General features: G+C 37.4%; 1 protein-coding gene across 1 annotated transcript; it reads right to left on the bottom strand.

The window, feature by feature from the left end:
• Positions 1-33,215: 33,215 nt before the first annotated feature.
• Positions 33,216-38,233, bottom strand: LOC149553073 (putative serine/threonine-protein kinase PBL7). The gene is made up of 7 exons (XM_089788580.1): positions 37,625-38,233; positions 36,770-37,023; positions 36,527-36,659; positions 35,468-35,726; positions 35,015-35,147; positions 34,437-34,526; positions 33,216-34,343 (listed from the first exon to the last, which is right to left on the bottom strand). The coding sequence occupies exons 1-7, from the start codon at positions 37,923-37,925 to the stop codon at positions 34,128-34,130; spliced, it is 1,386 nt and encodes a 461-aa protein (XP_089644706.1). The 5' UTR covers positions 37,926-38,233; the 3' UTR covers positions 33,216-34,127.
• Between the last annotated feature and the right edge of the window lie 33,856 nt (positions 38,234-72,089).

Below are 72,089 nucleotides of genomic sequence, written 5' to 3'. Positions count from 1 at the left end.
AAAAAGATTGGCATGATGGGATAGCGATGGGAAAGATGAAGATGAGAAGGTTAGCAGAAGAAAATCTAGGGATGAGGAGATAGTGGGATGAAAAGCGTGGGATGAGAAGCTAGTAGAAAGAGATAGGATATAGCATCTTGTTACTATAGAGGAGGTGATGGGCGAGAAGGATGTAGTTGGTTGCTGACTTGATGGTTATGATGGTGGGTATTGGAGCCAAAGGTGATAGAAGGAGAAATAGAGGGATGGAGTGAAGAGGAAAATGAAATCCAAGGAGAAAGGAAGTGGTTGAGGGGGCAGAAGTGGGGTGTAAAGCAGAGCCAACAAGAAGGGAGAGAAACCTTGCCATGTCGAAGCATGTGGCATTGTGATTGGGTAATGGCGAAGGCTAGTAAAATTAATCCAACTCAAAGTCAAATAGAAGAGGAAGAAGAAGATCTGACCTTGCTGCAGCTGTTAGCAGAAGGTGTGATGCAACAAATAGAGTCAAGGGAAAAAGAGAAGGAGATGAACTCACCAAGTGTGCAAGTGTTGTTCGAGGGAGTAGGTGTAGAAGATCAAACATCTGTAGAAGAGACTCTGCCTAAAGGGTAACAAAGATTCATGATGCGACCAACAACAGCCTTATGGAGGAAGGGGAAAAGAAGTCTAAAGTACATGATGCAAAGCTCTAGGGAACAAAAGGGTGACCTAGTATTGTTTGCATTTTGGCCATTTAGAGCATTGTAATCTGATGCTATAGTACAAGTGGCACATGATGTAGTGGTGGTGATGGAGAAAGCACTGGCGGTGAAAAAGAATGTGCTAACCAAGCAGAGAAAGATGTGAAGTTCTTTCAAGGCCTGATTGAAAGAGCATAAGAGGATGGTACATAGATAGAAGCTGAGCACCTAGGGATGATGTTAGTTGTGGAGCAAATGAGAGTGGAGACTATGGAGGAAACCTTGGCAACTGAGAGAGCTACTATGGGGAGAAGTAAAAATGAATTGGTGCTCCTGCGATTGCAAGTAGAAACATTCAAGGAATCAGTGATGTAGACCAATAGTTTAGCGTAGAGGTCACAAGAGCAGCTGAATGTAGGTAATGCATGTATTACTTAGTACTAGAATTGGGTGAATATAGTAAACTATGAGAGGGAATCAATGACAATGCTAGCGAATAGATATGAAAGAGAACATGATATTGCACAGAGGACAACAACTATTTTAGGGGTAGAAAAACTATAGGCAGAAATGAAAGATGTCATGGAGTAGTCTATGAAGGTGGTGCAAGAGGTGACATACTACATGGGATTATATCACCAGGCAGTCCCTTTGGAGAAAAGGATAGGAGTTGTATACTCTGAGAAACAGTTTATGGAGCAGATAAACACTCTCTTGAGGCATGGTAACATCCCAATCCCAATGGATACACTTTGGGAAAGTGTGAGGATGACTCTAGGGGCATTGTCATTTGGGACTGCATAATAGGGAATGCCCTCTATAGGAAACCCAAATGCCCCACCTCCACAAGGGGGTGCTCAATGAGCATGTGTTTTTTTTTTTTGTTCCTTTTTTGTAGTGTGTGTTGCCTTGTTTACAATGTTTGTGTGAAGGTGTGTGTAGACAAGTGTTCGTGTGTTTTTTTTTTTCGATAGTTTGTAAGTAGTGGACATTGTAATAAATAAAAGGTAGTAGTGGATTTTTTGTATTTGGCTTATTCCTCATCTCAAATGGCTATTTAAAAAAAATACGTGTTTTTGTCAAATATTTAAATGTTTTTGGGGTGTTTGATAGATATGTGAATTTTTTGTGTTTTTTGTGATAAATGTTGGAACGGTATGACTCTTGTAAAAGTGGGAACAATACAATCTATAGAGTGAGGATAATTGTGACTGGTAGGAAAGAATGGCCATGTGTATATTAAGAACCATTATAGACAATAATAAAGCCAATGTGGGGATGTTTCTCTAGGTGTGTTACGAGACAGACATTCTTGAGGCTTATGAAAAGGCATTTGGGGCCTAAAAGAGGACACTTGGGTCTCAAGTAGGCGAAATAGGGCCTTGCAAATGCACTTTAACTCAAGAAAGGCACGTTGGGGGCCCAAAAGACATCGAGGGTCTTGAAAAATGGCAAAACGGGGCCTACAAAAAGGCGTTTGGGCCAAAAAAGTCATTTGAGGGGTCCAAAAGGACACTTGGGCCTTGAAAAAGGCATTTGAGGGGCCTAAAAAGGCACTGGAGGGGTCCAAAAAGGACACTTGGGCTTTGAAAAAGACATTTGAGGGGCCTAAAAAGGCACTTTGGGCCTAAAAAGGCATTGGAGGGGTCCAAAAGGGACACTTGGGCCTTGGAAAAGGCACTTGAGTGGCCTAAAAAGGCACTAGAGGGGTCCAAAAAGGACACTTGGGCCTTGAAAAAGGCATTTCAAGGGCCTAAAAAGGCGCCAAAGGGGTCCAAAAAGGACACTTGGGCTTTGAAAAAGGCATGTAAGGGGCCTAAAAAGGCGTTAGAGGGGTCCCAAAAGGACACTTGAGGGGCCTAAAAAGGCGCTTTGGGCCTGAAAAGGTGTTGGATGGGTCCAAAAAGGACACTTTGGCCTTGAAAAAGGTGCTTTGGGCCTAAAAAGGTGTTGGAGGCGTCCAAAAAGGATACTTGGGCCTCGAAAAAGGAATTTGAGGGGCCTAAAAAGGCACTTTGGGCCTAAAAAGGCACTGGAGGGGGGATTCAAGCTCTCACACTTATGCTTACTTATTTTGTGCCCCCAGTTGTATGAAGATGAAAGAGTCTAACGAATATTTAGGTTTTCAAGATAGCATTGATATATTTGTTGAAGGAGGCTAGACTAATCATGGCCACTGTAACTTAAATAAGACTAATGAGCCATGGGAAATTGTTGCTCTTGACAAGAGGAAGGAAACAAGGGCACCTCTTGTGTTATCCATGTTCTGCTAGATTTTCCAAAGTCTTGAAAAATGTTTCAAGACATTTCTACGCTGCTTCTTAATATTAGCGAGGCATGTGGGGTTCAAATATTTGATGTCCTATTGTATAGCCTAATTGGGCTAAAATGAGGTAGGAATTGACAGGAATTTTGGGGTGTTGTTAATGTTTCGAGCTTTTATAGCAATATTTGGAAATTATGACCCTCTTTTGAATGCTTTAGGCTATTTGTGGAATTTTTTGATATTTTAAGATGATTTTTGAATATTTTTTTTATATTTTTAGACAATTTTTGAATTTTTTTGATAATTTTAGGCAATTTTTGAATTTTTTGATAGTTTTGGATGATTTTTGAATTTTTTGGTAATTTTAGGCAATTTTTGAATTTTTTTTGGTAATTTTGCGTGATTTTTGAATGTTTTCGGTAATTTTGGATGATTTTGGGGTCTGCGGGGGTGAAAAAGAGGATGTGAGTGAGATTTGTTGGAATAGTGACACAGGGTTTCACTGCAAGGCTCCAAAATGTACAAGCATGAATATACAATGGGTGGATGACTCAGGAATGTATGATAGAATACAATAGCGGGTGTGCATATGATAGGGAAAAGCTCAGGACGAGGAAATAGCATTGATGCAATATGGTTATTGTTACATGGGTATAATACATAGAATTATTGTTTTTGTTACAAGGATATGGTACATAGAATATGGTGGGTTGGTACAGGTATATGATATAAAGGCATGGTTTTAAGAATAAAATACACTTGATATGATACATGTGGTAAGGTACAATGATAAAATACACCTAATGCGATACATGTGGTAAGGTACAAGCATGGGATAGATGTGCTAACCATGGTAGAATATGTGATATAGGTACACTTTCCAAGCTGGTGCCATGAGTTGTTGGAGTGCGAGGAGGGAACTTTTGGAATATCTTGGAAAATGGGAAGATGGGCAATGAGATGTGAAGGGGTGATGCGGGATATGTAGGTCATTGATAGATGATGAATAAGCTAAGTATATCTGGCACCTAATTGCTAGGTTTTCACCAGGGTACCTATCCAAGGTGCTTGAATTGCCAAGTATTCACCATTGGACACTTATTTTTCTTTACTATTTTTTTTTGTTTCTTTTCTATTCCATTTTCGTTCCCTTTAAGGGAGTAGGATACATTGGGGATTTTTTTTAGGCATATAATTTCTTAAGGTGAATGATGTTGGTGGGATCATTCAGGACTTCACCCTCAAGTGTGGATAACTGATAGGCCCCTGAACCAAAAGATGTTGTGACCACGTAAGGACCAAGCCATGTGAGCTTGAACTTACCTTTCTTTTCTTAGTTAGCTTGGACCTTCATGTTTTCTTTGAGGACCATGTCTCCTTCTTGAAATTGGTGTGGATGGACCTTCCTATTGAAGTTGCGCTAGAGGCAATTCTGGTAGACCATCAGGTGGTCATAGGCCTGTTGCCTTTTTTCATCAAGTAAATCTAGTTAGGTGAGTCTAGCCATTCTATAATCCTCATATGATATCTAGCCTTGCAAAGAAATGCATAGGGATGGGAGTTCAACCTCAATAGGTAATACTACTTCAGCACCATAAACCAAGGAGTATGTCGTTGTGCCTATGGACATACGAAATGAGGTGTGGTAGGCCCATAAGGCAAGGTTGATTTGTAAATGCCAATCATGGCCAAAATCATTGACAACTTTCTTTAGGATTTTGAGTAGGGTTTTATTAGTTGTCTTTGCCTGATCGTTACCTTATGGAAAGCATGGGCTAGAAAAATGGTGATGGATATGAAGGGAAGTGCACAATTCCTCCATATTGATATTTTCAAAATTACCTCCATGGTCAGTAAAAATGGTAGTTGGGATGCCAAAGTAACATATGATATGATAGAGAATAAACTTGGACACTTGAACTCTTGTGGTAGTAACAAAGGGGATTGCTTCTACTCGTTTAGTGAAATAATTGGTGCTGGTGATTATCCACTTGTGTCCTTTTGAAGAGAGAGGTGCTATAATACCAACAAGGTCAAACCCCTAACATTCAAACGGCCATGGTGGCACAATAGGTTGGAGATCTTGAGCTGGGGCTCGGATTAGATTAGTATGTTGTTGATAGGGTAGACACATTTTTACAAAGTCACATGCATCATGCTCTAGAGTGGGCCAATAATATTCAGCCCGAAGGATTTGCTTAGCTAGAACTATCCCACTCATGTGAGCACCACAAAGTCCAGCATGTACTTTTTTGAGAGTCATTGCAGCCTCATTTTGGTCTAAACAACAAGAGAGGGTATCATGATAGCCATGACAATATAGGGTTTGATCTATAATAATATAACGGGATGCTCTGTGAATAAGGTTCTGGCGTTGGGTTCATGTGAGATGGGGAGATATGATACCATTTTGTAGGTAAGCATGAATTTTGTGGTAGCATGGGGATTGGGGACCAACCAAGATGCAGATCCATGTTGATTCATCATTCTCGTATGCAGGCTCATGTAGCTACTCAAGTAAGAATTCATGTTGTGTAGCCTCCCATGGGATCTCTAACAATGAGCCAATAGTGGCCATGGTGTCCACAGCTTTGTTTTGCAACCTGGGTATTTGTGTGAACTGTATTTGAGTAAAAAATTCCCTCAAGAGATCTGCCAACTCTTTGTAAGGTTGTAACTTGTCATCTTTGGTCTGATATTCATCTAGAACCTATTCTATAATGAGTTGTGAATCTCTAAAGACCTGTAGCTCTATGATGTTCCATTTGACTACTATTTTGAGTCTTGCAATAAGGGCCTCATACTCTGAGATGTTGTTGGTACACTGGAACTATAGTTTAAAAGATTTAGGAATGTAACTCCCTAAGGTGTGACCAAGAATATGCCTACTCTAGAGCCATCTGATGTGTATGATCCATCAAAGTATAACTTCCAGGATGTTTGTTCCTCTATTAAGCAAAGGTGTTCATCTAGGAATTCCATAATGAGAGTGTGATCTGCAACCAAAGGTGCACCAGCCAAGTGATCTGTTATAGATTGACCTTTGATAGCCTTTTTGTTGAGATATTGGATGTCAAATTCACTAAGAAACATGACCCATTTGGCTAGGCACCCTGCAAGCACTATGTGTAACAACATATATTTTAGTGGATCAATTTTGGATATTAGTTGCACAATGTGGCTCAACATATAATGATGCAACTTCTGAGTGGAAAATACCATAGCCGAGCAAGCCTTTTCCATTAGTGTGTAATTGAGCTCATATCCAACTATAATATGGTTGATGTAGTAAATAGCCCTTTCCTTGCCTGTATCATCAAGTTGTGTTAGAAGAGCAAGAACCAAGATAGGTGGGTTAGCCAAGTATTACTTGATTAGTTCAAATTTGCATTAGAAAATGGGATCCCAATTGAATTTTTGTTCTTTTTTGAGTAAATGTGTAAATGGTTGGCACTTAATAGTGAATTGGGAGATGAATTGTCTAACTGATTGTAGTTTCCCCTAAAGAGAGAGAAGTTGCTTGAGTGTCTTAGGAGGAGCCATATCTATGATAGCCTTGACCTTTTCAGGATCAATCTCAATACCATATCGTGATACAATGAATCCCAGAAGCTTTCCCAAGGTAACATCAAAGACACATTTCTTAGGATTGGGCATGAGATGATATTTAGCCAATTGATCAAACACTTCCTTGAGATGAGATAAGTGATCAAGGGCATTAAGAGATTTGACTAAGATATCATCTACATAATCCTCAAGAGTCTTATGGATCAGGTCATGGAAGATGACCATCATGGCACACTGATATGTTACCCCAGCGTTCTTTAGCCCAAATGGCATCATGTTATAACAGAATGTTCCCCAAGGTGTGGTAAATGTTGTCTTATGTTGGTCTTCCTCTACTATCTGAATCTAGTTGTATCTAGAGAAACCATCCATGAGTGATAAGAGCTCATGGCTTGTGGTGAGATCAACAATCATGTCTATATTTGGTAATGGGATATCATCCTTTAGACAAGCCTTGTTGAGATCTCTAAAGTCTATGCAAATTTTGATATCACCAAAAGGTTTTGTAATAGGTACCATGTTGGAGATCCATTCTAGATAGTTAATCAGGCAAATGACTTTTGCCTCTAGCAATTTTTCTAACTCCGCTTTAACCAACAAAGCAACTTTGGGGTGCATCTTACTTAGCTTTTTCTTGATAGGTTTGGCCTTTAAATCCATGGCCAAATGGTGTACTACTAACTTGGGGTCCAACCCTAGCATGTCTTGATAGGACCATGCAAAGTGACCAACATTTTCGTTGAGGACTTCAATGATAAGATCAGCTTGCTCAGGTGGTAGAGATGTTGCAATATATGTGATATGTGGTACTTTAGTCAGACTGATATTGACTGGTCTAGTTTCCTCTATTAAGACTGAAGATATGGGAGGCCTATGATCCTATGGGGGAAGGATAAAATCTCCATCCTTTGGTGCCTCTAAGAGGTTTTCACCATCAGATATGTCCTTTATTTTCATTTCATTTTTAGAATCATCCAATGGTGCCCCAGAGGATGGTTTTTCTTTGCTTGTTTTCTTTTTGTTTCCTTTTTCAATTCAATTTTGTGACTAGAGACTTCCTCCTCCCCAAAGTAACCTACTAGATCTAGTTTGTAGACATATGCAAATGGTGGTAGTGGTCATTTATGTGGTGTTACTACCCCCATGAATTTAAGGAGTCGATAGATAATTCATCAATACGGACCACACTTGGTTGGTCCCAATCAATGAGTGAGGGGTGAGTGAGGGGTAGGTCTATGAGATTTAAGGATAATTGGTAGAGCATTGAGGCTCCTAGGATAATTTCATCAAGAAAAATATCATCATAGGCTTTCTTTTCTACTTCCTTAGGAATGTCTTTGACCTCAACGAGACTGTTTTGGATGTTTGTGAAGGCATGGCCTTCTATTGTAGTACCCCCAGTTACAAGGAGTCTATAGCCTAAGCCTTTCTTTTTCTTCTCTTGGTTTGCTTCAATAGGCTACCTAATGCTTGACTCTAGATGGCCCAAACCACCTCCTTGATAATTCCATTGCTCAGTGGTAAGGTGATGTGACCATGGATTTTTTTTTTTAAAGTGATCAAGAAGTGCTTCACTTTTAGGAGGTGGCTCCTTGTATAGCCATGTGCTAATGTCTAGTGTAGTTTCCTCTCCATCAAGGATACCCTTGGTAATATATGTGGTAGGGCCCATCTGTCTAAATTGAGAGGTGGTTTTTGGTCTTGGCCCTTGATGTGTCGGGCATCTTTGAGTATGTGGATCAAGTGGTAGAGTGCTAACAACAAAAGCATCTATGAGATTGTATTCATCACAACTTTGGTAGTTGATCTTAAATGTGGAAAGAGTGGAGGCTAAAATGGTATCCAAATTATGGTAGGTGCCAGAGGAACTAGCCGTGGTGTGGCCAATTTTAATTCCATGACAATGGTTGGTGTATGAACCTTTGACCACATTGCAATAAGAAAAGGGTTTAGGATCTGTATGGATGGTTACCTTAGTGCCATCATGCAAAAATTTGACACACTAATGATATGTGGATGGAACGGCCTTCATGGCATGAATCCATGGGTGGCCAAGGAGGATGTTTTATGGAAGGTTAAGATCAACTACATGACAAACTATTTCTTGAGTGGTTGTGTCGACTCTAAGAGGGAGCAAGATGGTTCTTTCAGTGGTGCACTCCAAGTTGTCATATGCTTTGATGGTGATTACCTCATTAATGATATCTGCCATAGTGTATCCTACCTACTTGATAAATTTTTAAGTACATAGATTTAAACTAATCCATTATCTATCATGACCCATTTGACTACAAAGTCAGAAACTATGACAGCTATGCGAAGTGGAAGGATATGATTGGATTCAACTACTGGGATGTCGGTGGTTTTGAAGGATAAAGCACATGATGCAGAAAGATGGCCAACCAAGTTGTAGAACTCAGTGGCATTTATGTCAATGGGGACATGTGACTCATGGAGAGTACTGTCAAGGATCTCTTGATAAAGTGGGCTTGTTCATAAGAGATCTAGAATGGAAATCTAAGCTGGTGTGTTTCCAAGGTGTTCCAAGATATTATATTGTGGTCCTAATGAGGGTGATCCTGATGAAGGTGCTCTGGCTGGAGGTGGTCTTGATGGTGTAGACATAGGTGGACTAGCTATATTGAGCCGAGCTCAGTGAGTAGTAACTACACATTGGGCATCTGGGCCTTTGATGTTTATAACATTGATAGACAGCTCAACTTTTGATATGCATCTGATAAGGATCCAATAGTACAAATATGTTGAGGTATAGTTTTTAGACTTATCTCGATTATTGCCTAATTTATTTGGAGCATTATTTGGTTTAGTGGTAGGAGTGTTTGTAGGTTTTTTTCCTATGTTTTTGTTATGAGGAGGAAAAGCATTTTGATATATCATCAACCCTACATTGGATGAAGCTTGTGCCCCTACTGTGATCTCTTTCTGTTCAATAAGGTCTTGGACATAATCTTTGAGTTGCATGCACTTAAGGGTGGTATGTCCTTTGAAACAATAAAATTTTCAAAACACATTATCCTTATACCAAGATGCTCTAGACTGATTAGGTTCCAAAGGTTGTGTTTGCAGATATCAAACAAGATTATCCTTGGCTAGTTTTTAAAATATTGCATCAAGGGGCTCCCCCAACAAGGTATATATACATGGTTGTCTCTGAACACGGGGTTTAGGTTCAGCCAAAAGTGTGATGGAATTGGTTTGATTGTGATGGATGGGTACTTGTTGATTGTTCTACATAGGTGGTTGTTGATAAATAGGGGGTTGTTGCTGATAAGGTTGTTGTTGACAAGATGTAGTGGGAATGTTGGCAACTGCCCACAACAATATGAACATGTCGGGTGTCGGTGACACCATCTGTCACCGTGTTTTTGTTTTTATTCCAATATTGTGTTTTGTCATTTCTTGGGCCTCGGTCTTTGGTGTTTTCTTTGTAAAGTTTGATGACACCATCCTTGATGAGCCCTTGTTCAAGTCCCATCCCTTTTTCCTTAATGTCTTTGTATCTTTGTAAATAGTTCATAACCATGTGATGGGCAAGACTAAGATGTGCATTATTTATGAACATTTTGACAAGGTGGCATTCTGAGATGGTACATGAGATCCTAGTTGTGAGGGTTTGCCAACGTTGTAAATATTCTGCAAGGCTTTCTCCTCTTTTTTTCTTGGTAAGAACTAGGTCTACTACAGACAATTCAGTTTCGACAAGATGAGCATATTGATGCATAAAGGCTTCAGAAAGATTAGCGAAGGTTTTAATTGTACCTTGGGGGATATGATAGAACCACTCTAGGGCTTGTCCTCTTAAGCTTTTCAGAAAAAGTCGCATGAGGAATACATCATTATAGGCCACTTCTTGGAAATGCATATAGAATTCTTTGACATGCGTGAATGGAACACTTTTCCCCCTAAATTTATCAAACTTGGGGATCTCAAAATGTTTAGGAAATGGTGTCATTGTGATGGTTTTGTCAACCAGATATGGACAATCATTTTGAAATTAAAAACTTTTGGAATATGTTCCATCTTTGAGGGCCTTGAGAGCATTCTATATTTCTTCCCATTTAGAGTTCATGGGTGAAGTAACAGATGCCCCTGGTCCAAAGGCCCCCAATGTGGAATACGTAACAGATGCTAGAGATTGATATGGGAAACCCTAACTGCCATATGGTGTTTGTGGGAAAATGGGTTGCACAACTAGTGGGATGGATGCTATGGGTTGTTAGAATGTAGTTTGTGCATACTGTTGCATCTGTTGGGTAGATGGTTGATGGGGAGGGTAAACATGAGTTTGTTGCCCTACTAGATAATTCTGTGTGGATATCTAGGCATATTTCTGATGTGATGATTGTGGCTAGAAAGATGGTAGTGTTGGCAATGCCTGGGCCACACTTTGGGAATTTATACTTTGCCCAATATATGTTGGTTGTGTTCCTACATGAGAGATCAACTGAGTAGTAACAGGTGCAAGGTAATTAATGTGAGGTAGAGTGTGTAGAGAAAGGTATTGTAGTGGAGGGATGATTTGGCTATTACCTAAGAATGGCATAGAAAAATAGTTGCTAATCAGTGGTAATGAATAGACTTGAGAAGGAAGGGATGAATGTGACTGAGGTATGGACATGGATGCAGTGCTAAAGGGGATACTAGTGGCAAGCCCTTAGGTCATACCAAAACTCCAAGGTCCTAATGGAAATGAGATCGAAGTACTTTGGCTAGCGACAAATGGATTGACAATGATGTTGGGGGGAATGGAGGATGAAGTGTTTGACCCTAATGGAGGCATTCTTGTAGTGTACTGGGATATAGGTTGGATGTTTATGGTACTAGTAAATGGATTAGATGTGTTTTGGGATGGAAGGGAAATGTAGTGCTATTAAGTGAAAAGGGGGTGTATTGTGAAGTAGGGATAGGGATGGTGGAAGCAGATGCATATGATACACTTGAGGTTGGTTGGGATGTGGTATGAACTAAGGGTTGAGTGAGGATGGGTTGAGTGTTTTGTGGAATGGGAGTAGTGACCTATGTTGAAGGGATATTTGGATCTATTAGTTCTATGTGTATTTTTGATACCTGTTGTTTGGTGAAAAGAAAGGATCATGAGGGATAGATGACCCTGCAAATGGTGGTTGACATCCGAAAAGAGGATGTGTAGGATCTATAATGTTGGGAGGTGGTGGTCATCCAAAATCAAAGGCGCCAACATTGTCTCTTTAGAAGTTTTCCATGATGGTCTCCCTATTTCTATCTATGATGGCATTAACAATAGTCATGTATCCAAGTTGGTTCATGAAAGCATCAGTATCTATGGAAGAAGATGTTTCTTCAAGAGTTTGTGATGGTGGATCTGGTAGTGCTTTTGAAACTATGGGGTATGGTTGAGCCTGAGCTTTGCTACTACTAAGACTAGGATCCATGTCTTTTTTCTTCCATTTACCAAAATGTGTAGTTGGTGGCATGAAATGCTAACTTTTCTAAGAATGGAAAGAAAAAGAGATGGCGATGAGTGTATGTGACAAGATGATTTACCTAGGTGTGACTAGGGTGGATGGATTTCCTAAGATGCAAAGGAGGATGTGTAAAAAATGCTTCTAATGGTATCTAGCAAGCCTAAATGATATGGTACTATGTGGAGGAGATTGTGTTTTCCTTAAGTGTGAACTTGAATATGTGGTGATGATATCAAACCCTAAGGTAGCCTTGTGACTATTTGGAAGACAAATGAGATCAAGTGTGTAGCTCAACCTTTTTTTTAAGGTGATGCAGGACACAAGTGACAGTTTATCCTAAACAATGCATAGTTTTGAGGACAACGATGATAGTGAGATGGATGGAGATTTATTTTAGGGAAACAAAGCTCAAAATTGGTGATGCTAAATTTTTCTAAATGTGGAGCAACTAATGGAGGACACTAGGGTTTAATGATGCTTGATTTGGACGATTTTTTAAAACCTAAGATTGATGACAAATAGTGGAGGAGATGATTCTACAAAATGTTTAGAGGGGGTGAAGAGCTATATGAAAAGACTAAACCTATGAGGAAACAAGTGCATAAGTATGTCAAGAAAAAGAAGGACCTAATCAGAGTAACACTAGAGTTATCGATAAGGCTATGGTTGATACCTCATCAAAGAGTTAGGTTCTTAATCTTGTAATCCCACTCAGTTTGTACTACAATGTTCACACTGTCCTTCTCAATTTGGTCTAGTTGGGAAATCCTTGGGTTGGAGATATACCTTTTGTGTTCTGCTTCTATTTCCTTGTAAACTGGGATTTGTGAAAGTTTAGCTTTTCTAAACTTAGTCTTGATTTGGTCTGACATGAGATATCTCTATGAGATTTTATCGCAACTATGGGCTTTTATAGGTAGTGACTATGCTAACTATACCTTTTAACCTTGGGTTGGAAACATAAATCAGTTGAGGGGTAACTAGGTTTCAAAAAAATGGTGATTTTGGGTAAAGACGGTGTTTCTTGGGTAAAATGGTTTTTTGGGTGATATTTGTGGGACGTAAATAGTAAAGTGGGACAAACTAGGCCTAGTATTGTTGTGAATAAACTTTCTAAAAATCCTTTTGGATAAGGGTAGGGATGATCTTGTTTATTTTAAAATGGAGGTTTTGTTTTGCAAGGAAATTTTTCGGTCAAGTAGGATATGTAACAATGGTGTTTTGAGAAAGGTAACCTTTGGACCAAAGAGGGACAAGTTTGTTTACAACTAGACTTTTGTTAATGACTGCTTTTTGAGATAACAAGGAGAGTTTTTTGAAAAGGGGTGAAATTGGACCAACAAAACCAAAGTTGTTGCGAATGTACTTGCTAACAATTGTTTTTGGGATAACAAATATAAGACCTTTTCCAATGCTACAATTTGCGAACAAATAGTTTATCAAAGGACAAAGAAACTTTGAGAAAGACAAACAAGTGATCTCTTTAGCAAAAGCATTTGATAGTAACCATAGAACTATGCATGTTTTACAAATGTTTTTCATGGGTCTTGAGCACAAATAAGACAATTCAAACACACTCTTTATCCCTAAGGTCAAATTTTGGTTGCAACATGCTATTCAACAGCCCACAACTTGATGTCTCTTGATTCTAGTACAATATGTCCCTCTCATTGAAGAGGTGAGTTGATATAAGAGTCGATTAACAAATGATACACATCAAAGAATCTTCAAAGCATGGCAAATAGAAGTCCCCCTTCTATGGGAACAATGACCCTTGGAGATGAAACCCAAGTGGCCTTATGCCTCTACTAGGGGAGCACAATGGTGAATAATCTTGAGGAATGTTGTATCCCTTACACCACAAATAACATACGAAGGATAAAAGGGTAGCTACTAAGTTGGTTCGTAATTAGGTCTGTGGAGTCTCTTCAAACAATTGTTACGTATGTGATCCACTTAAGGATCTATTTTCGGCATGCTAAAATCGTGGAAAAGTTTTCCCACCTTAGGCTACCCCCAGAAACACACCGCCCAAACTTGTGAGATAGAGTGAGAAAGTTTACCTTTCCCCTCATTTATATACTGGCCAGATTATTTACTGGTTTGAGCTTCTCGCCAAAGGGAATGCACTTCCTAGAGGTGGATGAACTCACTAGAAGCACTCCTAAGTTGTTGTAGATGGTCTTGCTAACAACTTTGATACATGCGTCATATATTTAAATAGTTCTACTTTGAAAGAAATAGAGAAGTCAAATATGTGCTAAAAGGTACAATCTCAATACATGAAAGGCACTTGATTCATTCTATTTCTGAAGCTTTTAGATGCACTATTTTATGACTTGCAGACACATGTGATTAGCATTCAAATATTCATTCTAACTTGACAGCGTCGCCCAAAAAAGTAAATTGAGTCAACAAAAGTAAATCATGTGCATGAAAGCATTGAAAATGAGGGAATAAAAATATTTTCACTTTAGAGCATTCAAGATTGAATGAAGTTCATTTTAAGCACCAAAGTTGAAGTGTGTTGATTTGCAATGTTCTTTAATACCCAAAATCAAATGTTCATCGCATTCATTCTTTTTAACCTTTAGCATCCAACAGTGTGTTGATCATGCATTCCAATGAAAATGTTATATTTTAGTCCATGACATTCAAGATTTATTTTGAGCAACATTCATTGAATGAAAGATTTGTTCATTTGATTTAGACATTCAAGATTGTATGGCTAATGTTTATCTTTAGACACATTTAAGAGTTGATTTGAATTTTGATATTAATTGCAACAAGCATTCCAAAGACAAATGATTAAACCATACAAGTTCATTTATCCATAAATGATAAGATGTTAAGCAAACATGCAAGAAAAATGGCTAGTGGTTTCTTAGAACTCTTCAACCTGCAATGCACAAGTTAGCAAATATCTCTATAAAACCACAAGTTAGGGCATCAAAATTGTATGATAAACATGAAATAACCCTATAATGAAAATGTTAAAAACAAAGTTCAAAATCAAATAGAGAAAACACGTATCTAAAATGTCTCAAAATCTAGTGAAACCAACACTAGCATGACGAGCTCAGAACCAATTTTTTGATGATATTTCATTTTTCAAAAACGAAGTCTGGATGCTCAAGTTATGAGCAAAATACCAAATATTTCTTCTTAAGGCTTAGAAAGGACATGTAGAAGGCTACTGATGTAGTGCTAACATCACCAAACTGCGAGTTTAAATTTGATAGCCATATGGCCATTACCAGAAAAAAGAAAAAAAGTGCCTTGAACAAAGGCCATATTTTTTTGGTGGTGGTAGGTTTGACCAAAAAGTGGCCGAATGGGTTGGTGGTGGTGGATTTGACCAGAAGGTGGCCAAATGGGTTGGTGGTGGTGGGTTTGACTAGAAGGTGGTTGAATGGGGTGGAGGGTTGCAGCTAAGCAGAGAGGAGGGTCGTGGCTAAGCGAAGAGAAGGTGGGGTTTGAAGCATAGGAGTGGAGAAGAAATGGCCGAGTGGAGGGTTGTAAGAGCGAGGAGAGGTTGTGGAGGGGCATGGGAATTAGGCCGTAGACAAGGCTGACGACAGAGCAGAGGGTTGCCTGTGGTGGCTGTAAGGCCACACAGGTGGGTTTGGAAATGGTCACGATGGCTGGTGAGAGTGGGAGCGGTGATGTGGTGGTTGCAAGCTGAGTTTTGGTGGCGCCTCCAAAAGGACAAGCATGTATTTTACATTTTTTTGAATTTTTTTTTTGTTTAAATACATATATATATATATATATATACATATTTTTACAAAAATGTCACAAAAAAAAGTGTAAAACAAATTTATTTATTTTTGAAGGTTAAATATATAAATATTAAAGAAAACTTGCAATATAAAGAAAATACAAAGAAAAGAGAAGGTGAGATCTTTTATTTATTTTTTTAATAATAAATAAATTTCACCTTGTGGTTGTGGGTTGGTCTCACTAGGTGTGCCAAAATGTAAAGCAATAAAACTAGTACTTAAAGGAATACAATGAATAACCAAAACATTCAAAACAATAGATTTAACTCACATATATGATTGGATGAAAGAGATTTAAAGTACCAAAGTAGCCTAAGAACGTGCAAACCTCTTAAACCAAGCAATCTTCCCTTTGATGCGTGGATGTGTCTAAAAGATGAGATGTGTGCTCAATGACGTTGCTCAATCTTTAATGGAGGATATGACTCAAAATGGATTTGTCGATGGATTTTTCCATTATGATGGTATTTTGATAGTCCTTAGGCTCTCAAAATAGCATTATAACATTAGCATAGAAGTGGATGATATTTGTGAAGGTAGAGGGTTTCATTTATAGGCCAAGGGGTAGTGAGATGGAGGGTCAGGATGCAAGGAAGGGGAATTAGTTAAGGAGGGCTAGGATGCAAGGAGAAGAGAGCACATAGATTGTGCTTCTTCAAAGCTCTAGCCTTGTGACAAGTGTCACAACGAAATTGGATAGGGAAGAGGATCAAGATAGGTGGCCAGAGGGAGTTATGAGGGAGGATAAGGGAGGATGAGTATGGAAAATAGGTGTAAAAGGCTTTAAAGAGCCTTCAAGTCATGTAAGAGTCTTTAAGAATTTTGGATAGGAATGTAAGAGGGATAGGATAGAACTTTGACTTTGGTTTGGTTTAAGACTTTCTCAACCCTTGGTTAAAATTGTGAACATGCTTAAGGAAGGGATTAGGCTTAGCTTAGGAGGGCATTAAGGTGCAAGTGGCATGTTAGAGGGATGCAAGTGGGCTAGCATTTATAAGGTAGGTTAATTAGTTGGTTAAGCGGGGTTAGCATGGGTCAATGGGTTGGATTTAGCTAATGGTAGGGATTTGGATATAGTTAGGGGTTGGGAATTGATTTGAAATTATTTATTAGATCAAGGGGGATTTTTGGGATTAAATTAAATAGTTTTATGAATTTATTTAATTTAATATGTGAATAGGGATTTAATTGATATTTAGACTTTGGATTTGTCATTTGATTTTATCAATTGGGCTATAATTGATTAATTGAATTAATTAACTAGGGGATGACAATAGATTAATTAAATATTAAATACTTAATTAATGATACCTTAGGAGATGACTAAATAGGATTACTTAAGTGATGTAATCAGATTTAGGTGTCTATAATCATGATGTTAGATATTATTGCTTAGTTGGTTTTTCTTACCACTGTTGTGGATTAGCGATGTTATTGGTAGATTAGCATGTTAGATGTACTTGTTCGTGTGATATTTGTTGATGATTATTGGTAAGGTAGAACTCATAAGGTAACACCAACGATATTTTTGGCATGTTGAGATTTAATGCTGGGGGGTATGGTTAGTAACTTTGAGATCTCTTGATGCCATTATTCTAGGGACGAAATGAGCATGATTGTTTTAGCTCGATTGCTTCTTGCTTTTTCTTTCCCTTCGTTGTGATGTTACTTATGTAGATGTTATATTATGAGGATGTTTCTTTAGATGGTTAGATGATGTTTTTGATATGTAAATTGGTATATTAGGGATGTTAGATTTCTTCTATGCTCTTGAGTGTTCACTCCTCGATTCATGTGGATATGGTACTCCCTATATGGAGGTTTTTCTTTATTTCTTGCTTTTGTTCTAACTTTGGATGTTTTTGTTGTCCTAAGGTCATATGGGACTAAAAAGTCCCGTATGAGACAAGCAATCATTTGTATTAGGATGAAAAGGCTCATACGAACCTTTGTTGACTCATACAAATGTGGAAGGGCACTTGTACGACTCATGAGGAAATCTTGTACTGGAGCCAATCTTGACTCATACAAGACTGACAAGTAATTTGGTCATTTGGAAAATAGTGAGTATTTTCATGCACTTTGAGAAGATGTAACTTATAATATTGGATACCCTTTTGGGTCCCACATCTTCCTTCATCACAACATATGTATTTTCAAGCTGTTTGGGAACTTGGTCTTTGGTTTTGCATCATGTTAATAGGAATGAATTTGTATATTTTAATCATTTAGGAATTGTGCCTTGGGTTTTAAAATGAATGTGTTGTAAGTGATGAACTCTTGGGGATCTTTGGTAATTTGGTGTTTATTCTTTTGTTGTGATCTTTGTGATCTTATGTTTGTAGTTGCATGTATCTATGCTTTATCTTTTTTAAAAATATGTTTGTCTTTATTTATCCTTGTTTCTAAGGATCTCCAGGCAGGGCATTACAAGTGTATATCAATCTTCTTTCATTCACCAATACAATATGCAATCTTGTAGTTTGCACAATACAATTTCCAAATCAATATATTAGCATTAAAGACACATCTAAATATGTACAAATAATTCTTCCTATATATAACAATTATCGGTACAAAAAATTCCTTTTTGGTTGATCATCAAACATGTAGATGGACACAAAACTACAATTACCTATTTACTGGCCCAATAAAAAATAGAGGATAATTGGATCAAGTATAGCTAGATCTTGAAATCCTACCAAGATTTATGGTATCAGTGACCAATAGCATTGATGCTAATAAGATCATTACAATAGATGATACATGATAAACTTATACTAATATCAAAATCTCAAAAAGGTGACATTAGTAACAACTCAAAACCAAAGGGGCTAACAAGTTGATATTGGATAATAATTCAAGATTTGATAATATAAACTTTTCTTACTATATCTTATTGTTAGAGTAAAAGGTTAATTTAATTTAATTTATTAAATTACCTTTACTTCCTGCTTAAGATTTCCATTTATGCACACTTGCATTTCCATTTAATAAATAAATAGTAATTATTAGATATCATTTACCTCTTAGGGTTTCCCTTTTAGTTTTTATGATCTCCTTCCATAAGGATTGATCAATTGTAAATTTTATTCATCTTTTCAGTCTAATAATATAATTTTCATATTCTCAGAGCCAAACCCTTGCCTCTTTTTTGTCTTTTCTTCTTTGTGATAGGTTCTTGCATGTAAGTGTTCTTCCGGTTTTGTGTATTTGTATTGCTCAAATCCTTCATGCTATTAGAGCCTAACCTACTATAGATTATTCTTATTTGGAGAAAAAGAACAAGGGTTTGACATAATAGATCTGGCTATTTTTTAGTACTTTTTGTGAAAATTGGGGGGTCTCTAAATTTTGAAGCACTTTGAGGCCAAATAGACCTCACAGTTGGATTTAAAAGATGTCAAAACCCCCATTTTCATATAAAATATATCTATTTTGGTTAACTTTACATTCTTAGGCAGAAAAATTTGCCTACCAAGGTCGTACAACCCTTGGCATGCACTTTGAGGCTAAAAATTAGATAAGTGCAAAAAATATATATTTAAAAAGCATACTTTTAAGCATTGGCAATTTAAAAGTTACTAGAGCGGTTAGTGCAACCTTTGGTGGTTTGGTAAACCCTGACAGTCACCATCCGTGATTTTCCTTTGACCGTAGTGGAGCTTCTTAAACCGTGCTACCAGCACTCCTTCATCGCCATGCTCCGCCACTCAAGCACCACTGCCACCAGGCGGCCACCAAAAATGTCTCCTCTGCCCATCATGTTTCCTCTCGGCCTCCATTGCCTAGCCCATGGTCACGTGGGGGACCAAGGGACAAATTTCAACCCCTTCCATTTTTTTATTTTTTTGAGGGGAGTGTGAGTGGGTGGTGGGGGGTTTGCAATTTCTTTGCTATATGGAGGCCCTGTTAATTTTTTGGCTCTAACTTGAGCATATGGATGCATTTTTTGAATTCAAAAAAAGCATTGAAAAAATTATTCCGAGATGGACATGATGGTGAAGGTATTTTTTGGATTTTTTTCCATTTTGGTACCTATTTTTCACTTGAAGTCAGATGATGCTTTCTATGTTTCGGGAGGCATAACTTGCTCATTTTAGCTTCATTTTCTTATCCAAAGAAGCTTTGAAAAGCTCTTATCGAGCATTATCCAGATTCTTTGTTATTTTCATCAATATTTCTCAAAGGTACATGTGATTCTCAAATTGAATCTTTTTTGCTCTTTTATTGTATACACATTCCTTCTAGTGGTTGGGATTCAATTTTTTTATTGTGGGGGGTGTTTTGTATTATTGTTTCTATTATTTACATCAATAAAATAGAACGTTTTCAAAAAAATCCAACACCTTATAAAATAATGATCGAGACCTCTTCGTGTCTAGAACTTATGACCCCTCATAATTATCACACATGGAAGTCCTTGATGACACAACTTCTCTAGTCAAAAGGGTTGTGGTCTTGTTTAGACTCAGTGCAGCCAGTTTTGCAAAGGCCTTTTGAGGTCATGTAGCATAGGAACAAGATAGATGAGGCAATGGGGTTGATTTCTTTACATTTATCTGACAGTCTGTAGCTTCATCTTGATGGGTGCAATACACCTCTAGCTATGTGGACCAAACTTGATAGCTTCTTTGGTATAGTGAATGAGTTCAGGGTACTTTAGATTGAGGCAAAGCTTACCTCTCTTGTATCAGATTCATTTCCTTCCAATGAGAACTTCTTGATGAAGTTCAAACAACAAAGATCTTTATTGGAGGGTTGTCAGAAAACCCAAAGTGACACTAAGTGCATTTACCTGATTCTTTCTAAGCTTCATGGAAACTTGCATATTTTTGCATCTACCTTCCATTCCACCATGGATTCTTTGGGTACTAGATTTACCATGCCATCCTTTGAGGTTTTTTGTGATTTTTTGACTCAAGAGAAAGCTAATCTCTCTCAATTGGATTCTCTCACAGGCTCACAAACTCATGCATTGGTAGCTCTCAGACATCTTCTAGAAAGAAGGAGAATAGACATAAATCACATCCTATAGAGTCTCAAAGATTCTAGCCATCACATAACATTAGGCCCACCTCCTCTTGAGGGAGATAAACCAAAGCCAAAAAGACCGAAATATGCTTATTGTAATAAGCCCAATCATGATGAGTCACATTTCTATGAGAAGAAGTTAGATGGATATGCCAAAAAGGTTTTAGATTTGAAAGCTCTCCTTCAAAAGAGCAACATTGATATTCCTTCTACTTCTCACAGATCTTCTTCACTATCATCATTTCAGTTCAATGGTAAAGATATAGGAAAGGATCATGCACTATGTGCAACTACTACTCCACATTCTTTTGGATGGTTACTAGATTCAAGTGCTTCACACTATATGGCATCTTCTCAGGATTTGTTCTCTTCTTTTGAGGCTTCTCCTACTCCACACATTTTGATGGGAAACAACATTGTTATGAATGTATGTGTGAAATGTTCTATTGATATTGGTGATGGTACATTTCATGATGTACTATGTGCTCCATATTTGTCCTCTAACCTTCTCTCTATTTAACATATTACACACAGTGGGATAGGGAAGACAGTTGATTTTGCACAAGATTTAGTGCACATCAGAGATAGTGAGACATGCAATATTGTTGCTACAGGGACCGTTGATCATTCTTCCCAATTATACTCTTTCTCTCATTTTGGTCCACCATCTACACTATCAGAGACTCACTCTCCTTCATGAGAGACTACTGAGATGAATTCAAGTCACTTGAACTTATGTGTTGTTCTTGAAACTAGTGTTGTAACTTCTACACCTCCACCTCATGTTTAGTTTCCATCTATTACACATGATTACTCTTCAGCATTGCCTACCATTGCAGCTTCATTCATCGAGCCACCTACTGCAGTTGTTGAGGATATATCATAGGACACATATTTGCTCTCAAATGATAGATTCAGTACACCTGATATCCCATCTACATTAGACATTCCATTTCAGGATTCTCATACATTCTCCTTTGAGCATCAGCTAGGACTTCCAACTTCACCTTACATTTAGGGGCTTCATCCTCCTTGTCCACTACCTTTTGTTTCTTTTAGATTGGAGCCACATCAAGATTTCTACCATTCTAGGGGGCTATGGAGTCTCAAGCCTCTATCATGGGGGGTTTCATTGTAATTATGGTTTTGAGAGAGTCTCTTGAGACATATCATTTGTACTTTTTCTTTCTATCTATTTTTGGAGTAGGGTTTTGCCCACATGGTTTTCCCTATTTCTCTATTTCATAGAGATTTCATTTTGATTGGGTACCTCATCAGACCTTATTGTTGGGGCCCAAGTTTTCTTTTAGCATCATAGTTTCCTTTCTTTTTCATGCATTGTTTGTAGTTGCATTGTTGCTCATCTTAAGGGGGGTGTTAGAGTAAAGGTCATTTACCTCTTAGGGTTTCCCTTTAAGGTTTTACAATCTCCTTCTATAAGGATTGATCAATTGTAAACTGTATTCATCTTTTCAATCTGATAATATAATTTTCATATTCTTAGAGTTAAAGCCTTGCCTCTTCTTTATTGTTTCTTCTCTATAATAGGTTCTTGCATGCGATTGTTCTTCGAGTTTTTTATTGCTCAAATTCTTCACTTATTACCCACTAATAACTCAACTTTATATACTCAACTATGAAAGATGCAAGACATAGTTGTTTGGATCCCTAAACCTTATGCTATTCTTGTATCTTATGTTCTTGTGGTATATGGGATCAATTTGATTATAATTATAATTTCAATTAATTAAAATCATTTTTTTCTCTCTTTTAGTTGTACTCGAGAATCTTAAGCATAATGTTTTTGTGTAAACTTTGTTACTCAAGTGAATCTCTCTTGCATTTGTAATTGTGGGTATCAATTTTACTCTCTTTATCATAATACTCTCCAATTTTATTTGTAGGAGCACCAAACTAGTAGCTCTATAGAGATTCTCCCCATTATAGCTCAATTTTGTAAATTCTCTAGTACATTGTTTCTTAACCATTGTGTTTTATAATAGTTCTATTTTTTGGCCATATTGTGAAATGGGCATGTTGTGAAACCTCAAACACAATGCTCCATTTGTTTCCCATAATGTTTCATCTCCTTCACAATATAACATGTACAATACCAACCTATTCACTAAAGCCAATAGCCTATAAAAAAGTGTCTCTTCCTTACAAAAACATTTGTATTTCATATCTCAATCCAAATTTAAAATTCCAACTTATGATATAGCTTCCACTTTCCCAAGATATTGTTCATATCATATCCCTTCGTACATGAAAATCCCTCAATTGAAGACATGCAATGGAAAAAATGATGCATTGACTTGTGAACGCATTTCAAACCATGTATAGTGACTTCTCAAATGAAGACTCATGGCTAAATTATTTCTATAACATTTAGAGATAAGGCCTTCCAATGATACTATTCTTTGCCTCACTATTCTATTGACTCTTTCCAAAATTTGGCCAATTCGTTTATACATGATTTCAAAATAATATTGGTCTTTGAATTACTTTGAATAATTTCATTTATTATAAGGGAGTTAAAGAAAAAGAATTGATTTTATTGGTAGATATAACTATTTGCATGCTTGTTCCATGCCTAATGGTGATGTTCAAAGAATTTTCATTTCTAACTTGCAAAAGGACATTAGAGTTAAGGCATTGCTTTCTAAGTTTATATCTTTTACCCAATTATGTGCAATGGTTCATAATTATCAACTTCAAGTGAGTGAATTTGAATCATCCACATCAATGGCTCCAGGTGATAAAAATGGTGTACCTCAACGACCATTCAAAAAGTTTCAAAATCCAAATAAATGGTACATCAAGATTAACAAAAATTCTACAATACATGTTGAAACTTGAGTGATGGTTGCAACATCATGTGTGGCTCCTCCGCCATTAATTTGTAAACCTCGTGCTCCACTTTGTAAGCCTCTAAATAATATCATGTAATGACCCTTTCCAATAGGCCACTAAACAAAACCCTAAATTTAATGCACGGCTAAAGTATATTGCTGAAATAAAAGAAATAATAGTGCCAATATATTCATTCAATGAAAACCAAATGTTTTTACAAATGATATGGCAAATTTTAGCACCAAAACATTATGACATAGCACATTATAGAGAAACCCTAATTGGCTATATACAATTGAGAACTTGTTGCAACTACAGATTGAAATGAAGAACCTAGATTGATCAAATGGTGGAGACTGAATGCTATAGATGATATGGTGAAAGTGCAACTCCACTGGAAACTCCAAATCAGCAATTAAGCACAAATGAAAGGATTGAAATATCCTTCCCATAGCTGCAATAATTCAAGTGATCTCTCACACCCTCAAAATTGTGTACCAATTAAGAGTTTTCGTTCTCAATGGCCAATTGTAACTATTTGCATAAACCCTAGGCTCCACAACGCACATAAACAAAATTCAATAATAAATCTCAATGATAGGCAATGAGCCCTCAATGCCTATTTATTCTTTTTTCCTTGATAGGTTGGCCTCCCTTTTTAATTTTTTTCTCCGCTTCTTCCAGCAACCTCTAGAAGCTTTTTTTATTTAATTTATAAAGTAGCCTTGTAATATATATATTTTTTAATTGATAACTTTATAATTAATTCCTCCAAAAAAATGGGACATTATAGGTCCGCCCCTCCTATAATTGCTTAGCCTCAAGCAATCTTAATGCTAGATGCTGCAAAATCACTTCTCCCTCCCAAGTAGCATCTTCAATAGGTAAATCTTTCCACTTAACTAGATACTCTCTGATTACTCTCCTGCAAAGCTCCTTCTCTCTACTATTTAGAATGAATTCTAGCACTAAGATCAATTTCCCCTCATCATCCAAGGGAGGTAATACTGTAGAAGGCATCACATTCTGACCCAACACCTTTTTGAGGCGTGATACATGAAACACATTGTGTACTCAACTATCTGTGGGAAGCTCCAACTCATAAGCCACCTCACCAACTCGTCTGATGATCTTGAATGGTCCATAATAGCTTGGCTTAGGTTTCTTTGTACCACTCTTCTTGAGAGTGGACTGCTTATATGGTTGCAACATGAGGTAAACCATATCATTTACCTCAAAGCTACGCTCGTTCCTCTTCTTGTCTGCATATTATTTTTGCTAGTTCTGAGCTCTAGCAATGTTGTCTCTAAGAGTAGCAACTATATCCTTACTTTCCTATAATAGTTCACCTGCATGGGGTACTCAACTATCTCCCAACAACAAATCTAAGAAACTAGGTGCCTCATAACCGTAAAGTGCCATGAAGGGTGTCATTTGTATAGTCATATGATATGTAGTATTGTAATAATACTCACAGAGATATATCCATCTGACCCAAGCTCGTTCTTGATCTACCTCATAATTCTTCAAATACCCTTCCACCCATTTGTTTACAATCTCTATTTGACCATCAGTCTGTGGGTGATAACTGGGACTAGGTGTAAGCTCAGTGCCACACAACCCAAATATATCCTGCCAAAAGTGACTTATGAAGCGGCTGTCCCTGTCACTCACAATGCTTTGAGGCGAACTGTGTAATCTAAAAATCTCCCAAGGAAGACCTCTGCCACTTGATTTGCTGAGTATGTAGTAGCGATAGGGAAGAAGTGAGCATATTTTGTCAACCTATCCACCACCACATAGATACAATCACGCCCCTGGGCCCTAGGCAAGCCCATAATAAAATCCATAGAGATGCACTCCCACTTCCTGTCAGGAATAGGAAGTGGTTATAGGAGCCCTACTAGATAAGTGTGCTCTTGTTTGTTCTGCTAGCAAACATGACACTCACGCACATACTGCAAAGCATCAGCCTTAAGTCCCTTCCAAGTGAATTGTTCTCGTACTATCCTGTAAGTCTTGAAATACCCAAGATGGCCTACTGTAGGTGAATTATGGAATGCTCTAAAAATCAACTGCTTCACTTTCGATCCTAGGACTAAGTAAATCATGTTCTTGTAAATGATCAAATCATCTATGAGAGTGTATCTAGTGTCGATTGTTGTCCCCTCCACTATAGAAGAGGCCCACGTGTCTTTGGCATATTCTGCTACAATCAAGTGTCGCCAATCCTTTGATATCTGAATCATAGAAGTGAGGTGTGGCCTATGGGATAAAGTATCAGCAATAATATTTTGTGTCCCCTTAACATATGTGATATCAAAATCATATGCCTATAACTTACTCACCCACTTCTGCTGACAATCATTTAGGTCCCGCTGTCCCAAAAAGTGCTTCAAACTATTATGATCAGTTTTAATACAAAATTTGCTGCCCACAAGATACTCTCTGAATTTGGCCAAGGCATGCATGATGGCTAGCATCTCCTTATCATATATGTTGAATGATCTCTCAGCCCCTCTGAGTTTCCTACTCTCATAAGCTATAGGATGCTTGTCCTGCATGAGTACAACACCAACTCCCTCTCCAGAAGCATTACATTGAAGCTCAAATGGCTTCGTGAAATCAGGCAATGCTAATACTAGGCATGTAGTCATTATTTCTTTGAAAAGCATAAAACACTCCTGTGCCTCTCGAGTCCACACAAATGCCCCTTTCCTCAGTAAATCTGTCATGGGTGCTGCATGTCGTGAGTAGCCACTAACAAACTTGCGATAGAATCCACATAGACCAAGGAACCCTCTTAACTGTGTAAGATTCTCTAGTGGTGGCAAATCAACAATAGCACGGATCTTTTCAGGATCCATTTGCACTCCTTCTGCACTAATGATGTGTCCAAGATACAACAATTCTGTCATCCCCAAATCACATTTGGACTCCTTGGCATACAAGAACTCGCTCTATAAAATGTTTAATATTGTCTCCAAGTGCTCTATATGTTCCTACCATGTCCTGCTATAGATCAAAATATCATCAAAGAACACTAGCACAAATTTCCTCAACTGATGGTGGAAGACCTTGTTCATAGTGGATTGAAAAGTGGTAGGTGCATTAGTCAAACCAAAAGGCATGACTATAAACTCAAAATGCCCATAATGACATCTAAAAGCAATTTTTTCAATATCTTGGTCTCGAACTCTAATCTGGTGATAGCCTGATCTCAAATCATTTTTTTGTGAAATAACAAGCCCCATGCAATTCGTCTATCAACTCATCGATGCGTGGGATGGGATACTTGTTCTTTATAGTTCTCTTATTCAACACCCTATAATCAATACACATTCGTAGAGTTCCATCCTTCTTTTTTACCAAAACAATAGAAGATGCAAAAGGTGACTTACTTGGTCTGATGTGTCTCATTCCTAGCAACTTGTTGATGGTCCTCTCGATCTCATCTTTGAGTCGTTTTGGGTGCCGGTATGGTGTGATCATGACAGGCTTAGCACCTTCCTCCAACTCGATAATGTGCTCAATACCTCTGTCTGGTGGCCTGCCTAGTGGAATCTCACTGAATACCTTCCCATACTTGATTCTCAATTTTTCAATATCTGGATGATATTCAGTCTTATGTTGCTCCCCCTCGGTAGGCATCAAGGCACATATTGCTTCCCACTCTAGATTATTATGCCTAGCTAATCTCTCCAACGACCTAAATGAGATAGTCCTAACATCACCATTACGGATAGCCTTCAGCACATGAGTCCTACCATCCACCACGAATCGTATCTCCATATCCTCCAATCTTAGGGTAACCTCCTTCAAAGAATGTAGCCATTGCATCCCAAGCACTATGTCCATGTCACCCATGTTGACCACATGATAGTCTACCTTAAACTCATAGTTGTTTAGGTGCAAAGGTAGATCTCGCACCATCCTATCACAACGAAGAGTATATCCATCAGCTACCTTAACTCTGAGTCCCTCGAACTCCTCAGTAATGAGTCCACAACTCTCCACAAATCGTGCATCAATGAAATTATGCGTGGCACCTGTATCCAACAGAGTAATAATCTTCTGTCTAGCCAAGACTCCTCAAAATCTGAAAGATCCCTCTCTTTCAATACTAGACAAACGTGCCTCCTGTAAATGTATCTCTGGAGCCTCTTTTTTCTCAACTCTATCTACCTCTTGTTCACCCTCTACCTCATCAGGATCCTCATCATGGTGCTCTGAGATGTCTGAATCTGAACCTTCATAATAAGCCCACATCACCCGGTTAGCCTTCCCCTTAGGCTTCATAGGACAATCATGACCAAACTCATAGGGACCTTTGCAAAAGAAGCATAGCTTCTTCCTACGCAGGTCATTAAGTGTTTCCTTTTCCCAAGGTGTAGCTAGCTTGTCTTTTGAGTCACTAACCTTCTCTTTACCCTTGCTAAATTCCCCTTTGTTATCTCTAAATGATGAAGAACTCTTTGAACTAAATGGGTTTGATGGAGCTGCAAGTTCCATACTGCGGGCTTTCTTCATGGCTTCCTATAATGTAGGAGGATCAAAGGCCTTTACCCACCCCTTGAGTGGTTCATTTAATCCCTTTGTGAATAAAATGACTAGCCTCCTTTCTGAAATGTCAGGCACCATCACTGCAAGCTTCTGGAAGTCATTGATAAATTGTTCTAAACCTCCTAACTGTCTCAACTGGGCTAACTCCTGGAAATAAACCTTAGGATTTTTTTTATCAAACCTTTCTATCAATCTATCCACAAACTTCTGATAAGTGGTTACCTAATTGTGTTGCAATGTGATCATGCCATGTGTCCACCAATCATGTGCTGTCGCATCTAAGTGTAAAGTGGCATACTTGAGTGCTTCAAATTCTGTCATAGTCTTCAGAGATAGGAAAGTATCCACCTTATGAATCCAAGCACGAGCAGTCATTTTTCCACTACCATCAAATGTGGGTAATACCAACTTGTTGGTGACTTGTTGCAACTCACTGTGTTTATCTACTTGCTTCTGCCTAGCAGCTCTATAGTTCAGGTACCTGTCAAATGTCCATCCATCTTGTACATATTCTGGTAATGAATCCCACTCATTCCTCGCTTGTCGGAGTTCATCTACAATATATGTTATCATAGCATCAGGTGTGCGTGCTGGAGTTTCTTCTCTGAATGTACGCCGTGTGGGTCTGTCAGCTGTTCCAGATCGTGTCCTATGTTGTGATCCTGCTATGCTCCTGTCATCCTAGTCATTATTATGATTATTCCTCCTATTTTCCCCAATCAAATGTTGCATCATAACCATCATTGCCTGTGTACTTGCCTCTATTGACTGTAGAAGCCTCTCCTGTTGCTGTAAAGTCTCATCATCTCGCACACTTCTGGATGGGCTTTGAGAATGTCTCTCAACCATATTCTCAGTTATGTTGGTTCTTTTGTAAACTAAATTAAATGGTGGCTAGGTAACCCTATCAGGCTGGCAGGAAATCACTTTGATACCACCGTAATGACCCTTTCCAATAGGCCACTAAACAAAACCCTAAATTTAATGCACGGCTAAAGTATATTGCTGAAATAAAAGAAATAATAGTGCCAATATATTCATTCAATGAAAACCAAATGTTTTTACAAATGATATGGCAAATTTCAGCACCAAAACATTATGACATAGCACATTACAGAGAAACCCTGATTGGCTGTATACAATTGAGAACTTGTTGCAACTACAGATTGAAATGAAGAACCTGGATTGATCAAATGGTGGAGACTGAATGCTGTAGATGATATGGTGAAAGTGCAACTCCACTGGAAACTTCAAATCAGCAATTAAGCACAAATTAAAGGACTGAAATATCCTTCCCACAGCTGCAATAATTCAAGTGATCTCTCACACTCTCAAAATTGCTTACCAATTGAGAGTTTTCATTCTCAATGGCCAATTGTGACTATTTGCAGAAACCCTAGGCTCCACAACGCACATAAACAAAATTCAATAATAAATCTCAATGATAGGCAATGAGCCCTCAATGCTTATTTATTCTTTTTTCCTTGATAGGTTAGCCTCCCTCTTTAAATTTTTTCTCTGCTTCTTCCAGCAACCTCTAGAAGCTTTTTTTATTTAATTTATAAAGTTACCTTGTAATATATATATTTTTTAATTGATAACTTTATAATTAATTCCTCCAAAAAAATGGGACAGTATATATCACAATAAATTTGATTGATGCTAATGTTGTGAAACTTCCTCCCATCAAATCTATTGAACCTTCCAAAACATTTATGGCATCTTATGATACCAAATGTTTTTGCCAGTATTACTGTCAAATTATTCATGATAGCAAAATGTGCTTTAAGTTAAAACGCTTCATCTGAGACCTTATTTATTCTAATACCATAACCATGGAGGGTGTCAATGATAAGGGAAACAAATATGTAGCACCCACAACTAAAACTTACAAGTCTTCACCAATTCTTTACCTTCCCATTCTACCAGTATTTTTTAGCCTAGCAACATGACAAACATGGACATTGATAATATGTGTAGCAAGGACAATAATGTTGTCACCTTATTGAGCTACCTAAACCTAAGCATGGGCCTTGCATTACTTTTGATTCCAAGAAAATTAGTAAGGTGCCTGATTGACCCCTATAGACTAATTCAAATATTAAAGGAAATCTCTCACAATGGGTGATCATTAATCCAATATGTATGACAAATACTATTTTGGAGATTATTTATTTAAAAGATGATTTGTCAAGATTCGTTGATAAATCTAATTTTATGATTAAGGTGCATGACGGTTTTACTTGTCCTACTAGATAGGTTCCATTACCCTTCTCATTGAAGTTGGTACCAAGTTCTTAGACATGACCTTTGTCACTATCCCTAACTGCAATTCATTTCAATTGTAACTATGACTTCCTTCGCTTACTTCCATGAAAGCTACTTTGATTTGTAAGTGTTTGAAGTTCCCTTGTGATGGAAATTCTATCATCATCAACCATAGTCTCTATAATACATTAACAAGTAATGGGAAATTCACCCTTGACTTCCTTTGCCCTCAAACACCTTAGCTATTAAACATTGACAAGACATCCTTTTCCTATTCTATCAAAACTTCAAACATGAAATGATATCAAAATTGAGTAGACAAAAAGATATTTCACATCCTCTTTCTAGACTTCGACTCTTCCTACACCTTTCATTCCTCCAATATCTATTTGAATCTTACAAACATTCATCATCTTACACTTCTCAACCTAATGAGGATCCCTCCATTCCTCCTACAAAAGAAGAAAAGGAGCAAATGTTGATTAATCTGAAACCTTCCAATTTTTCAAAATTAACCAAGAGAAAACATAGTGCTAGAAACCAATGCCAAAGATGTGCCAAGCTCCATATCTAGCTTCCCAAAAGAAATCCTCCCAAGACATTGAAAGACACTTTGATCCCTTTTGTCTATCCTTTGACTAGCCCAAGGTAGGGAAAAAAATATTTAAATTATAAAATTGTCTTACCAAGATAATTGTTCTTTTCAAATTTAACATCCCAATAAGATTAATCTAGATGATGGTATGGATGATAAAGACATTGATGCAAATAGTTGATGATTTTGATGATAGAATGATTTTATTAGAATTAATTTTGAGCTTCCTTTAAGATTCCCAAAAGCGACTCATTATTAGAGCATGGTTCTTGTTTGGAACTTGAGGGAAATGAATCAAAAATTGAATATCTCTCAACCAAGTTGGAGGAGGGTTAAGGGAAGCAATTCAAGCAATAAGATCGTTTGAAGCAATTGTCCTGCCACTTTGAAATGTTAGGGTACCAAACAAAACATAATGTTTTAATTCATGCCATTCATAATGATTTATCCTTTGACAAGTGCTATGAATTAAAGACAAGGGCCTCAAGAACAAGAGAAAGGATTTTTTGTTAATAAGAATGAGTAAAGAACAAGAACAGTTAAAACACAAACCAAACAATAATGAAGTCTTGATTTGGGCAAACCTTGCTTAGTGAATACGAAGAGGGCAAGATGGAAATAAAAGTTTCCAACCATAAAGCCTCTATTGATCTGTTTAAAGGCATGTTATCATTGTATAAAATCAATTTACAAGGCTACCATGTGGAGAAGGATGTCTCAGCCAAATTTAATGTTGAGATTACCAACCACAGGGATGATTGTGTTGAAATGAATTCCCCAAATCCGTCTTGTTCTAAAGGAGGTAAGTGCCCTCATCATTTCATCTCAAGATATGAGACTACTAACAAAAATCTATTCAACTGCCATCGTGAAATAATGTCCTTATATGGGGAATGTGGATGGTGGCATTTTTTTTTTCTCTAAACTAATATACATTCTGATTTGGGATATGTAAGATCAATTTTATCCAAGGCACGTCAAGATCTATCACAATATAGTTGAACTTGAGGAATGCATAATATATAATTATATGGTTTGAGGTGTTTACATTATAGATGGTGATAAGATCCTTGATGGAGTTTGGATGAGAGAAGTTTACATCAAAGTAGCATAGCAAAGTGGTGTTGCAATGGTAGACATGCGACCTCCGCATTAGGTATACAACCATGGAATCCTTGGATCTTCAAGACTACAGGAGTCTCCTTGGTTTTGGGAGAGATTGATTATTACTATTTATAATTAAGTACTAAATATAAATACCAAATAATTTGTTGTCTAGCTAACTTAAAGAAGAGTCCATATATACTTGGGTGGTGAATGTGGAAGGAATGTGGATTATTTTAAGTGCACTAAATGAATGCAAAAGTCACCTAGAAGTCACCTCAAATGCACTAAGTGGCTTCAAAATTGGTAGGATGAAAACATTGTCAATATTTTAATAATGTTAATTCATAAATACTATACATTTTAATTTGTTGTAAATTGGCTAAAAAAATTTCATAAAGCGAGTTGTATTGATCCATTAGATACTAAATTAATTGTCTTATGGTAAAATTTGTAGTGATATTTGGAAGGATTCTTTATAAAAATACTACTCATTATAAAATTGTTCACTTTTCTTGTCAACCACTCTACCAAAATGTTTCTTTTGTCTCAAGCTAGAAACTATCAAACATGCTGGACTCTCAAGCATAGTTAACAAATTTAGCAGGGCAATTAAAATTTTCATTCGGACCATATTTTCTCATCATATAATCTCATTTTAAAAAATTGTCAATGTATCCTTTGATGTATGGGTGCCCCATGTAAAGCTATCTTCTCTGCCACTTTTCCTCCAAAGGAAATGACTATGCATGGTTTTATTCTGTAATATTATTTTACATCGGTCTATCTCATTTAGGGAGAGTGAGGCTCTACTCTCAGCTATAACCACAATGGGTCTCTACCTACAATGTTCAAGATCATTACTACAATCATGTACCTTGTACTCCTGAAGAAAAGTAATATTTGTCTTATTGCAACAAGCTTCTTAGTTTTAACCTGAGTTGGGTCCGATTTGGATAGGTGGTTGTTTTCTCTTATATATATTCATTTTTTTAAATTAATATATGCATTTTTTAATTAAGCTTTATAAAGATTATTTTCTAAATATCCAGGGTCTTCAAAAAGAATAAACACTATAAAAATGTAAGTGCAATTACACATTTCCATGAAACTGTCCTGAAAGTAGAACTTTAGGTCCAATCCCCAAGCCCTCTAGAATACATGGTCACAAACTGAAATAGCCCCGAATAGGGGATAACTGTTTTCCCTCTAAATATCTCATCCCAACTGCTCTAGTTTTTATTCAAAACTGCTTTTAATAGGAAGTGAAATCTACAAATCCATAACATTGGACTAGATGTCCAAATTCAATGGGTTGAGTTCATACAGTGCAGAACACGAAGCCTGAATTCCTGGAAGATGTATAAGTAGCCAACAGATATATTGGAAGACGGAACCTTTCTTAAAAATAGATACATGGAATGAAAATTAGCTTGCAAAAGGAGTAGGTTCCATCAAACTGGAACAGGGGCGCATATGCAAACCTACAATTCAATACAGGGTATGGGATTACTCTACTTCAGGCCTTGAATAGTGAGTGAAATAAGCAAATGCCAAAACCTTGGGTTATGCCGACATATTTTCCTGTCAGGAGACGATCCGTGAAATAAGAGAGCAAAATTCTATAGTATAGTGTAGATGCTGTAGTAGCCTGTGTATAGCTCAGCATCTACTTCATCAATTGTTCAATCGAGCTTCATTAACAGCATAATCGAGTACCCAAGATTCATGAAAGGCTTAGAACAGCTCTGATGTCCTTGTCCCCCGTAGAACAGCTTAGAAAGGCTTAGAACAGCAAGAATGTGACTAAATATCAAGTATCCTTGAAGCTTTCAGGGATAGATCTAACCTTGTTGTAGTCATGTACCCATACTCTGTAAATGATTAGAACCCTAACCCTACTGACACCCAAGATAAAGAGGATGTAGGGTTAGCTGCATGCATACTTTCTCTTAAACTAGTTCAACTTTAGATGATGCGTGGGCTGTTAAGGCTGGTTCCACTGCTTCCACTGTCAATTGAGGAGGATTTGACAGTAACCATATGATGGCGGAAGTTGGGAGAGCTTGTCACTCTGGATCCAGTGTGTTGTCTAACAAGGGGAATAAGTGATTGAACCACGTCGGTCATAAGGGGACGATAATCAGCTTCTGACTGTACACACATTGCTGCAATGGCTGCAACCTGTAGAGACCACTAAGTGAATTAGTTCATGAGGCAGTTCAGGATCTGTTAAGCAATGAGCATAACAAGGTAAGGAAAATTGATTCAAAATACCTGTACTAGTTCCTTCTTTGAGTATTGTTCTTTCAGAAAAGGATCTACCACTTCATTAACCCTATCTCTGTCGGTAAGGTAGGGAAGAGCCTAACCAAAGCAATCAACTCTCCTTTATCAGTTGAAAAGAAACAAAAATGCTCAAATGAGCTTAATTAAAATTGCCAGTTAAGAATTAACTACAATCTGAGATATCAAATTTCCACAATCCGTCATAATTGTTATCATAGGTTTCTGGATTTGATTGTGTGTGTGTTTTTAGTATCACTTCGTGTTATACGTTTCTTGCTATTCATCCTGACGATGGATCACGGAGTGCAATACGAAACGTTGATGCTAAAAATATACACAATCAAATCCAAAAACGTATGATAACAACTGTCAATGTCATAGATTACCCTCAAACCAATATGTCAGCAAAGCTGCCTGAGCTTTTTAATTTTTATCATATGTTTGGCATTGCTCTAATTCTGCCAATTCACAAGCTAAATTCCAAAAAAAAAAAAAATTGGCACCTAAATAAAATCTAGTCCTAAATCACATGATACAGGGAATCAAAATGGGGGTAGAATAAATACCCAAGAGACGAGGACGCCTTGTCCAGGAGGCCTCTTCATATCAACAGGTACACGACCAGTTAAAAGTTCCAGAAGCACAACGCCAAAACTGTATACATCTGATTTTGTAGTAAGGTGTCCTGTCAAAGCATACCTGCAATAGATTTTAAGAATGTTGTCAAAGCATACTTGCTGAATCCTGTGCTTCTTTTTCAGCTAAGAAATATTCTTTGATAAATGTTAAGAATAATAATATTAGATTTCTACAATCTATTTCTAATGATTTTTTTTTGTTTCTGGATTTAATTGTGTATGTTTATTTGGCATCAATGTTTCGGATCACACTGATCCATCATCATTTATCTGACATCCTTCTCTCATCTTGATGATGAATCAGAGAGTATGATCCGAAACGTTGATGCCAACACAATCAAATCCAGAAACAAAAAAATCAGTAAATATTAAGAAACTTACTCGGGGGCAACATATCCTGTAGTTCCTAGGACCCGAGTTGATATTTCACCATTAAGTTTGTCTGAGCCAAGCTTTGCCAACCCAAAATCAGACACTTTAGCTTTGAAATTTTCATCAAGCAGGATATTGCTGGCCTTCAAATCACGGTGTATCACTGGAGGAATGACCTGCTCATGAAGGTATTCTAGACCTTTAGCTGCATCCAAGGCTATTCTCAACCGTGTTCCCCAATCCAATAAAGGTGGATTGCCTGGTGAACCTGTCACGAATCAACAACCATTTGTTTAAAAGGCGAATTTTCAACTTTCCAGGCAGTGTAGGTCAGTTTTCCCATCAAGGGAAAAAGCAAACCCTAATGAGCCATTTGATAAGAGCCAGTCCAGAAACAATTTGCAATTGAAAACACTAATTTAGAAGAAGGAAACCCAATCACCTTAAAAAGACCCTCTTACATTAAAAACACTGATTTAAACTTTACAGATTTTCTCTGAAACCAATATGGAATCTTCAGATTTGAGATATGAGGTATCAAATATGCATTCATACGGAATGAGATCCTTATTTATCTTGCCTGAGGACCTTAAGTGACTATATTTTCTGAATTAAAATAATTAGCGGATCAGGCGATTTAAAGGGACCAGCGAAGGTGTAGAAAACAATAGCTGAGCTGATCTGCTGGGGATAGAAGGGACTAGGGATTTGAAGATCCATTAAAAGATTTCAAGACATTGTAAATGAATTTCGTACCTAAGTTCAGCGCATTTTCAACAGGTCCAGTGGGTTTGGTTTGGGAACAGATGAGAATTTGTGTGAAACTGCATAATCTTCGAAATCTTCGAAATCGAGTTGCTAGAAGTTGAAAGCCTTAATGGCTATGAAACAATGGCGTCCTTAGATATAACAGTAGCTAATGAAATGGCCACTCTAACAAAGGTAAGTCTGGTTTCTGGTCAAGCACCGAAAAGAGTGTAGTGCCTAATGCGACTGTGTGCACCTAAATGAGATTATGTACTTGTTCACATGAGCAACCATTGGAAAAAATCAACAATTTGGACTCACCATCAGAGTAAAGATGTTCCTGCAAATTTCCATTAGACATGTACTCATACACAAGAAGGCGGTGGTCTAGATCTGCACAGTAACCAATCAGCTCAAGCAGATGCGGAGAATGCAAACGGCTCAGAAGGTCCACCTGTTACAAAATCAAATATATACTAACCCAATTGAGAAAAAGGAAAAGGGAAGGATAAATCAGTCCCTCAATTGAAGGTACCATTATCAATGTAGGGCAAAAATGCATACCTCAACTCTGAATTCATGCTCTCCTTGCTTGCCGCCTCTATCAAGCTGTTTGATGGCCACTATTCTACCATCAGGCAAGATGCTTCTGTACACTAATCCAAATCCTCCATTGCCTATAACATTAGCAGGGTTGAAATCGTTTGTAGCAAATTGGAGCTGCCTGTAAGTAAACACTTGGGCTTCTTTGTGCGTTATAACACGGATAGCAGCGATAGGAGGATTTATATGATCTGCTGAGGAACTTTTCCTCAAATCTGCACCAGACAACAAGCAAATTCCTCAATACATATTCATCACTACTCAACTCTCTCGCAGCTGAATATCATATTTATATATTGATTCCGAATACTTCTGTTCCTGGTTTAATGGCTCCTAAAAGCAAACTAAAGCCGACATGGGTATTATACACATTCTTTCTACAGCTATCAGTCCACGTAAGTAATTAAGGATGTTTCTGAGAAAAACAGTAACAATGTAGGTTTTTTTCTCTGTGAGCCATCACTAAAAAGAGCATTCTATTGAGAAATAACACTGCAATTTATACAATCAGTGTCTGTAAACAAACAACGAAAGACATATCTCTGTTTCAATCCAAACCGACACGGCATCTTGATTACGAGTGACAATGTAGAAGGAAAACCTCTGTTGGTACCCAGAAAATGGGTAGTTTATCAGGACAATGGCTGCCCCTGAAAAGCAAAACTTTTGTGGGCATATAATCAAGGAAGGGAAAACATAGTGGGTGTCATTGAAAATGACAACTTATGTGAGCATATACATTTTATATATTAATCTGGACTGTGGGCATCGTTGGAATTCAGGGCAATGTTAAGGCGATTATATAACATATATTACCTGGGCTGCCGTTGTCACTGGGTTGCTTTGATACATTGCCATTAGAGGGATTTTGGGAGAATCCATCAATTTTGGTTTGTCTGGTGCTTCTTCTACCTACATCGCGTCTTCTGCAGCGGTAGAATCCAAGCAAGACTAATCCAAGGAAAACAAGGCTGCAAACAATGGCTACCGATATAATAACAGCATGGCTTCTATGTGCTCCAATGTACTGATCACCATACAGAGACAGAGATAGAGATGGAAATGGGGATGGAGATGGAGAAGGGCCTGGAGATCCAAATGTCCTTAATCGATCCATGGCCTCACAACTTCCCCAATCATAGTAACGATGAAAATAACAACACTTCTCTCATGGCTGGGGCTTTCTATGCCTCTAATTTGAAATCACAGACCGTTGCAGCAACTCAAGAAAGCATATACTCAGTGTGTATATTCCTGTATCTGTCAAGAATTTCGATTTGACACGTTAAAATGACAAGTTCCCAGTTGCAAATAAGTACAAGACCAGTCAATCCATGGAACAAGTTCCCGTGCTGGACAGTTGGCCAGTGCAGGCTTTATGAAACGACTTTACTAGTAAGGAACTAATTCACTTCAACATATACACAATGTATATATATCGCACGCAACGGATATACAGCGAGGGCGGAAAAACTTGTGCCAACGGCTCTCATCTGTCAAAATGTACAAATAATAATTATTTAATTTTACCGTGGGCAATTATTAGGATAGGAAATGTCATAGTCTTTGCATTGCCTATCATGATATTTCAAAATTCAAGCATGGACATAAATTTAGGGGTTAATCAATTACAAAATAGGATTTATAACAACATTAACTCACCGTAATAAAAATAATGATTACTATATAACAGATAGTTTTATTTGAAAGAGAAAAAATTACAATGGATATAAATAGCTATCAAAATTAACGATTAGTATAAACAGTTGTTTTTATTTGAAAAGGGAAGAATTACAACACATAAAATAGTAATTTGAAGGGATTTTATGAGAGGGGAAAAAAAAATACTATATGTGAATCGAGGTCAATGAGTAATACATTATTCTTAGATATTTTAGAATAATTTAAAATGTAGAATTACAATAATCAAGTCTTCAAACTTTGATCAAGAGTAAAAGGAAAAAGCAAGAAACAACAAGTGTCACATAGTGATAACAAATATTTTTATTTGAAAGAGAAAAATTATAATGGAGATAAATAGCTATCAAAATTAATGATTAGTATAAACGGTTGTCTTTATTTGAAAAGAGAAGAATTACAACGGATAAAATAGAAATTTGAAAGGATTTTATGAGAAAGGGAAAAAAAAGAAAAAAAAAAGATACTATATGTAATTCGAGGTCATTAAGTAACACATTATTCTTAGATATTTTAGAGATACTTTAAAATGTAGAATAACAATAATGGAGTCTTCAAACTTTGATCAAGAGCAAAAAGAATTACAATAATCGAGTCTTCAAACTTTGATCAAGAGCAAAAGGAAAAAGCAAGAAACAAGAAGTGTCACATAGTGACTTAGTACTTGTCTTTAACTTTTATATAATTCTATTTTTAATTTAATAAATTTTAAATTATATTATAAATAAATTATAATATGAAACTAGTAATATTTTCATAATAATAATATAAATTAATATTTCTTAAAAAATTATATAATATAAATAATATTATTTTTAGTATTTTTAGACGATAAAATTGATGTTATAAGAAAATATAATATTAAAATATAAAAATCTAAATCAATGCGTTTATATTTAAAAAATTATTAAACATTAATGAATCACATTAGCTTAATAAAAAATAAGTCTAGAAAGGTATCAAATCAAGCGATTATAAGAGGTAAATGAGCTCACCCAATCAAATTTTAAAATTCTTACATTTATAATATGCACAGTCAACATTTAAAAAATGATTAATTCAAACCCATAGAAAACAAAAATTTTAATCACAGTTAAAGCATCACAATAGTACTTAGCCTAGGGCAAGTACTAAGAAGTGTCACCTAGTGGCTTGCATTTGCTATAAGTTATAATAGTTTAATTAAGTACAATAGTAATGTTTAAAATTCTAAGAGAATAAATTGTAATAATTGTAATGATAATATTTAATACTTTCAACTTAATTAATATTTTAATATAATTAGATGGAACATTTATATCAAAATTCTAATTTTTAATTTAGATTGAAAATATATATTTTTTAAAGTAAATACATATTTCAATATTTAAAAAATAATATTTGTAATAATTTGCCCTCTACCTCAAGAACCTTAATCATCAAATACTCTACTTCTTCTTTTTTCGATACCTTGACTTCTTGAGAAGACCATGCAGTTGTTGAATGTGGAGAAGGCATTGTCCTCTTCTTGATTTGTCTCTCCAAAAACCTGCAAGTTGTTAGAGATGTGAAATCCTAGAGATTGCTAATATGATCATGGGTTAGACAATAGTAGTTTAGAGATAGTAGGTTTCCACAGTCTATGACAATGTTGACATGCTTCTAGACATGATTGTGTCAATTTTTGAAATCATCCTTTCAATTCACACTCCATGATCCATCATTGGGATCTTGATGATGAATGGTAGGTACAACAATGACAAGACAAGACTCTAACCAAATAAAAAATAGAGAATTTTAAAAACTTAAAAAACAAGTAGAACTAATTAGTTGAAAAAATAAGTAAATATATACAAATGTGTGTGTGTGTGTACACGTCACACACACATACATACATATACACACACATATATGTTTGTATGTATACATATGTAAACATATATGTATATACATATGTATAATATATATGTGTGTGTACACACACACACACACACACACACACACACACACACACACACACACACACACACAATACTTATAGAAAAATATTAAATAAAAAGAATTTTAATTGGTACAATTGAGCTTATTCAATAACTTGTTAAAAAGAGGAATCCATAAATTGTTGCAATAGTACTTAGCCTATCCAAAAGTACTAACGACATGATTACATTTGTCTTCGGTACTAACATCAAAAAAATAATTAATCTTGAATTATTTTTTATAAAAGAAATAATATGATTAAATTGATTTCAAAGACTTTTTATAGTCTATGACAAAGGCTTACTAGGTTTTTGGAAAGAAATATATAATTGTGTCTTAATTAGCTTGCTAAATGGGTGAAGGTAGAGGGGGCTCTAAATGGTTGATTAGAGAGAATATATATATATATATATAATATTTTTATATTTGCATAAATACATTATAAATATAAATATAACTATTAATTAGTATTATAACTAAAAACTTTAAATAAATAAATAATCATATAAATGAATATTATTTGTGTTGAAATACTAATTAATGAATCCATGGTGATTGCTTGGGGGCTTGAACTAGGTAATGAAACCAGTTTTGTGAGATGGGTTGCCCACTCTCTCTTTGACGAGGAATTACTTTTGTGTCTAGATTCAATTTTGGAATGGGTTGCTCTAGGTGTTGGAAAAGATATTTCAGAATGCATTGAGGATGAGGAGGCATGCAAATATGGGTCGATTCCCTTCATTAAGTGTACGGGAAAGATAGATAAGGAAGAATATAAATTGTAAAGGAATTTGAGTTAGGAAGAGTTGACGATGGAAAAAGGGAACTTTGAAGTTGAGGATATGCTAGTCATGAGGGCCTTTCCTACTGAAGTTCCAACACGAGCTAGAACTCGAGGAAGGACAAGAAGCTTGGTGGCAAAATTCACTATGAGAATGTGTAGCATTGGACCTCTGGTGAGATGAATTGTTTTCTATTTTTGAGCAATGCTTGACTATTATGCTAATATTTTTTGTAGATGCCTATGGTTTTAGACGCTACTACTATATATGTTTATGCTACAATCATAAAGTCTATGGTGTTGTTATAATTATTGCACAAAGGGTCTCAAGTGGGCAATGCTCCTTTTTGTAGGAAAACAATATGTGTTGTAGGGGAGAATAACAAAGTCCCTTGAGTAGTTAGAATGGTTAAGTCTTCATTTCTCGAATGGATTATGCTTGGAGATGGAGTAAAGAATGTAATATTAAGATGTAACTTTGTCTTATATTAATGAAATTATATATTATCCATAAAAAATAGATTAAATTATAAATATATTAAAAAGATAGATATGTATATACATGTATTATTTAGAAATAATATATATGTAGATAGGGGGGGGTCTGAAACCATAAGAATTTAGAAACACTAGTTTCATATAATGATATCAATTTTCTATTATCTATTATATTTGTTGTTCTTTTTAAATGATTCATTATATTTTTTTATGTAACATATTAAACTACACTCTATATTATATCATAAATCGTATATATGTTAAATGTTCAATAAAACAAAATCACTAAATTATTATAACTTATTCTTACGATCCCAAGAATAAATTGCACCATACATTCTAATGTAAAATAATTTTGGAAAAAAAGTACATTATCAATGTAAAAAAAAGATGAATGGAATGTCAATCTAAAAATATGAATGGAAAGTTTATTCCGTATAATTTAATATCAACAAAACCATAAAGGTGAATGTAGAATTTATTCCGTATAATTGAATACAAACAAAACCATAAATTCAATCAGTGGACAAAATCTTCCTAGAAGATATGACATATATTAAATAAAAACAATTTACCAAATTTGATGTAGTTTAACATAGTTAAAATCATTTAAATGGGTGGTTTAGAAAGCCACAAAGACTAGTTAAGGTTAGGTAGAAGCAGCATGTGGTCGTTAAATTAGTTTATTTCTCTTTTCATGTGGACAGGCACCCCATTAAGATTGTCGTGTTGGATAATACATGAAAACAATAGTTAAGCTGTGGTACCAATCTATAACAGTTGTGTTTACAAGGACACATATATATATGTCCAACCTTATTAATTCAATTCTCATGGAGAGGACTCCACTTTATCATATTGTTTTTTTGTTTTTTAATGTGGGTTCATTTCATTCAGCTTAATTAGTGATTAAAAAATTGTTTCAATTGTTATAATGTTTTTTTCATTTTATTATAAATTTGTTTTTTTTAATAAATTAAATGCATATTTGTTAAAATTTTGAAAATGTAAATATTTTATGATTATTTGACTAATCAAGATAATCTTATATATAATAATTTTATGAATTCACTATAATAAGCAATCTTTTAAGACAAAATTCTAGTATTTCAATTTTTTATTGCACAATTTTCTTATTATTTTTATAAAATGACCAAGCTAACTATTAAGTATTAAAAACATTAATTTTAAATTGTTTTAAAATTCTTTAGTTTTCATACATACTCTTACAATTGAAGAAATAGGTTTTAATATCTAATTAGGTGGATAAGTGTATTCTAGTTACACATGGATGCAAAGTTGTTCCTCAATAAAATTCAAGTTATTTAAAATTGACTTGTTTGTGATGGTTGATGATCTTAAACATGAATTTAGAAACTATTTATAAAAGATAAAAAATCATTATTTTTTATTATTATTATTATTATTATTATTATTATTATTATTATTATTATTATTATTATTATTATATAGACACACATACGAGACTCCTCTTTATCAAAAAGTTTTTGATTTTGGATTCATATTTATTTATTTATTTATTTATGGGTTCATTTCATTCAGCTTAATATTTATCTATTTACATCTAAAAGGTTTGTATTTCACATCATGTTTAGGAGCCCATATATATCATTTTGATTTTAATTAGTGATTAAAAATTGTTTCGATCATTATAATATTTTTTTCATTTTATTATAAATTTGATTTTTTTAATAGATTAAATGTATATTTGTTAAAGTTTTGAAAATACAAATATTTTATGATTATTTGAATGGTCAACATAATCTTATATATAAGAATTTTATGAATTCACTAGCAATCTTCTAAGACAAAAACTTTGGTATTATAATTTTTTTATTATTTTTATAAAATGATCAAATGAAATATTAAGTATTATAAATATTATTTTTAAAATTCTTTAGTTCTCATACATACTCTTATAATTGAAGAAATGATTTTTAATATCTAATCAAGTGGATAGGTGTATTCTAGTTACAAATGGATGCAAAGATGTTCTTCAATAAAATTCAAGTTATTTAAAATTGACTTGTTTGTGATGGTTAAATGATGTGAATATCATTTTTTTAATTTTTAATCAATTTGTCTTAAACATGAACTTAGAAACTATTTATGATAGATCAAATTTATTATTTATTAATAATTATTATTAATTGATTATCATATTATTAATTGATTACCAAATTTTTTTTTTAAAATTTTTTTTCTTATACTAGGCAAAGCATAGAATGTGACGCAACTTTTAGATTTAAAAAATGTTATACCGTTTGAAAGTTATAGCTATTTTTCAATCAGTATGTCAATTAGCACTTTACAATAATCTTCATTGATAATTAACTAATAAATACTTATCGAACTCAAAATTTGACAAAAATTATATTGATGAAATCTCGAGAGCAATATTAAAAAACTCTTTTCGTTTCATTCAATTTCGATCAAAATAACATTGTCAGACGGCTACCCAAAGTCTGAGTATCACTAAAATCCTCTTCAAACACGTCTTTTGGGTTGACTGGGTAGGCTTGGTAAATACCAAGCATAATCGGATATCTGATTTGAAATTGGATATCAGGTATGGCTTGGTGAATTTTGGTGGAAAATTTGAAATCCCAACCCATTTTGGAGGGAAAACAGAATTTAAGAGTTATAGCTTATGATTTATAAATTACTTTTGTTATATATATATATATATATAACGTTATGTAAAGATATAACATATAATATATTATGTTATTCTTATTATAATGTATAAATATAATTTATTTATATTATTATTATTTTTACTAAATATAATAACATTATATATATATATATATATATATATATATATATATATATATATATATATATATATATATATATATATATATATATATATATATATATATATATATATATATATATATATATATATATATATATATATATATATATATATATATATATATATATATATATAAGTATGTTATTAATATATATATAATAACGTAATATATATATATATGATATTAATATATATAATAATGTAATATTTTTATTAAATATAATAACGTAATGTATATGTTATTAATATATATAATAACATAATATTTTTATTAAATATAATAACGTAATATATATATATATATATGTTATTAATATATATAATAACGTAATTTATATATTATAACGTAATATTCTTATTAAATATAATAATGATATATATATATATATAATAACGTAATATTTTTATTAAATATAATAACGTTATATATATATATGTATATTATTAATATATATGACTTAAAAGGGGTCATAAGTTGACCTATGACCCCCTTCGACCAATTACACAATGACATATGTCCCTAGGGGTTTTAGGACCCCTGGTGACATATTAGAATCGTTCTTATGGGTCGAAGGTCCTAGGACACCTAGGGACATATTAGAATCATTCTTATGGGTCAAAGGGGGTCATAGGTCAAAGGGGGTCATAGGTTGACCTATGACCCCCTTCGACCCATTAAATGACAACATATGTCCCTAGGGGTCTAGGACCCCTAGGGACATATTAGAATCGTTCTTATAGGTCAAAGGGGGTCATAGGTTGACTTATAACCCCCTTTGACTCATTAAATGATGACATATCTCTAGGGGCATATTAGAATCGTTCATATGGGTCAAAGAGAGTCATAGGTTGACCTATGACCCCTTTTGACCCATTACATGACGACATATGTCCCTAGGGGTCTTAGCACCCCTAGGGGCATATTAGAATCGTTCATATGGGTCGAAGGGGGTCATAGGTTGACTTATGATCCCCTTCGACCCATTACATAATGACATATGTCCCTAGGGGTCCTAGGACCCCTAGGGACATATTAGAATTGATTTAATGGGTCGAAGGGGGTCATAGGTTGACTTATGACCCTCTTCGACACATTACATGACGACATATGTCCCTAGGGGTCCTGAGACCCTTAGGGACATATTAGAATCGTTCATATGGGTCAAAGGGGGTTATAGGTTGACCTATGACCCCATTCGACCCATTACATGAAGACATATGTCCCTAGGGATCCTAGGACCCCTAGGGACATATTAGAATTGTTCATATAGGTCAAAGGGGGTCATAGGTCACCCTATGACCCCCTTCGACCCATTAAATGACGACATATGTCCCTAGGGGTCCTAAGACCCGTAGGGACATATTAGAATTGTTCATATGGGTCAAAGGGGGTCATAGGTTGACCTATGACCCGCTTTGACCCATTAAATGATGACATATGTTAGAATTGTTCATATGGGTCAAAAGGGGTCATAGGTTGACCTATTACCCCCTTCAACCCATTAAATAATGACATATGTCCATAGGGGTCCTAAGACCCCTAGGGACATATTAGAATTGTTGATATGGGTCAAAGGGGGTCATAGGTTGACATATGACCCCCTTTGACCTATTACATGATGACATATGTCCCTACGACCCCTAAGGACATATGAGAATCATTCTTATGGGTCAAAGGGGGTCATAGGTTGACCTATGACCCCCTTCGACACATTGCATAATGACATATGTCCCTAGGGGTCCTAGGACCCCTAGGAAGATATTAGAATCGTTCATAAGGGTCGAAGGGGCTCATAGGTTGGCCTATGATCTCTTTTAATCCATTAAAAAATGACATATGTCCCTAGGGGTCCTAGGGACATATTAAAATTGTTCATATGGGTCAAAGGGGGTAATAGGTTGACCTATGACCCCTTTGACCCATTACATAACAACATATGTCGCTAGGACCCCTAGGGACATATGAGAATCGTTCTTATGGGTCAAGGGGGGTCATAGGTTGACCTATGACCCCCTTCGACGCATTACATGATGACATATGTTCCTAGGGGTCCTAGGACCCCAAGAGAAATATTAGAATCGTTCTTATGGGTCAAAGGTGGTCAGGTTGACCTATGACCTGCTTCGACCCATTACATGATGACATATGTCCCTAGTGGTCCTTAGAACCCTAGGGGCATATTAGAATCGTTCTTATGTGTCTAAGGAGATCATAGGTTGACATATGACCCCCTTTGACCTATTACATGATGGCATATGTCCCTAGGGGTCCTAAAACCCCTAGGGACATATTCAAATGCTTCTTAAGGGTCAAAGGGGATCATAGGTTGACATATGACCCCCTTCAACCCATTACATGACGACATATGTCCAAAGGGGTCCTAGGACCCCTAGGGACATATTAGAATCGTTCTTATGGGTCAAAGGGGGTCATAGGTTGACCTATGACCCCATTTGACCCTTTAAATGACTACATATGTCCCTAGGGGTCCTAAAGACCCCTAGGGACGTATTAGAATCATTATTATGGGTCAAAGGGGGTCATAGGGTGACCTATGACAACCTTCGACCCATTACATGACAAAATATGTGAATCATTCTTATGGCTCAAAGGGAGTCATAGGTCAACCTATAACCCCCTTCGACCCATTACATGACGACATATGTCCTTAGGGGTCATAGGACACCTAGGGACATATTAGAATTGTTCGTATGGGTCAAAAAGGATCATAGATTGACCTATGACCTCCTTTGACCAATTAAATGATGACATATGTCCTTAGGGGTCCTAGGACCCCTAAGGACATCTTAGAATTGTTCATATGCATCAAAGGGGGTCATAGGTTGACCTATGACCCCCTTTGACCCATTACATTATGACATATGTCCCTAAGAACCCTAGGGACATATAAGAGTCATTCTTATGAGTCAAATGGGGTCATAGGTTGACCTTTGACCCCTTCGACACATTACATGACAACATATGTTCCTAGGGGTCCTAGGACCCCTATGGACATATTAGAATTGTTCATATGGGTCAAACGGGGTCATAGGTTGACCTATGACCCACTTTGACCCAATAGATGATGACATATGTCCCTAGTGGTCTTTGAAAACTTAGGGACATATTATAATCATTCTTATGTGTCTAAGGGGTCATAGGTTGACCTATGACCCCCTTTGACCCATTTCATGATGACATATGTCCCTAGGACCCCGAGGGACATATGAGAATCATTCTTATAGGTCAAAAGGGTGTCATAGGTTGACCTATAACCCCATTCGACACATTACATGACAATATATGTCCCTACGGGTCCTATGACCCCTAGGAAAATATTAGAATCATTCTTTTGGGTCAAAGGTGGTCATAGGTTGACCAATGACCCGCTTCGACCCATTACATGATGACATATGTCCTTGGGGGTCCTCGAAACCCAAAGGACATATTAGAATCATTCTTATGGGTCTAAGGGGGTCATAAGTTGACCTATGACCCCATTTGACCCATTAAATGATGACATATGTCCCTAGGGGTCCTAGAACCCCTAGGGACATATTCAAATGCTTCTTATGGGTCAAAGAGTCTCATAGGTTGACCTATGACCCCCTTCGACCCATTACATGATGGCATATGTCCAAAAAGGACCTAGGACCCCTAGGGACATATTAGAATCGTTCTTATGGGTCAAAGGAAGTCATAAGTTGACCTATGACCCCCTTTGACCCTTTACATTACGACATATGTTCCTAGGGATCCTAGAACCCCTAGGGACATATTAGAATTATTCTTATGGGTCAAAGGGGGTCATAGGGTGACCTATGACAATCTTCGACCCATTATATGACGACATATGTCCTTAGGGATCCTAGGAGCCCTAGGGATATATTAGAATCATTCTTATGGGTCAATGGGAATCATAGGTCAACCCATGACCCCGTTCGACTCATTACATGATGACATATGTCCCTAGGGGTCATAGGACACCTACGAACATATTAGAATTATTCCTATGGATCAAAGGGGATCATAGGTTGACCTATGACCCCCTTCAATCCATTAAATGTCGACATATGTCCCTAGGGGTACTAGGACCCCTATAGACATATTAGAATTGTTCATATGGGTCAAACGGGGTCATAGGTTGACCTATGATCCACTTCGACCCAATAGATGATGATATATGTCCCTAGTGGTCCTTGAAAACCTAGGGACATATTAGAATCATTCTTATGTGTCTAAGGGGTCATAGGTTAACATATGACCCCCTTTGACCTATTACATGATGATATATGTCCCTAGGGGTCCTAGAACACCTACGGACATATTCAAATGCTTCTTATGGGTCAAAGGGGATCATAGGTTGACCTATGACCCCCTTCAACCCATTTCTTGACAACATATTCCCAAAGGGGTCCTAAGACCCCTAAGGACATATTATAATCATTCTTATGGGTCAAAGGGGGTTATAGGGGGTTATAGGTTGACCTATGACCCCCTTTGAACCTTTACATAACGACATATGTCTCTAAGGGTCCTAGGACTCCTAGGGACATATTAGAATCGTTCTTATGGGTCAAAGGGGGTCATAGGTCAACCTATGACCCTCTTCGACCCATTACATGATGACATATGTCCTTAGGGGTCATAGGACACCTAGGGACATATTAGAATTGTTCATATGGGTCAAAGGGGGTCATAGGTTGACTTATGACCCCGTTCGACCTGTTAAATGATGACATATGTCCATAGGGGTCCTAAGACCCCTAGGGACATATTAGAATTGTTCATATGGGTCAAAGGAGGTCATAGGTTGACCTATGACCCCCTTTGACCCATTACATGATGACATATGTCCCTAGGACCCCTAACGACATATGAGAGTCAAACTTATGCGTCAAATGGGATTATTGGTTGACCTATGACCCCCTTCGATACATTACATGACAACATATGTCCCTAGGGGTCCTATGACCCCTAGGGACATATTAGAATCATTCATATGGGTCGAAGGGGGTCACAGGTTGACCTATAATCCCCTTCAACTCATTAAATGATGACATATGTCGCTAGGGGTCTTAGGACCCCTACGAACATATTAGAATTGTTCATATGAGTCAAAGAGGACCCATTACATGACGACATATGTCCCTAGGACCCCTAGGGACATATGAGAATCGTTCTTATGGGTCAAAAGGTGTCATAGGTTGACCTATGACCCCCTTCGACACATTACATGAAAACTTATGTCCCTAGGGGTCCTAGGACCCTTAGAAAAATATTAGAATCATTCTTATGGGTCAAAGATGTTCATAGTCTAACCAATGACCCGCTTTGACCCATTACATGATGACATATGTCCCTGGGGGTCCTCAGAACCCTAAGGACATATTAGAATCACTCTTATGGGTCTAAGGGGGTCATAGGTTGACCTTTGACCCCCTTTGACCCATTACATGATCACATATGTATCTAGGGGTCCTATAACCCCTAGGGACATATTTGAATGCTTCTTATGGTTCAAAGGGGGTCATAGATTAACCTATGACCCCCTTCAACCCATTACATGATGACATATGCCAAAGGGGTCCTAGGACCCCTAGCGACATATTAGAATCATTTTTATTGGTCAAAGGGTACAAATGTTCCTAGGGGTCCTAGAACCCCTAGGGACATATTAGAATCGTTCTTATGGGTCAAAGGGGGTCATAGGTCATAGGTTGACCTATGATCCCCTTCAACCCATTAAAAGATTACATATGCTGCTAGGGGCCCTAGGACCCCTAAGGACATATTAGAATCTTTCAAATGGGTCAAAGAGTGTCATAGGTTGACCTATGACCCCTTTCGACCCATTAAATGATGACATGTTTTCTTAGGGGTCCTAGCACCCCTAAGAACATATGTCATTGGGTCCTAGCACCTCTAGGGACATATGTCATCATTTAATCGATCGAAGAGGGTCATAGGTCAACCTATGACCCCCGTTGACCCATATGAAGCATTCTAATATGTCTGTAGGGGTTCTAGGACCCCTAGGGACATCTTTCATCATGTAATGGTTTGAAAGGATGACCTATGACCCCCTTTGACCCATAAGAATGATTCTAATATGTCCTTAGCAGTCCTAGGACCCCTAGGGACATATGTTGTCATTTAATATGTCAAAGGGGGTCATAGGTTGACCTATGACCCCGTTTGACCCATATGAAGCATTCTAATATGTCCCTAGGGGTCCTAGGACCCCTAGGGACATATATCATCATGTAATGTGTCGAAAGTGGTCATTGGTCAACCTATGACTTCTTTTGACCCATACAAACGATTTTAATATGTCTCTAGGGGTCTTAGAAAATCTACTAACATATGTCATCATTTAATGGGTCAAAGGGGGTCATAGGTCTACCTATGACCCCCTTTGACCCATATGAACGATTATAATATGTCCCTAGGAGTCCTAGGACCCCTAGGGACATACGTTGTCATGTAATGTGTCAAAAGGGGTCATAGGTCAACCTATGATCCCCTTGGACCCATATGAACAATTCTAATATGTCCCTAGGGGTCCTAAGACCCCTAGGGACATATATCATCATGTAATGGGTCAAAGGGGGTCATAGGTCAACCTATCGCCCCCTTTGAGCCATATAAACGATTCTAATATGTCTCTAGGGGTCGTAGGACCCGTAGGGACATATGTCGTAATGTAATGGATCATGAATGATTCTAATATGTCCCTAGGGGTCCTATGACCCCTAGGGACATATGTCATCATGTAATGGGTTTAAGGGGGTCATAGGTCAATCTATGACCCCCTTTGACCCATAATAACAATTTTTATATGTCCCTAGGGGTCCTAGGACCCCTAAAGACATATGTCATTATTTAATGGGTGGAAGGCGGTCATAGGTCACCCTATGACCCCTTTTGACCCACAAGAATGATTCTAATATGTATGTAGGGGTCCTAGGACTACTAGGTACATATGTCATCATGTAATGGGTCGTAGGGGGTCATATTTTAATCTATGAAATCCTTTGACCCATATGAAGCATTATAATGTCCCTAGGGGTCTTAGGACCCCCAGGGACATATATCGTCATATAATGTGTCGAAGTGGGTTATAAGTCAACCTATGACCCCCTTTTACTCAGAAGAACGATTCTAATATGTCCCTAGGGGTCTTAGGACCCTTAGGGACAAATGTCATCTTGTAATGGTTTGAAGGGGTTCATAGGTCACCCTATGAGCCCTTTTGACCCATAAGAACGAGTTTAATATGTCCCTAAGAGTTTTAGGACACCTTGTGAAATATGTCATGTAATGGGTCTAAGGGGGTCATAAGTCAAGCTATGACCCCCTTTGACCCATAAGAACGATTGTAATATGTCCCTAAAAGTCCTAAGAACCCTAGGGACATATGTCATCATGTAATAGGTCAAAGGTTGTCATAGGTCAACCTATGATCCCCTTTGACCTATATGAACATTTCTAAAAGTTCGTAGGTATCCTAGGACGCCTAGGGACATATGTCATCATTTAATGAGTCAAAGCGGGTCATCGGTCAACCTATGACCCCCTTTGACCCATATGATGGAATCTAATATGTTCCTAGGGGTGCTAGGACCCCTAGGGACATATGTCGTCATGTAATATGTCAGAGGGGGTCATAGGTCAGCTTATGACCCCCTTTGAGCCATAAGAATGATTCTAATATGTCCCTAGGGGTCCTAAAACCCCTAGAGAGATATTTCATCATTTAATGGGTCGAAGGGGGTCATAGGTCAACCTATGATCCCCTTTGACCTATAAGAATGATTCTAATATGTCCCTGGGGATATATGTTGTCATTTAATGAGTCGAAGGGGGTCATAGGCCAACCTATGACACCCTTTGACCTATATGAATGATACTAATATGTCCTTAGGGGTCCTAGGACCCCTGGGGACATATGTAGTCATTTAATGGGTCGAAGGGGTTCATAGGTCACTCTATGACCCCCTTTGACCCATAAGAACAATTCTAATATCTCCCTAGGGGCCCTAGGACTCCTAGGAACATAGGTCGTCATCTAATTAATCGAAGGGGGCCATAAGTTACCCTATGAGGCCCTTTGACTCATAAGAATGATTCTAATATGTCCCTAGGCGTTCTAGGACCTCTAGTGACATATGTCGTCATGTAATAGGTCTAATGGGGTCATAGGTCAAGCTATGACCCCTTTTGACTCATAAGAACGATTTTAATATTTTTCTAGAGGTCCTAGGAACACTAGGGAGATGTCGTCATGTAATGGGTCAAAGGGGGTCATAGGTCAACCTATGACTACTTTGGACCCATATGAATGATTCTAATATGTCCCTAGGGGTCCTAGGATCCCTAGGGATATATATCATAATGTAATGGGTTGAAGGGGGTCATAGGTCAACCTATGACCCCCTTTGACCCATATAAACGATTCTAATATGTACCTAGGGGTCATAGGACCCCTAGGGACATATGTCATAATGTAATAGGTCATGAACGATTCTAATATGTCCCTAGGGGTCCTAGGACTCCTAGGTACATATGTCATCATGTAATGAGTTGAAGGGGGTCATAGGTCAATCTATGACTCCCTTTGACCCATATTAACAATTCTTATATGTCCCTAGGGGTCCCCGGACCCCTAGGGACATATGTCATCATTTAATGGGTGGAAGGGGGTCATAGGTCATGCTATGAGCTCCTTTGACCCACAAGAATGATTCTAATATGTCCCTAGGGGTCCTAGGACCGCTAGGTACATATGTCATCATTTAATGGGTCGAAAGTAGTCATAGCTCAACCTATGAAACCCTTTGACCCATATGAAGCATTCTAATATGTCCCTAGGGGTCTTAGGACCCCTAGGGACATATGTCATCATGTAATGTGTCAAAGTGGGTCATAAGTCAACTATGACCCCTTTTGACCCAAAAGAATGATTATAATATGTCCCTAGGGGTTCTAGGACCCCTAGGGACATATGTCATCATGTAATGGGTCGAAGGGGGTCATAGGTCACCCTATGAGCCCCTTTGACCCATAAGAATGATTCTAATATGTCTTTAAGAGTTCTAGGACCCCTAGTGACATATGTCGTCATCTAATGGGTCTAAGGAGGTCATAGGTCAAGCTATGGCCCCCTTTGACCTATAAGAACAATTCTAATATGTCCTTAGAAGTCCTAGCAACCCTAGGAACATATGTCGTCATGTACTGGGTCGAAGGGTGTCATAGGTCAACCTATGATCTCCTTTGACTTATATAAACAATTTTAAATGTTTGTAGGGGTCCTAGGACCCCTAGGGACATATGTCATCATTTAATGGGTCGAAGGGGATCATAGGTCAACCTATGACCACCTTTGACCCATATCATGAAATCTAATATCTTCCTAGGGGTGCTAGGACCCCTAGGGACATATGTCATCATGTAATATGTCGGAGGGGGTCATAGGTCAACTTATGATCCCCTTTGAGCCATAAGAATGATTCTAATATGTCCCTAGCAGTCCTAGGACCCCTACGGAGATATTTCATCATTTAATGGGTCGAAGGGGGTCATAGGTGAACCTATGAGTCCCTTTGACCCATAAGAACGATTCTAATATGTCCCTATGGATATATGTTATCATTTAATGGGTCAAAAGGGGTCATAGGCCAACCTATGACCCCCTTTGACCTATATGAATGATTCTAACACGTCCCTAGGGGTCCTAAGACCCTTAGGGACATATGTAGTCATTTAATGGGTTGAAAGAGTTCATAGGTCACCCTATGACCCCCTTTGACCCATAAGAACGATTCTAATATCTCCTTAGGGGCCCTAGAACCCTTAGGAACATATGTCGTCATGTAATTAGTTGAAGGTGGTCATAGGTCACTCTATAAGTCCCTTTGACCCATAAGAACGATTCTAATATGTCCCTAGGTGTTCTAGGACTGTTAGTGACATATGTCGTCATGTAATGGGTCTAAGGGTGTCATAGGTCAAGCTATGACCCCTTTTGACCCATAAGAACGATTCTAATATGTCCTTAGAGGTCATAGGAACACTAAAGACATATGTCGTCATGTAATGGGTCGAAGGGGGTCATAAGTCAACCTATGACCCCCTTGGACCCATATGAACAATTCTAATATGTCCCTAAGGGCCGTAGGACCCCTAGGGACATATATCATCTTGTAATGGGTAGAATGGGGTCATAGGTCAACCTATAACCCCCTTTGACCCATATAAATGATTCTAATATGTCCCTAGGGGTCCTAGGACCCCTAGGGATATATGTCGTAATGTAATGGATCATGAATGATTCTAATATGTGTCTAGGGGTCCTAGGACCCCTAGGGACATATGTCATCATTTAATGGGTCAAAGGGGGTCATAGGTCAATCTATGACCCCCTTTGACCCATTTTAACAATTTTTATATGTCCTTAGGGGTCTCATAACCCCTAAGGACATATGTCGTCATTTAATGGGTGGAAGGGGGTCATAGGTCATGCTATGACCTCCTTTGACCCACAAGAATGATTCTAATATGTCCCTAGGGTTCCTAAGACCGCTAGGTACATATGTTGTCATTTAATGGGTCAAAGGGGATCATAAGTCAACCTATAAAACCCTTTGACCCATGTAAAGCATTCTAATATGTCCCTAGGGGTCTTAGGACCGCTAGGGACATATACATTTCTAATATGTCCTTAGGGGTCTTAGGACCCCTAGGGACATATGTCATCATGTAATGGGTCGAAGGGGGTCATAGGTCACCCTATGAGCCCCTTTGACCCATAAGAATGATTCTAATATGTTCATAGGTGTTCTAGGACCCCTAATGACATATGGCATCATGTAATGGGTCTAAGGGGGTCATTGGTCAGGCTATGAACCCCTTTGACCCATAATAATGTTTCTAATATGTCCCTAGAGGTCCTAGGAACACTAGGGATATATGTCGTCATGTAATGGTTCAAAGGGTGTCATTGGTCAACCTATGATCCCCTTTGACATATATGAACAATTCTAAAATGTCTATATGGATCCTAAGACGCCTAGGGACATATGTCGTGATTTAATGGGTCAAAGGGGTTCATAGGCCAACCTATGACCCCCTTTGACCCATATGATAGAATCTAATATGTTCTTAGGGGCGCTAGGACCCTTAGGAACATATGTCATCATCTAATATGTCGAAGGGGGTCATAAGTCAACTTATGACCCCCTTTGAGCCATAAGAATGATTCTAATATGTCCCTAGGGGTCCTAGGATCCCTAGGGAGATATGTCATCATTTAATGGGTTGAAGGGGGTCATAGGTCAACCTATGAGCCCCTTTGATCCATACCAACGATTCTAATATGTCCCTAGGGATATATGTCATCATGTAATGGGTCGAAGGGGGTCATAGGCCAACCTATGACCCCCTTTGACACACATGACTGATTCTAATATATCCCTAGGGGTCCTAGGACCCCTAGGGACATATGTAGTCATTTAATGGTTTAAAGGGGTTCATAGGTCACCCTATGACCCCCTTTGATCCATAAGAATGATTCTAATATCTCCCTAGAGGCTCTAAGACTCCTAGGAACATAGGTCGTCATGTAATTGGTCGAAGGGGTTCATAGGTCAACCTATGACCCCCTTTGACCCATAAGAACGATTCTAATATGTCCCTAGGGGTCCTAGGACCCCTAGGGACATATGTCATCATTTAATGGGTCGAAGGGGGTCATAGGTCAACCTATGACCCCCTTTGACCCATATGAAGCATTCTAATATGTCCGTAGGGGTCTTAAGACCCCTAGGGACATATGTCATCACGTAATGGTTCGAAGGGGGTCATAGGTCACCCTATGACCCATTTTGACCCATAAGAATAATTTTAATATTTTCCTAGGGGTCCAAAGACCCCTAGGGACATATGTTGTAATTTAATGGGTACAAAGGGGTCATAGGTCAACCTATGACTCGATTTGACCTATACGAAGCATTCTAATATGTCCCTAGGGTTCCTATGACCCCTAAGGACATATGTCATCATGTAATGTGTCAAAGGTGGTCATAGGTCAAAATTTGACTCCCTTTGACCCATACAAACGATTCTAATATGTCCCTAGGGGTCCTAGGACCCCTAAGAACATATGTCATCATTTAATGGGTCGAATGGGGTCATAGGTCTACCTATGACCCCCTTTGACCCATATGAACAATTCTAATATGTCCCTAGGGGTCCTAGGACCCCTAGGGACATATGTCATCATCTAATAGGTCAAAGGGGGTCATAGGTCAACATATGACCCCCTTTTACCCATATGAACGATTCTAATATGTCCTTAGGGGTCCTAGGACCTCTAGGGACATATGTTATCATGTCATGGGTCATGAACAATTCTAAGATGTGTCTAAGGATCCTAGGACCCCTAGGGACATATGTTGTCATGTAATGGGTCGAAGGTGGTCATAGGTCAACCTATGACCCCCTTTGACTCATAAGAATATGTCATCATTTAATGTGTCGAAGGAGGTCATAGGTCAACCTATCACGCCCTTTGACCCATATGAATGAATCTAATATTTTCCTAGGGGTCCTAGGACCCCTAGGGACATATGTCATCATGTAATATGTCAAAGGCATAAGAATGATTCTAATATGTCCCTAGGGGTCCTAAGACCCGTACGGAGATATGTCATCATTTAATGGGTCGAAGGGGGTCATAGGTCAACCTATGAACCTCTTTGACCCATATGAAGCATTCTAATATGTTCGTAGAGGTCCTTGGACACCTTTGGACATATGTCATCAAGTAATGGGTCGAAGGGGGTCATAGGTCACCCTATGACCCCCTTTGACCCATTAGTAGGATTCTAATATGTCCATAGGGGTCTTAGGACCCCTAGGGACATATGTCGTCATGTAATGGGTCAAGGGGTTCATAGGTCATCCTATGACCCCCTTTGACGAATGATTCTAATATGTCCTTAGGGGTCCTAGGACCCTTAGAAACATATGTCATCATTTAATGGGTTGAAAAGGGTCATAGGTCAACCTATGACCCCCTTTGACCCATATGATGGAATCTAATATGTTCCTAGAGGTGCTAGGACCCTTAGGGACATATGTCATCATATAATATGTCAGAGGGGGTCATAGGTTAACTTATGACCTCCTTGAGCCATGAGAATGATTCTAATATGTCCCTAGGGGTCCTAGAACCCTTAGGGAGATATGTCAGCATTTAATGGGTCGAAGGGGGTCATAGGTCAACCTATGATCCCCTTTGACCAATAAGAACGATTCTAATGTGTCCTTAGGGATATATGTCATCATTTAATGGGTCGAAGGGGGTCATAGGCCAACCTATGACCCCCTTTGACCCACATGAATGATTCTAATATGTCCCTAGGGGTCCTAGGATCCCTAGGGACATATATAGTCATTTAATGGTTTGAAGGGGTTCATAGGTCACCCTATGACCCCCTTTCACCCATAAGAATGATTCTAATATCTCCCTAGGGGCCCTAGGACCCCTAGGAACATAGGTCATCATGTAATTGGTCGAAGGGGGTCATAGGTCAACTTATGACCCCCTTTAACCCATAAGAATGATTCTAATATGTCCCTAGGGGTCCCAGGACCCCTAGGGACATATGCCATGATTTAATGGGTCAAAGGGGGTCATAGGGCAACCGATGACCCCATTTGACTCATATGAAGCATTCTAATATGTCCGTATGGGTCCTAAGACCCCTAGGGACATATGTCATCATTTAATGGTTCAAAGGGGGTCATAGGTCACCCTATGACCCCCTTTGACCCATAAGAATGATTTTAATATTTTCCTACGGGTCCTTGGACCCCTGGGGATATATGTTGTCATTTAATAGGTACAAGGGGGTCATAGGTCAACCTATGACCCGATTCGACCTATATGAAGCATTCTAATATGTCCCTAGGGGTCCTATGACCCCTAGGGACATATGTCATCATGTAATGTGTCAAAGGTGGTCATAGGTCAACCTTTGACTCCCTTTGACCCATACGAATGATTCTAATATGTCCCTAGGGGTCCTAGGACCCCTAGGAACATATGTCATCATTTAATAGGTCGAATGGGGTCATAGGTAGACCTATGACTCCTTTTGACCCATATGAACAATTCTAATATGTCCCTAGGGGTCCTAGGACCCCTAGGGACATACATCATCATCTAATGGGTCAAAAGGGGTCATAGGTCAACATATGACCCCCTTTGACCCGTATGAATGATTCTAATATGTCCTTAGGGGTCCTAGGACCCCTAGGGACATATGTCGTCATGTAATGGGTCATGAACGATTCTAAGATGTCCCTAGTGGTCCTAGGACCCCTAAGGACATATGTCGTCATGTAATGGGCCAAAGGGGGTCATAGTTTACCCTATGACCTCGTTTGACCCATTAAAAGGATTCACATATGTCTTCATGTAATGGGTCAAAGGGGGTCATATGTCATCCTATGAACCCCTTTGACCCATAAGAACGATTCTAATATGTCCTTAGGGGTCCTAGGACTCTTAGGGACATATGTCATCATTTAATAGGTTGAAGGGGGCCATAGGTCAACCTATGACCCCCTTTGTCACATAAGAATGATTATAATATGTCCCTAGGTGTCCTATCATCATTTAATGGGTCAAAGGGGGTCATTGGTCAACCTATAACCCCCTTTGACCCATATGAACGATTCTAATATGTTCCTAAAGATCCTAGGACCCCTGGGGACATATGTCATCATGTAATGGGTCGAACGGGGTCATAGGTCAAGCTATGACCCCCTTTGACCCATATGAATGATTCTAATATGTCCTTAGGGATCCTAGGACCCTTGGAGACATATTTCATCATGTAATCGGTCGAAGGGGGTCATAGGTCAACCTAGGACTCCCTTTGACCCATATGAACGATTCTAATATGTCCCTAGGGGTCTTAGGACTTGTTGGTGTTTGAAAACGTTACCCATTTACAATTACCCTGATGAGAACAAAAAATATCTAGGCGCAACTAACTCCCATTATCAACACATCCATTCAGACACCAGGCCAACTGTAAGGCATGACCCTTCTTCTTCTTTAGGCTCTGCAAAACCTAGGTGGGTGAACCTCTTTAGATCTCACTATGTGACCAGTGCAATAACCATATTTAGGATCTATAAAAGCAGATGAAACCCCTAATTCTTCTATGCTTAACTAGGAGATCACAAGCATGAAATAGCTAAGGACATGACTCATGAAACTGGAAAGTTAAGTGCGGGTTATACTTTGAATACCTTTCAACATAAAAGGAAAAATTGATTTAATATGTTGATATCAGCAAGACCCAAGTATGAGTAACAGAACTTAATGATCCTATCTCTGACCAGTGCCTTATCTATTGGGAAATTAAATGAATCATGACCATATATCTCCTGGAAACCTCTGACATATCTTGACATCAAGATCCCTGATCTGTCTTTCACCTTGTGAATTGACATCTGCATCAAAATGAATCTCATACTCAGAATATCCCATCATGAAATCAGTAAACCCTATGATAAACACCAAGCGATTACATGGCTCTTGGTTCCATAAGCAAGGTATTTCAATCACATACATCACTAAATGAGATGCAACCTAATCTATGGTCTTTGATCATAAACTAGAAAAGATTACAGATCCACAAATAGGAGACAAGATTCAGGCTAAATTTGAAACCATTGCCGCTCTTTATTTGCTTTCTTTGAAATCAAATACATGAGAGATGTACATAATACTTCATAAATCACCTAACAGACATGAACTATTTTCATAAAACTCAAAATGTTGTTCAATACAAGAAGAAATGCTGGGTGTATGGCTTTCACAGCCTGAGCAGAGCTCTAAGAACTGAAAATTAGAAAACAAACCAACCACCTTTTTTCAGAGAAAGAGAGGGAAAAAGTAAGGAGAGGACAATTCTTGGATCTGGTTTGAACCATTGACAGTTGTCCACTAGGAAAACCCTTTCAACAGGTTAAAACCTCCTTCTGATCTTCTCCCCTAATTGGTAAATCCAATCTTCATGATTACACCTCTCAAAGGCTTTAAAAATATGAGATATCTTATTCCCATTGTAACTGATTTTTGCTCCTAAAGTGAAAACATGGGAAAAGTTAAAAAAAAACTAGTTACAAGGTAATTTCTAAAAGCAAATGAATCTTTTAGAGTCTGTTTTCTCCATATCCAAACTTCACCAAGTATTGAGATCTACTTTGTAACCACCTTTGATGACTCATGATAAGATTTGCTCACTATACTGAGAAAACCCCAAAAACTATAAAACTGCTTATAATTTGAACCACTACAATGCTGTGCAAAATCTAACCCCGTATTCAAAAAATTTAGGCTCTCTCTGTTCCAACGGTATATTGGAATGTATATTTCTGATAAAAATCGCCCCTATTAGAGCAGTTTGAAATTCTTGTCCTGAGACATGCTTTTGCACTAAAAATTTAAAATTTAAAAATTTTCATAGTCATAACTATATAAAATTCAAAAATATTTCAAACTTTTCATTCCATGCGTTTAACTTTTCTGAATTTTCATTTTACTTTCAGTTTTACTTTATCCTCCTTATCTCTCCAATCCGGGGACGTCACATGGCACAATCTGACTGGCTGAGACCTTTTGAAGTCCTTATAATTAATTAATTAACCAATAATTAATTAATTATTTCCATTTCTTTCTCATAACCTCTTCACATTTCCATTTACATGCACACGAGCTTAATATGCCTTTACGTTCTTGCGGGCTTAAAAATAGGCCTGAAACCCCATTTGATCTCTATTCCCACCTTTAAGTTGCCTTTAAAAGGTAAGAGAAGAGTCTTTTGAAATTTGATTGATGATGCCCATACGAGGTCTCAATTTTTGTAACACTGTAATAGCTAAGGCTTTACCTCTACGTTCTCACTCTAAAGGATTTTGCTTTTCGATTTGACGACCTAAGCGTAACAATGTAACTGTTTAAAATTTGCTTTTCGATCCTACAGGAAGCTTATCGTAGCATCGGGGAACCTCAAAAATTTGTTTATGTCCATACACCATTGGGCCTCCTTGTAAGAACATGGACCTTTGATATCTGTCTCCCGACCCTATGGGAACAGTCAAATGGTGTTGACCGGCTGGGACCCTCAAGCAAGCAATGGCAGTCTCATAAGAGACGTGTCTCAAAGATACTCCATGATTGTGCACGCGGGGTTATAAACATAATTGTTTACCACCAGCTACCCAATGTGGGACAAATACAATGTGGAGTTGCCAGCGCCTGTAAGTGGTCTCCATTTCATGCTGTGGTCATTCCTTGTCTGTAGATCAACAATTTCTACCATTCCTCAGCATTGTAGAGTGTTGTTCCTTGCGTGGGGATCCATGTCTTTCTCCAATTGTCTTTGCACCTTCGTAGCGTGCCTCTGCTTATATTTGCTAGTGGCTCAGACTAACATAGAATTCTTTTAGTATGTTGTGCCTTCCAAAATGGGCATTCCTTGCCTGTAAGCTCCATGGGTTCTTGCTGTCGTTCCAGTTCTTCTCTGTCAATACGCTGACTGCAGGATCCTTCATCTTGGCATCTATTCTATTTAGCGTGGGAAATTCAGTGGGAAGTCTGCCCCACCTGCACGGGATGTCCCCTTTCTTCATGCGTGGGAGCTCATCATCTGCGTGAGCCAGATTCACAGTGAATAGCTTCCTCTAATGCATGTTGAATGTTGTATGACACATGCTCCCTCTGTATCTGCGTGGATAGTCTTTTAAATTGTTGCCTCTTCTTTAAATGGCGTGGGCTGTTCTTTTTAATACTGCCTGCGAATGGCGATCTTCCTTTTAATATGCTTTGCTGCAGGTTGGATGTCTGAACTATCACTGCACCTTCCTTGAATGCTAAGGCTGCAACAATGAAGCTGTGTGCACTCCTCTGTCATTGCTGTGAATTAGCCCTTTATGCAAAAACGTGGGGCTTCAGTCTCCTACCTGTGTGCCCCCTTGTTCCCAATCAGCGATGCCTGTGCATGGAGTTTGGCTTCTTCAAAGCCACGAATTTCTCCTGTTCTAGCCTACTTTTGGATGTGAGCCACTCTCTAGCACCAGACGTGGGCTTTCTCAAAAGGTGGGAACCCAATTTTCGCATGCCATCTCATTTTCTTCAAAAATGGATTCCTTGCAACAAATGACGTTGCCACTATGGAATGTCATCCCTTGTGCTCCAAACTCTAACTCATCTTGTGCCAGGACTCAGATATATGCGGGTTGTGGTCTTCTGTAAAATGAAATGCAGGGAACACAATAAAATCTACAATCTCCTAGTTGTCGTGCCCATGTAGATGTTTTCCTTTAAAACAATGCCTTTCCTAATGCCCTGGATGCTAATAAACACATATTAGGTTTTAACCATCATTCTTTCAAACAAGATGATAAACATATAAAGTGCATTTTGGTGGTTAACACTATTACTTTCTCCCCCGAGACATCCTTAAATTTTCTTGAGCTTTATCAACCTTGATGGATTCAGCCAGGCCCAAATTGGGTTCAGCTAAAAAAAGTTTCGTTTCTGAACAACTGATTCCTCAAAATGATCCACTAAGAACTTCAAACATGTCAGGAACTAACTTTAATCAGAAATTGATCATAGAATCATTACTAAAAACTTAATGCAATTATTTCCACACCACTACGAAATCTCTGTCAGGAGGCCTGTTGCCTAGCTTTAAAACTACTTTGAACATCTGATCAAACCCAAAAACTCAGGATATATTAGCTCTGTTCTGTTTGACACATTTAATAGGCTTGCTAGATCTCGCTACATGAGAAAATTAGAGTCAAAAGATATCGACCTCCGAACATGCCCACTTAAATTTACTTGCAATTAAACATGTCAAAAAGCTGGAAATAGCGTTTGGTTTGAGCTCTAAAAATTGGGCAAATGGGCACATGAGGTACTGAAAACTGGGGCACTAATACATTGTCATGAGGAGAGTATGATTCTATGATATTAGCTCATGACGTATCACAAGGAAAATTTGGAAAAGGTCTGAAGTTAGCTACCTAGATTTGCAAGACAAGAAACACCAATAAAATAATATTTTTTGTGAATGGAATGACCCTGGAAAGGTGTGCAAACGGATTCGTCAATTTCTAAAAATTGACACACTTGTAATATTTTTAGTGGACAATACAGGGGAACAAACTATTTGACTTGACCAATCATGGGTTAGGAGTTATGACACCACAAATAGGGCTGCTAATCAATCTGCAAATACTGACACCAGCAAAAAGTCATAAATTCCATTTTGAATCATGTTTGAAAACTAATCAAACAGATTTGCCAAGAGTTTAAACTTGAAACATGACAAGTCTCTGATGTCTACAATGCAACACAAAAGGAATTTCAAAATTTGGGTTAACTGGTCAAAAGTTACAACACGTCAAACAGGGCTTCCCAGAAATTTGAATACTTTGCAAAAACATGAAAACAATAACTGACCAACTTCGAGGGATTCAAAACCTAGTTAGACGAAGTCGAAATGACTCAAAATATGAAATATAGGTTCTTGGGTATGGACACTAGACACTCTCAAAGCAAAAAGTCACAAAACCTTTCTGGGTGCGAGATATTCAATGGCAAACACAACCTCCTGTCGTTGTTTGACACTTGGGGTAAAATGCTGATTTAAAAATTTCTCGAAACAAGACTTCACAGAATGGCTCGAAATGAAAATTTAACTTCATGGAACATTTAGACGGGCTGAATGGAAGGTTTTAGAAACATTAAACACCTTTTAGGCCTCAAACTGATAGCTGGGTACAATCTCATTTAAAAGCATTTATAGGGCTCTAATTCCTCAACAGGGCTCAAAAATTGACCATGCAATTTTTAGCGCCAACAGTGGCTCTGTCTGGGGATGCATGCCCCTTGCGGGCATGGAAAGGATTTAGATCTCTGGAGGAAGCATTCCATTCCCAAAAACTTCAAAACTTCCTCTTGAACAACTTTATTGAAAATAGGGAAACTACTCAACTACCAAGATTATGTACACATGATGGCCCTAGGCCACCGAACTTCAGAAAAATTGTTTACCTCTGTCATAAACATAATTCTCATCTGAACTTTTATGAGGTAAACTGAAAATTCAACTCCTATCAGTCTCACCAATCAGATTATCATTCTGAATCAACTCATTTAGCAAAACTGAATCTAAACCTTGACTTTCACAATGCAAATAAAAACTATGTTTGTCTTCAACCACTTGCTTATTATGAAAGTTCTTATCAACATGCTCAAAAATGTCAAACTGAAACTGAAAACCTTGTCTAACAAATGACTTGTGCATGCTATCATTTTCGAATATGAATGCATCATATTCAACATGGGGAAAAAGACCACTCATACCTTCAAAATGTGTATCCCTTTGCATAACCGAATAGGAATCAAATGAACAATCTCACTGATATTCACATATGTCATCCACATTAGAATCTAAAACTAATCCATAATCTTCAAATGGTTCTTCACAATCAGCAAATAGATTAGTCTTTACATCAGAGAGTTCATCATAAATCTCATTGCAAGGTGCATACTGATTTTAAAAAAAAACTTCGTCAAACACCTTGTCATTTACCTCCTCAGATACTACATAATCATTAGTTTCACTATCAAACTCGGAAGAAGAACATTCTGATCTCTTATAGCAGTAGGATAAAGTATCATCATTAAACTCATTCTCAACTAAATCTGAATTGTCCATGTGTTCTTCAAAAAGAGGATTGATAACTCCATGCAAAGTGCCTTTGTAGACATTAGGACAAGTGATGTGCTAATCAATGTCAAACTCCTCACCATATAACGGATTAGTGAAAACTTTAAAACCATTTCTAACATCACTGTCATGGACACTTTCAGCATATGAAGAAGAAAAATCAGAATCATATGAAGACTCAACATCCACTCCGTCAACGAAGCATGTAGAATACAAATCAAAGTTACTTTCATTGTCTCCATATAGGTAATTACAATGTCTTGCAAGAAAATCATCATTTATCTTACCAATAGGTGCTGATGCATTAATCTTAGGATCAATCATATACTGATCATCACTGCACTCATCCTCAACACACTCTTCTACACAATTAGATAATACGTCTCTATGGATAACCTCTTTGTCTTCATATTGTGTAGACACATTTTCTTCATAACTTTCAATCTCAAACTGATTTACACAATTCTGAAATGGACACTCACTTTCAGATTTAAGAAAAGAATTCATACCTTTACTAGAAAAAGAGTACTCACTTCCGTCATTACTTTCTTCTTCCCAATCAGCATCTGATTCACATGAAGACACATATGTACTATCACAATCCTCTTCTTGACTTGAGCAACAAGTCTCGCCATTATCTTCACATGATGCTTCTTCACAATATGTCGGATCAGCAATTTCATCTTTATCACTTGATACATCACTTCTAGGTTCTTCATCCTCATACTGAGATAAATACCTTTCCTCTTCCTGATTCATTATGTTTTCAACACAATGCAAATCATCAATGGGAAAATGAATGATTGGATTTATATCTTGCATGGATAACTCATCAAGTGAATCAATTATATTGTTCACTATTGTAACACCATAAGCATGTGCATTCAATTCAACACGAATGGAATCATTTCTTATTTGCAACAAACAGATTTCATGCTCACATGTTTTGATTTTTGAATCTTCAACAAAACTATTTACAACAGCATGGGTACTTATTTGCTGATCTAAAGTTAAACATTCTATATGACATTGATTTGTGCTTTGCACCTCATCTTGCCGGCAAATATTTATAGAGAAGTGACTCCGGGTTAAGCCATATTTTATGTTATTCTCAATCTCTATAGCTGTCATGAATGCCTGATGCAAAGTCTTGGGTTCTTTATCTCTCAACAGATAGCTCATCTTCTTATCAAATGCCCCAAGATAAACCACTAAGCACATTTGATCATCTGGCTTGTAACTTTAAGGAATTTCATTTAAAATCTTTGCAAATATGATATTAAATTCAGGAACGAACTCACCATTCCTGATTTGAATTTTCAAAAACTTATCAAAATAATTAGAGATGCTTACTCTTTTCCCAAACTGCATCATGACGGCTGACATTAATTCATCACAGGATGAAATTGAACATGCTGGTAGGAACGAAAACCAGTCCCTAGCATCATCCTCTAAAGTCTGAACAAACAATTTCATTTGAATGTCTTCATGAGCAATTTCAAAATCACCAACCAAGTCAATAAACAACTGAACATGATGACTGGTTGAATTTTCATGGTTTCCACTAAACTTAGGTAAATACTTTTTGAGATCATAAGGCATAATATTTGGAAAACCATGAATACCATTAAAATTCAATGGCATATACCTCCTGGTAGAGATGGATCTAGGAACTTCACTAACAGGCTGCATACTAGATGAGATGAAACTCGACATTCTTCAACTCAAGACTCATTCATCATTAAATACTTTCAGAATACATAACTTGCAGTAGATCTTCACAACCCTCTACCAAATGAACGCTTCAAATACACTTCATAACTTTAAAACAACAATTGAAACCAAATCCAATGAAATGTATAAAACACAAAACTATTCTCCTCTTCTTAGTGCTCAAACTTCACTTGATGGAGAATACATATGTAGAACTAACTTTCATGGGAAAGAAAATTGCATGAAAGTATAAAATACCTCAAGTTTTGCTGTATGAAACCACTGATCTACTGATTGGCCTGGTGCTAACATAAATTCCTCACACCACTGATCATAACCTTACAGAGTCGCCATCTCATTGAAGAGAGAAATGAAATCATAGTTGTGATTCATCTTTATCATTACAAATTCTTGCGACAACAGATCAAACAACACTTCCAGACTTATTTGTCAGAAACTTATAATAGATCTCTCTTCTTGCTTGCAAATTCATCTAACTTTCAGATCTGCTTGATTCCACTGAAAACTCTTGAAAAAAATTTATACATCACTGATGTATAATGATTCAGAGATCCTTTAGATAGAGTCGCCACTCACTATTGTGAGAAAGATTTTAAACATGATTCATAACACTACAGATCTGAATTGAAAATTCAACTTGAAAACTTTGCAAAACTTTTAAAAACATTTAAAAGAGAGAAAACATCTTTCACCAATTCTGACTCTGAATTACAACAGTATTCTGAAAATAACAACCGGTTGACATGACTAAAGATGAACACTCTTAGCAACACAATCTGTATTTAACCTTGAAAAATACTGCTGTAAATGGATAAAACTTACTAGGGTGCATGATTTGGAGTAAGAAAACTAGAAATAACATCAGAGAACTTACTGCTGAAACTTTTTAATGCACTTCACTTGCTGTATTGAATCTTTTCTTTTCAAATTCTCAAGGTTTGTCTTAAATCTAATTCAATACATTCCCCAGCAGAGTTGCCATTTTGTTGGTGTTTGAAAATGTTACCCGTTTCCAATTACCCTGATGAGAACAAAACATATCTTGGGGTAGCTAACTCCCATTATCAACACATCCATTCAAACACCAAGCCAACTGTAAGGCATGACCCTTCTTCTTCTTCAGGCTCTGCAAAACCTAGGTGAGTGAACCTCTTTAGATCTGACTATGTGAGCAGTGCAATAACCATATTCAAGATCTATAAAAGCAGATGAAACCCCTAATTCTTCTATGCTTAACCAGGAGATCACAAGCATGAAATAGCTAAGGACATGACTCATGAAACTGGAAAGCTAAGTGCGGGTTATACTTTGAATACCTTTCAACATAAAAGGAAAAATTGATTTAATATGTTGATATCAGCAAGACACAAGTATGAGCAACAGAACTTAATGACCCTATCTCTGACCATTGCCTTATCTGTTGGGCAATTAAATGAATCATAACCATACATCTCCTGGAAACCTCAGACGTATCTCTACATCAAGATCCCTGATCTATCTTTCACCTTGTGAATTGACATCTGCATCAAAATGAATCTCATACTTAGAATATCCCATCAAGAAATCAGTAAACCCTGTGATAAACACCAAGCGGTTACATGGCTCTTGGTTCCATAAGTAAGGTATTTCAATCACATACATCACTAAATGAGATGCAACCTGATCTATGGTCTTTGATCATAAACTAGAAAAGATTACAGATCCACAAACAGGAGATAAGATTCAGGCTAAATTTGAAACCATTGCCGCTCTTTATTTGCTTTCTTTGAAATCAAATACATGAGAGATGTACATAATACTTCATAAATCACCTAACAGACATGAACTATTTTCATAAAACTCAAAATGTTGTTCAATACAAGAAGAAATGCTGGGTGTATGGCTTTCACAGATTGAGTAGAGCTCTAAGAACTGGAAATTAGAAAACCAACCAACCATCTTTTTTTAGAGAAAGAGAGGGAAAAAGTAAGGAGAGGACAATTCTTGGATCTGGTCTAAACCATTGATAGCTGTCCACTAAGAAAACCCTTTCAACAGGTTAAAACCTCCTTCTGATCTTCTCCCCTAACTGGTAAATCCAATCTTCATGATTACACCTCTCAAACGCTTTAAAAATATGAGATATCTGATTCCCATTGTAACTGATTTTTTCTCCTAAAGTGAAAACATGGTAAAAGTTTTAAAAAAAACCAGTTACAAGGTAATTTCTAAAAGCAAATGAATCTTTTAGAGTTTGTTTCCTCCATATCCAAACTTCACCAAGTATTGAGATCTTCTTTGTAACCACCTTTGATGACTCACGATCAGATTTGCTCACTCTACTGAGAAAACCCCAAAAACTATAAAACTGCTTATAAATTGAACCACTACAATGCTCTGCAAAATCTGACCTTGTATTTGGAAAATTTAGGCTCTCTCGGTTCCAACGGTATATTGGAATGCATATTTTTGATAAAGATTGCCCCTATTAGAGCACTTTGAAATTCTGCTCCTGAGACATGCTTTTGCACTAAAAATGAAAAATTAAAAATTTTTCATAGTCATAACTATATAAAATTCGAAAATATTTCAAACTTTTCATTCCATGCGTTTAACTTTTCTGAATTTTCATTTTACTTTCAGTTTTACTTTATCCTCCTTATCTCTCCAATCTGGGGACGTCACATGGCATAATCTGACTGGCTGAGACCTTTTGAAGTCCTTATAATTAATTAATTAACCAATAATTAATTAATTATTTCCATTTCTTTCTTGTAACCTCTTCACATTTCCATTTACATGCACATGGGCTTAATATGCCTTTACCTTCTTACGAGCTTAAAGGTAAGCCCGAAACCCCATTTGATCTCTATTCCCGCCTTTAAGTTGCCTTTAAAAGGTAAGAGCGGAGTCTTTTGAAATTTGATTGATGATGCCCATACGAGGTCTCAGTTTTTGTAACACCGTAATACCTAAGGCTTTACCTCTACGTTCTCACTGTAAATCATTTTGCTTTTCGATCTTACGACCTAAGTGTAACAACGTAGCTGTTTAAAATTTGCTTTCCAGTCCCACGGGAAGCTTTGCATAGCATCGGGGAACCTCAAAAATTTGTTTACGTCTATACGCCATTGGGCCTCCTCGTAAGAATGTGGACCTTTGATATCTGTCTCCCGACCCTACGAGAACAGTCAAATGGTGTTGACCGACCGGGACCCTCAAGCAAGCAGCGACAGTCTCATAAGAGACGTGTCTCAAAGATACTCCATTATTGTGCACGTAGGGTTATAAACATAATTGTTTACCACCAGCTACCCAATGTAGGAAAAATATAATGTGGAGTTGCCAATGCTTGTAAGTGGTCTCCATTTCATGCTACAATCATTCCTTGTCTGCAGATCCACACATTCTACCATTCCTCAGTATTGTAGACTGTTGTTCCTTGCATGGGGATCCATGTCTTTCTCCAACTGTCTTTGCACCTTCTTGGCATGCCTCTGCTTATATTTGCTGGTGGCTCAGACTAATGTAGAATTCTTTTAGTATGTTGTGCCTTCCAAAATGGGCATTCCCTGCCTGTAAGCTCCATGGGTTCTTGCTGTCATTCCAGTTCTTCTCTGTCAATACGCTGACTGCAGGATCCTTCATCTTGGCATCTATTCTATTTAGAGTGGGAAATTCAGTGGGAAGTCTGCCCCACCTGCACGGGATGTCCCCTTTCTTCATGCGTGGGAGCTCATCATCTGCGTGAGCTAGATTCACAGTGAATAGCTTCCTCTAATGCATGTTGAATGTTGTATGCCGCATGCTCCCTCTGTATTTGCATGGACAGTCTTTTAAATTGTTGCCTCTTCTTTAAATGGCGTGGGCTGTTCTTTTTAATACTGCTTGCGAATGGTGATCTTCCTTTAATATGCTTTGCTGCAGGTCGAACGTCTGAACTATCACTGCAACTTCCTTGAATGCTGAGGCTGCAACAATGAAGCTGTGTACACTCCTCTGTCATTTTTGTGAATTAGCCCTTTATGCAAAAATGTGGGGCTTCAGTCTCCTTCCTGTGTGCCCCCTTGTTCCCAATCAGCGATGCCTGTGCATGGAGTTTGGCTTCTTCAAAGCCATGAATTTCTCCTATTCTAGCCTACTTTTGGACGTGAGCCACTCTCTAGCACCAGACGTGGGCTTTCTCAAAAGGTGGGAACCCAATTTTCGCATGCCATCTCATTTTCTTCAAAAATGGATTCCTTGCAACAAATGACGTTGCCACTATGGAATGTCATCCCTTGTGCTCCAAACTCCAGCTCATCTTGTGCCAGGACTTAGATATATGTGGGTTGTGGTCTTCTGTAAAATGAAATGCAGGGAACACAATAAAATCTACAATCTCCTAGTTGTCGTGCCCATGTAGATGTTTTCCTTTAAAACAATGCCTTTCCCAATGCCCTGGATGCTAATAAACACATATTAGGTTTTAACCATCATTCTTTCAAACAAGATGATAAACATATAAAGTGCATTTTGGTGGTTAACACTATTACTTTCTCCCCCGAGACATCCTTAAATTCTCTTGAGCTTTATCAACCTTGATGGATTCAACCGGGCCCAAATTGGGTTTGGCTAAATTTTTTTTTGTTTTTGAACAACTGATTCCTAAAAATGATCCACTGAGAACTTCAAACATGTCAGGAACTAACTTCAATCACAAATTGATCATAGAATCATCACTAAAAACTTAATGCAATTATTTCCACACCATTGCGAAATCTCTGTCAGGAGGCCTGTTGCCTAGCTTTAAAACTACTTTGAACATCTGATCAAACCCAAAAACTCAGGATATATTAGCTCTGTTCTCTCTGACACATTCAATAGGCTTGCCAGATCTCGCTACATGAGAAAATCAGAGTCAAAAGATATCGACCTCCGAACATGCCCACTTAAATTTACTTGCAATTAAACATGTC

This window comes from Cupressus sempervirens, chromosome 6 (assembly GCF_028749045.1).
Source record: "Cupressus sempervirens isolate cs-2001-9-10 chromosome 6, ASM2874904v1, whole genome shotgun sequence".
Taxonomy (NCBI): Eukaryota; Viridiplantae; Streptophyta; class Pinopsida; order Cupressales; family Cupressaceae; genus Cupressus; species Cupressus sempervirens.
This window is presented reverse-complemented; position numbering and strand designations above follow the sequence as displayed.

Coding starts and splice junctions, on each gene's coding strand:
- LOC149553073 (XM_089788580.1), bottom strand. CDS start 37,925: ATGGATCGATTAAGGACATTTGGATCTCCAGGCCCTTCTCCATCTCCA. Junction 36,660..36,769: donor AGCATGAATTCAGAGTTGAG/GTATGCATTTTT, acceptor ATTTTGTAACAG/GTGGACCTTCTGAGCCGTTT. Junction 34,344..34,436: donor CAAAGAAGGAACTAGTACAG/GTATTTTGAATC, acceptor TGGTCTCTACAG/GTTGCAGCCATTGCAGCAAT.